Source organism: Electrona antarctica (genome assembly GCF_951216825.1).
Source record: "Electrona antarctica genome assembly, chromosome: 9".
Taxonomy (NCBI): Eukaryota; Metazoa; Chordata; class Actinopteri; order Myctophiformes; family Myctophidae; genus Electrona; species Electrona antarctica.
The window spans coordinates 38,259,926-38,327,039 of NC_136790.1; the positions used below are offsets into that span (position 1 = coordinate 38,259,926).

At 42.1% G+C, this 67,114-nt stretch overlaps 2 protein-coding genes across 2 annotated transcripts in view; one reads left to right on the forward strand and one right to left on the reverse strand.

Annotated features, from left to right (window-relative positions):
* Window positions 1–1,366: 1,366 nt before the first annotated feature.
* On the forward strand, window positions 1,367–51,815 carry LOC306930494 (serine/threonine-protein kinase 4-like). The gene is made up of 12 exons (XM_079511491.1): window positions 1,367–1,537; window positions 2,247–2,361; window positions 4,774–4,854; window positions 5,470–5,598; window positions 7,367–7,481; window positions 8,358–8,522; window positions 9,318–9,485; window positions 9,690–9,827; window positions 10,793–10,924; window positions 11,257–11,464; window positions 33,730–33,872; window positions 48,207–51,815. The coding sequence occupies exons 2-12, from the start codon at window positions 2,318–2,320 to the stop codon at window positions 48,363–48,365; spliced, it is 1,482 nt and encodes a 493-aa protein (XP_079367617.1). The 5' UTR covers window positions 1,367–1,537; window positions 2,247–2,317; the 3' UTR covers window positions 48,366–51,815.
* A 6,295-nt stretch (window positions 51,816–58,110) lies between these two features.
* LOC306929975 (delayed-rectifier potassium channel regulatory subunit KCNS2) overlaps window positions 58,111–67,114 on the reverse strand; it is a gene marked incomplete at both ends in the record, with an annotated part of 13,940 nt that continues 4,936 nt past the window's right edge. Inside the window, 6 exons of the mRNA XM_079510710.1 lie at window positions 58,111–58,536; window positions 59,325–59,417; window positions 63,618–63,701; window positions 64,714–64,875; window positions 65,732–65,815; window positions 65,939–66,110. Coding sequence (XP_079366836.1) covers window positions 58,111–58,536; window positions 59,325–59,417; window positions 63,618–63,701; window positions 64,714–64,875; window positions 65,732–65,815; window positions 65,939–66,110 — 1,021 coding nt within the window. The remainder of the gene's footprint in view (window positions 58,537–59,324; window positions 59,418–63,617; window positions 63,702–64,713; window positions 64,876–65,731; window positions 65,816–65,938; window positions 66,111–67,114) is intronic.

The window sequence follows — 67,114 nt, forward strand, 5'->3', positions numbered from 1 at the left end:
GTGGCACAGAATTTTCAGACGAGATTGGGAAATGCGGGGTTATTTGCATTAATTCATTAATTATTTTTAAATAAATTCTTTCCCAATTCAGATTATGCCAATTTCCCCGGATTAAGGTCCCTGCGCACACAGCGCGTTTTTCTGATTTTCCGAAACGTGTCCAGTGTGCAACCACCTTTAGTCCCTTGTCGCTGCTTGTTTATTTGTCTGTCTATGACACTGTAGTCTTAAATCTTTTTCATGTCAAGGACCCCCAAATTAATATGCATTTGGCCGTGGACCCCATCTGAAAATATTGTGCCACAGACCCCCTCTTAAATTGTTACAGGAAAAAATGCCTGGTTTGTAGAAAAACACAAAACTGGCTTGAATAAACTGTCTGTGACTTGGCAAAACTAAAATGAAGAGTGGTTTGATATTAAGGATGTGGAAAGTAAACCGTTCAGAAAAAGTGAGTGAGATTACATATATTATCGAGTCTTTTCGTATCCGAAAGCAATAGTCAGACTTAAATACATCTATGTTAGTCTTGATCCAAGTTTCCAAGTCTAGCAGTCTCTGACTTGGAATGGGCTGTTGCTGTCCAGTGCTGATCTGTCTGAGACGGGTGTGCCTCAGGTGAGCTTTGAAAGGTCCTAGGCTGTTCAAGGGCTGTTCAAACTAATGACATGTCCATGCTTGATACGTGTTTTCAGCATTTGATTAAATGACAGAGTGATTATGTGGTCAGGTTAGTGTGTCCCTCATTTAAGACCTGCCAGGCTGCCACCAATGAGCATGTGAGAATTTTTCAAAAGTTCTTACGTTTTTGAAAATTGATTTACAAGCTCACAAAATTCACCTAACTTTGCTCATATATATGAGCATGTTTTCCCTGTAGTACCAAATGTACCATATTATGATAACTACACTTTTTTTCTTATCGTTTTTTACTGTTATCTATGCTGCTGCATTGTCTGAAGGGAGGTACAGGTTTTACTCTTATGTACACAGTAAAACCTTGAACCACAATGCATTGTGAGCTTGTAAATCTGCTATTTTCAAATATCCGAAGTATAGGGTTAAAGTGGTTAAACTGATTTTGATATATTAACTGAAGACATTTTCGTTGGAGACTCCCTGGAACGGTTAAACGTCAAAGACCCCTGGGTGGTCCCCCGACTCGGCTCTCAACGTCGGTTTGGTCCCAGGCTTACTTATCTGCGAAAAGAAAAGGCGACTGCTGTGCCCGCCTGTACGGGCAATGGGATGTTACACCTTTCCTAGCTGAGCCAATCAGAGTGCAGTGCGAGTCTGCGGCCGCACGTTCGGGCAATAGGATGTTACACCTCCTACCCCTGACGCTCCCTCCCCAGAGTCCCCACTGTCCCCCACCACCACCGCCACCAGCAGCGCGATATTCTTCTTCCTGGTTGTAGAAGTGTTCTGGATGTCTTTCTGCTAGCATAATAATACAACAAACTGTCATTATCAGATAACACGTCTCATGTCGTCCTGAAACTAGCTGCATAATGGAGCCGAAAAGGAAAATATAAGAGTACGTATGAGCTTTGTCTTTATTCCAAAACGATTAAAAGAAAACCAACCCGAACAGGTAATGTGACAGTTATTAACTGAAAGCGGTTAGCTGGTCAGCTAACTGCTAGAGAAAGCTTCAGTTTATAGTTATACAATCTGTAACCGCGACACTAAATTAAAAACAATAATAACAAATCTACATACAAGCCAACGACGTCGCATCACCGCGCGTTGTTCGCTTGTAGATCTGTATTTTGGCGAAAAGCGACACCGTCGTACTACGGCGTGTAAACAACAGTCCATTTAATTCTTTCAGTACATTTTCTCAAGACAAGTACTGTACTTATAAGTACAATTTTGCATCTACTCCACTATACAGAGGTCAAATATATTGTACTTTTACTCCACTACAATTATTTGAAAACGTTAGTTATTACTTTGTAAATTATTAAAACCTACATTATCCACTCCAGCCCTGTATTACATTTCGGCCATTTGAAAATAGCAGATCACAATGCTTTGCGATGCGACACATTGTGAACTTTGTAGATCTGCTATTTTGTGAAATGGGACATTCTGCATAATGAGTAATTTCTACTTTTGGTACACTTAAGCACATTTTGATTTGATACCAATAATTTGTACTTTTGTGTGTGTGTTCCAGACATTTACTTATAACAGATTAGTACAAAATGTGAGTACTTTTTCCACCACTGCTGTGTATGCAGGTTTTGACAGGACTTGGACACATGCAGTAGCTGGGGTGCAACAACTACCTGCCCCAAAAGGATATACCACCATGGAGAGCAAGGATAAAGTACAGATGAGGAATCACCCCCGCAGGTAAGTGAACACATGAAAAAATACAAAGAAGGTATACAGGGTTCCAAAAGTGCCTATGTATTCTATAGCAGTGGTTCTGAGGAGGTTCCAGGGGGTCTCGACTCCCCAGCAATATTTACCCTTTTATACCCTTTTTATATGGATATTCATTCAGTCAGTGTCGCACAAAACAAACAATTGACAATTCTAGAAAACAATAATAAAAAAATCACACTTGTGTGAAGTGAGGGGCACCCACTGTGGCTGTCACATGACATTAAAAGTCCATAGACTTGGCTGCCATATGACATCATGTCTAAAAGCCAGATGTTGGAGGGGCCCCTCAAAATGTATAGGTTACATACATGGCACAACAACTTTTCAAATGGGGGGGTTTGCACCTAAAACATAACAAAATGGGAAGAAAATGTTTTTAACCTCTGTTCCCTAGACGGAACATGTTTCCAAACCTTCTCACCAATTGACCATGGTGCTGTGCAACAGCGACTGTGTTGACCCATATGACACATCTATCATTGATGGATTGAGTTGTGTAATCAAGGGAATTAACAGAAAATGTGTGACAGTAGTATGTGTAGATTTCAGTTTTTCATTGTAAGCTGTGTTGTCCGTAAATCAGTCTTTACTGAACTCAGAGAGTCAAATGGACCTTTTAAAATGACTCTGAGGATTTAGTAGGAACTGATACAGTTGGGTGCCACCGATATTGTCCCTTATCATTTGACCCATTTAGGCCTGACCTCAAAATTTAAAAAAATCCTTCTAAATCCTCCAGTTTTCTGAAATAAATATTTTCACGATTTTTCAAAAATAGCAGACCTACAAGCTCGTAGCGCGCCACTCGGTGGCGCGCTATGAGCTTGTAGATCTGCTATTTTTCAATAGCTAAATTATAACATAATGTTTAAAACACCAAAAGGGGTTTTGCGCAGATCACGCAGACCTCAGCAAAAAGAAAAGGACAATATCGATGGCCTCCAACTGTTCCTACTGTTGCCTCAGTCTCTCTATGGGGTGGGGGTGGGCTGCACTGTGTTCGGTCTTATCTACTCTGCTCACATGTTCACTGTTTCCTGTAATTATATGTACAGTAGCAGGGATGCTGGGAAGTAATTTTAGTTGTGGTTCCATATCCGGCCCTGTTATTGGCTGACAGTCTTCATCCACATCTCATGTTTAAAATGTTTTCTCTTCATAACCTTTACATTCTCATTCTCAAAACAGCAAGCACCTGCTACAAGGTGGTAATAAATATTTAGCCTTTCAGAGCATGACCCAGTCTGGAGGCTCTATGTTTCATTAATCTGGCCAATGTGCCCAACAAAAGAGCCCATCATTTTTATTGACATCTCAATGTGAAAATGTGCAATTGGCACAGGATGACAGGTCACCAAAATACTAGTCTTACTAAAAGTAAAACCTTACCTGTTACAGATACAGAGTACTGTAGAGGGGATTACTCTGGTGTCCGGAACAGCATCTGTGTATCTCAAACAGTGACATGTACTCTACTGTGACAGACTGCTGCCATGGCAGTCATAGCGTACTCGACTATGATGAATTGTCATCTATCTAATCTAGTTTAGTATTGTATGGGCCTTTGGGAGATAGAAAGAGGAAATGCAATCATTTGACTTTTGTCTAGACCTAGAACTCACATCAGTAGCTCCAAAACTGTTCACACTTCAGAGAGGCTCTGCACAGTGACACCACAACAACCACAAATAAAGACACACTGTGACAGTGTTGTGTTTTAAATGGAGCAAATGAGACGTTGAGTGTGGAGAACTGAGTGTGTGTGGCATCCTGGCGTCGCAACAGAGCGAGAAAGATACAGTATGCCTGTATTGGGCACATATTCTTTATGTAGAAATCTTTTGTTAGAAAGAAGGAGAGCAAGTTGAGTCTAGTCTCAGCTGATGTCTCATATCTTGACAGTCTGCTGCTGCTGTTTTAAGCATGGCTTGGTAGTAGTTGCTCTGGTGTTTGAAGCTATTTTTGTATGTAGGTTATTACAAAAAAGGTTCCTTCATGAAAGTTAAGCTAGAGAATGTGCAGTACATCCCAAAAGTACATAAAAGGTACAATAACAACTAACAGATACATGTACAGTAAATGTAAAATGTACAGTGCAGTTGCAATGACAGCTTTGTAAGTGTTGCAATGAATGCGTTGTAAGCGTTTTTTTATTTTACATTTTGCAACGTATAAAGTTATTAAATATGTCGTCCATTCCTTGGTACATTAAGTTATTTGTCATATCTGGAGCTTTTGTTTACAAATCCTAAAAGCCGAACAGAAATGTATTTTATTTTCTATTTATATGTTCCAATGTTCAATGACCAACACAGACTTAAATGTGCATCTTGTCTGTCCCTCCTGTGCATCTTGTCTGTCTCTGGGGGACTTCAGGCAGTTGAAGAAGTTGAGTGAGGACAATCTGACCAAGCAGCCAGAGGAAGTCTTTGATGTGCTGGAGAAGCTAGGTGAAGGGTGAGTCACACACACAACTTGCATTCTACTCAAACGCATCTTCTAGCTTTCTTTTCCTCTCTCTCTCTCACTCTCACACACACACATTAAGCTCCTCCCTCTGGCACCCTTGTCATAAACACTGGTTCTTTATTTCCTGTTTCTCAACTCACTTCCTTTTCTGAACTGTGTGTGTGTGTGTGTGTGTGTGTGTGTGTGTGTGTGTGTGTGTGTGTGTGTGTGTGTGTGTGTGTGTGTGTGTGTGTGTGTGTGTGTGTGTGTGTGTGTGTGTGTGTGTGTGTGTGTGTGTGTGTGTGTGTGTGTGTGTGTGAGATCCTGTCATCATTCTCTGCCAACCGCTGGTCACTGTGTGACTCACTGTGACCCTTCAGTGAGTGTTGTGTGTGTATATCTGATATAAACAGTGTGTTTAAGGTTCATTAAGATGACAAAGATTGTTGCCATTATACTGAAACGTGTGTGTGTGTGTGTGTGTGTGTGTGTGTGTGTGTGTGTGTGTGTGTGTGTGTGTGTGTGTGTGTGTGTGTGTGTGTGTGTGTGTGTGTGTGTGTGTGTGTGTGTGTGTGTGTGTGTGTGTGTGTGTGTGTGTGTGTGTGTGTGTGTGTGTGTGTGCAGGTCCTATGGCTGTGTGTATAAGGCTCATTATAAGGAGACTGGAGAGATTGTGGCCATCAAACAGGTTCCAGTGGAGTCTGACCTTCAAGAGATCATTAAAGAGATCTCCATCATGCAGCAGTGTAACAGGTAACATTTACTGTTATCATCACATTACAGCTGAATGAAGTGTACTCGGGTGTGGATTGGAGGCCAATGTTAGTCATGACCATCGGGGACCCGGCAATCGTATTCGGGAACAGTTTGAATTAATCTGACTCAGTTTGAATCTGCCCTAAATCCAATTAGTCTGGGTTCTAAATATCGGTTTCAATATATTTTCACTTCATTGCCCAGCCCTACTTGTACACCATTTATTTTCTCCACGGCCACATGGCAATACGCACTTCATTGATAGAGTCTTACAATGAGATGTATTGTTGACTGGCTTTACATAATGCAAAATATGTTCATTTAAATAAAAAACTGATGGTCTTCCATTAGCATGCTCTCGCCACTACTGGTCATATTGTGCTGCTTTGGTGTCCACATGTTGACACTGAGGACAACCGTTTGGGCCGATTGTTGGTGCCAAAGATGAATCTGGAACATGAACCAATCAAGGTTGTTGCTTCAGTTCTGTTTTATTCAAGAAACAGAGGTGTTTAAATCACAGACAAAAGGAATAGTGTGGGGAGAAACCCCAGCAAACCAAACATACTGTAATGTATGACTCAATGTGACCAAGTAAAGCTTTAAATACATGTTCAGTTATTACTTTTTATTCCTGCTAGCGAAGGACGACTATGTTGTTCTGCCTGTTCCGCCACATTTTTCACTCAGTCAAAAAGTTAACTGGCAGATAGCCATGAAAGCGAATTCACGTTCCTCAGAGGATGGCCCTTACTGATGTTGGTTCCCAAAATGATATGTATTTGGCTGTCGACCCATCTCAAAACATTTGATCTTTCATAAGATTTGAGTTAAAAAAGGAAGGCTTTTATACACCTCCACCTGTAATATAGAGTTAAACATGTAAAAAAATATATATGTACAGTGTATATATGTTTTCAAAAATAGCAAATCTACAAGCTTGTATATCTGCTATTGTTTAATAGTATAATATAAAAGAATGGACCCCACTTTGAGAACCAATGTTGCTTTATAAAATCTAAAATGACACGGATGCTTTCCTGGTCCAGTTCCGAAATAATGCGTCAAAAACTCCCAGTCTGTCCCAGCAAGAGTGAAGGCCTTGGCAGAAGGAAATGGTCAATGAAGCTCCAGTCCAATGTGTGTCAAGATTGGCTACTTGCTTGCTCACATCGAAGGTGGGAGAATTAGAAGCATCAAATCGGCGATATTCGACTGCACAAATTATTAATCCTTTGAACTGAGCACCGATGGATTTACCAAAACTCACACACACAGACACGCCATTTTGATTACAGATTAGATCCCTGTTTAATTCAATGAGACATCCACATGGAAGTTCTCAGTCGCCACAACTGATTTCAGACATTTGGGTTCCATAAAGGTCAGCCTGTCACACACCAAAAATAGGCTATTTTAACATTGACGAGATTTTTTTAAGTGGTGAAACTATCAATATTATACATGTTCAATCCAGAAAACCCTAACTGATCTCTGATATTTAATAAAAGCAAGCCTCAATCTGCATTCTTTTGCAGATTGGCTGGCTGTATGGCTACCGAAACAAGCATTACAGATTGTACCAATTGTTCATGAAACACTGTGTGTGCGTGCGTGTCTCCTTTCACGTTGTTTCACAAATTGCAGATTAGGACTTGGCCCAACAACACATTCTTTCAGTCGTGAGATTACATTTTTGCTTCGATCCCTGCATCCATATTCCGTAATGTTGCCTCTACTGTATGCATTGTCTTGTATCCATCAGCCCCCACGTGGTACGGTACTACGGCAGCTACTTTAAGAACAGTGACCTGTGGATCGTCATGGAGTACTGCGGAGCAGGGTCTGTGTCCGACATCATCCGACTACGCAACAAAACGGTAATATAACACACCCTGGTATACACACACACACACACACACACACACACACACACACACACTTTACTTACTTGTGCTTATGGCTGTCCATCGATTTCGATGATGACGTTGCTCCAAGCGTGGGTTATTGGGACTAGGGGGGGGGGGGGGGGTGCGACGGTGCCATTGCATGTGGCTATGTAGGCCAATGCGTGAGCCGTATGGATTGCCACATGTGGGGCAGATGAAGTCCTCAGATGAGGGGAGGTCCCCTGCAGCACGCTGGTGTCGCTGTACGCGTTGCTGTTTTCTCCTCTCCGTGGTCTGCTCCTGGAGGTGTGCGATGCCCTCGTGACTGCCGTCTTTATGTGGTCCTTGTAGCGTTTCCGCTGTCCCCCGGGAGACCTTCCTGGAGTTGGCCGTAGAGAATCTGCCGGGGGAGCTTCTGGGCGGGCATGCGGATTACATGCCCCACCCAGCGTAGATGTTTTTGTGCAAGGAATACTTGGATGCTGGGTGTTTGTGTCCGGTCATAAATGTTCACATATGGGATCCTGTCCTCCCAGGTCAGACCCAGGATTCGTTGTAGGCAGCGGATGTGGAATATCTCCAGGATTCTGACGTGCCTTTGGTATGGGTTACAAAATCGTGGGATAAAAATTATAAAAAAAACATACAGTTCCAAACCCCCCCCGATGAACTGTCGTGACAATAGAAAGGTTGGGAACCCCTGGGCTAGACCGCACTCTAGTATCACATAACTATAATCTAATCTTATAGTGTCATATAAGCAGATGTTCATGCATTATAAGTGTGTTTACTGTATGATGAATTATAGACATGGGCATCATAGAAAGTTTTACCAATAAGGGTATTATTGTTTGTTGTGTGTTGTAGCTAACAGAGGAAGAGATAGCCAGCATACTGCAGGCTACCCTGAAGGGTTTGGAGTATTTACACTTCATGAGGAAGATCCACAGAGACATCAAGGCAGGAAACATCCTGCTCAATGCGGAGGGACAGGCCAAACTGGCTGACTTTGGAGTGGCAGGACAACTCACTGTAAGAACAACAGCTACACAGTACAACCCTGTCTACTTTTTATGACGTAGAATATGGTTAGATATCCTTGCTGTCGGGCAGAAACCTATTCTCATCCGTATTGTAATTTTCAAGTTTTTGAGGGGTGCTAGCCCCTCCTATACACAGGTTTAATGTTTGTCTTTAGTCCAAGGTTGTTTTGTAAACGCATGAAGGGAAGGGACAATGAAGGGACAATGAAGGGAAAATCTACGCCATAATGTGTCATTTACGTCATATTGTCTCTTTATTGTTAATGGCGTTTAATGTTTGTGTTTGCACGTTTGTTTTACATCACCATTACATCACCTAATCAACATGAGTTAGACTTTACTATATCAGCGCCCCTCACTTCACACAGGTGTGATTTTTCTTTTGTAAATGAACGCCATACTATGTGTCACACAAAATGTATAAAAGGTAGCAGATCTACATGCTCAAAACGTTCAAGATGATAATGCAACTGCTAAAATGTATTCAATGAATGCTCCGTCAATCTATTAATCAATTATTTGATTAACCATTTCACGCCTAATTGTCATACTATATTTACTTAGAATAGATGAAAGAGGACACTTGGGAAAACTTGGATGAGATAATCATTTCTTTATCTTTTGTCTTTGTTTCTCTCTTTCCTTATTTCTCTTTATGTTCTTGTTCCATTGCTTCCCTCCATGTCTCTTTATGTTCTTGTTCCATTGCTTCCCTCCATGTCTCTTTATGTTCTTGTTCCATTGCTTCCCTCCATGTCTCTCCATTCTTTCTTCTCCCTGTGAGGACACGATGGCCAAGCGGAACACGGTGATCGGCACGCCGTTCTGGATGGCTCCCGAGGTCATCCAGGAGATCGGGTACAACTGCGTGGCAGACATCTGGTCGCTGGGCATCACGGCTATAGAGATGGCAGAGGGCAAACCCCCGTACGCTGACATACACCCAATGAGGGTGAGGCCTGGCCTAATGGCAATTATTTGAGATGATCGCGATTTATTTGCATAATCATCATAATCAGGCGGCAGTGGCTCTGGAGGTAGAGCGGCCCCTTGGGAAACGGAAGGTTCCCTGTTCGACCCCTAGAGTTGGTGTCTTTATTTATTTAATCGTTTCCATTCTGTGTGTGTGTGCGTGTGCGTGTGCGTTGTCTTCCAGGCTATTTTCATGATCCCCACCAATCCTCCTCCAACGTTCAGGAACCCAGACCTCTGGACTGAACCTTTCAGAGACTTTGTCCACCAGTGTCTGGTGAAAAACCCTGAACACAGAGCTACCGCCACACAGTTACTACAGGTAACAATAGAACCCTGAACACAGAGCTACACTTACTACAGGTAACAATAGAACCCTGAACACAGAGCTACCGCCACACAGTTACTACAGGTAACAATAGAACCCTGAACACAGAGCTACCACCACACAGTTACTACAGGTACAATAGAACCCTGAACACAGAGCTACACAGTTACTACAGGTAACAATAGAACCCTGAACACAGAGCTACCGCCACATAGTTACTACAGGTAACAATAGAACCCTGAACACAGAGCTACCGCTACATAGTTACTACAGGTAACAATAGAACCCTGAACAGAGCTACCACCACACAGTTACTACAGGTAACAATAGAACCCTGAACACAGAGCTACCGCTACATAGTTACTACAGGTAACAATAGAACCCTGAACAGAGCTACCACCACACAGTTACTACAGGTAACAATAGAACCCTGAACATAGAGCTACACAGTTACTACAGGTAACAATAGAACCCTGAACACAGAGCTACCGCCACACTGTTACTACAGGTAACAAATAAACCACATAGTAAATCTTCACTGGAAACAATGTACAGTATGTCCAAAACTGTTACTTTTCAGGAAATGTAAAATAGGTATTTCTTTTAATCCACTAGCTTCTTTGCAGCTTGTAGATCTGCTACTTTTGCTATATATATATCTTTTTTCTATCCTGAAAAGTAACGGTGCTGGACAGAGACTGTGTTCATGCCATCACATTTAATCAAAAGCTCCTTAACCAACGAAACTAAATGTAATCGTTGACTGCTTTCAGGGGTCTGTACTCAGGCCTCGTCACATTGCAAGTTTGTAGATCTGCTATTTTTGCTGAGTGTTCGTCTATTTTTGCAGAATGCTCTCCTAACATTATGACATGACCAGAATAGGGATGCTAGGGTTACATGTGTTTATTGCCACATGCCTCAGCCATTTCCTCCTCTCTTTCTGTTGTTTTTGACAGCATCCCTTCATCCGCTCGGCCAAGTCCAACTCCATCCTCAGAGCTCTGATAACGGACGCCATGGACATCAAGCTGAAGAAACAGGAGGAAGCTGAACAGAGAGAACTGGACGCAGAGGATGACGACAACTCGGTGAGTACGCTCACACACACGATGCAAATTGCACTTTAGATGCTTGTATGTGGAACGAAGCAAAGATGGTTAGCAGTAGCCTGCATACACGATACATCAGTTTAAAATCACACATTCCAATTCTGAAAAAATAATCCCTCGTAGACTAGCCGTTGGGGGAATATACAGTGCCATCCCTAACATTTAGTCTAGTTTGTAATTGTTGACTAAATGTTTGTTTTTTAAAAAATGTGTGGTTTTCGTCAGTGACAAAAGGTAGTTGACAAAAGGTAGTTGGTATTCATCGTCATAGTTTTAGTGGACGACACCAACACTCCTCTCCCGTGTTGCAGGACGAGGACGAGGTGGACATGGGGACCATGGTGATGGCGGGTGGGACAGGGGACTCCGGGACTGTCCGCTCCCTCTCTTCCATGGGCGGGACGGCCCGCACCATGATAGAGCACGATGATGAAGACACGGGGACCATGCAGTCCCAGCTCGGCACCATGGTCATCAACTCTGACGAGGAGGATGGCGGGGACTGCGGCACCATGAAGAGTAAGACGCTGTTTAACTCAATCCAAACTCATGCCAAAGATGTCCTTGATGTCTTTTTTGTTTTTAAAGCTCACACTGCGAATGACATCTTTTAGTTTTTACACTAAATCTGAAAATGTTTTGTCTCAGATGAGAAGATTTATGTTAAAAAGATAAATTATTCAAAAGTTTCCAAATTATTTTGCAGATGCACAAGCTTGCAGCATAGCATAAAACGTAAACGACGGGACCCCTGGGGTTCCACTCCATGGACCAATGCTTTATTTGAGTCCACATTTATAAAAAACATCACAAGAGCCCAAATATTTATCAGTTGCCTCTGATGTCATTTTATTATGCACTCGAAATAGCATGGCCAATTCCTGCACTGATAATTGGGGACAAATCCCTGCTACTAGCATCATGTCCAGGGGGTGTACTGTACTGCTGTACATGTTACAAAATCAGGCCCTATTGGCCACGTGGCGCAGGAACCATCCAATCCAATCCACTTTATTTATAAAGCACATTTTACAACTCAGAGTTTACAAAGTGCTGTACAGAAGAATAAAACTAAATATACTATAGCTAAACACAGAGAACAGCAGCAAACACACGAAAAATACAAAACGGATACAAAACATGGACCATGGAAACTCAACCGGGGTTAAAAGCCAAGGTGGAGGTGGGTCTTTAGGTGGGATTTAAAGGTCTCAATGGAGGGGGACAGTTTGACATTGGGGGGAGCGCATTCCATAATTTGGGGGCTATGATGGAAAAGGCTCTATCCCCTCTGGTCTTTAAGCAGGTCTTCTTTTTTACCCTGCGGACCGCAGTGACCTTGGGGGATTATACACCTCAATAAGATCCGCCAAATACTGAGGTGCCAAACCATTCAGTTCTTTAAAGACAAACAATAACATTTTAAAGTCAATTCTGAAACGCACAGGGAGCCAGTGCAGTGACGCCAGAACGGGTGTGATGTGGTCCAGCCTGCGAGTTCCAGTTAGAAGGCGTGCTGTGGCATTTTGGACTAACTGAAGCAGAGCAATGGATGCTTGGTTTAGGCCAGCATAGAGCGTGTTACAGTAGTCCAGGCGCGTGGTGATAAAGGCATGGATAACACGCTCAAAATCAACAAAGGAAAGTACAGACTTGATTTTAGCTAAAAGCCTCAGATGGTAAAAGCTGGATCTGACCACAGCATTTATCTGTGTCAAGTTTGAGCGCATTATCATTGGTTCTCATACTTCCCATGGCTACTTACTAGTAACAGTCATTTATTTCCCCCAACCTTATGAAACCTCCTGGAAAACAAACAGCTGCTGAATCACACTGCACTTATTTGTATAGCCACCAGGGGGCACATTCACACTATGTCTGTTAGTGGAGGGGTGGAGGTGTCTTTTATGTGCCAGTATGTATGCATGTTAATCAGCTATACAGTACATAAGTCACACCCAGAAGATAGCATTCAAATAATGTGTCTAAAATGACTCTAGTACTACTGAAGAGCACTGCAATGTATTGAAGTTATAATGCTTCATTCTAGGGTAGTGATATTTTGGTTAAAACAATGTTTTTTTGTTAAAATTGGTAGTACTTAAGACACTCGCATTTTGCACCAAGCACTATACAGGACATGATTACAGACATTAGCCTACATTACACAGGCATAAGCACACACACACACACACACACACACACACACACACACACACACACACACACACACACACACACACACACACACTAGTCTAATGTTCTTGTATTGTGTTAGCATGGATCTTCTTTTCCTGCAGTTTAAACCACATTAACACAAACATTTAGAAAAAAAAATCACCTTTGTCTTTCCATAAGTACTGCGTGTGACTGTGTGCCCGTTTGCATGCATGTGTGTGCCTGCTGGGCCAGTGTGTTGTACTTTATACATTGTGCGGCAATGTCAGCTGTTTTCGATGCTGTCCTAAGATTTCACAAGTATAGTAATACTCAGTGTGTGCGTATCTGTGTGTGTGTGTGCGTGGCGTGCATGCGCGGGTCTGTCGTGTGTGTGTGTGTGTGTGTGTGTGTGTGTGTGTGTTCAGCATAATGTATTAAATCAGATTATTGATCCTTACTAATGGCGATGTACAATCAGAAGAAGCCACACACGCTCTCTCTGTGTGTCTATTACTTACACACACACGCTCTCTCTGTGTGTCTATTACTGACACACACATGCGCTCTCTCTGTGTGTCTATTACTGACACACACACGCTCGCTCTCTGTGTGTCTATTACTGACACACACACGCTCGCTCTCTGTGTGTCTATTACTTACACACACACACTCTCTCTGTGTGTCTATTACTGACACACACTCGCTCTCTGTGTGTCTATTACTGACACACACACACGCTCTCTCTCTGTATGTCTATTACTGACACACACACGCTCTCTCTCTGTGTGTCTATTACAGACACACACACGCTCTCTCTCTGTGTGTCTTCTCTGTGTCTCTGCCTATTACTGACACACACACGCTCTCTCTCTGTGTGTCTTCTCTGTGTCTCTGCCTATTACTGACACACGCTCTCTCTCTGTGTGTCTTCTCTGTTTCTCTGCCTATTACTGACACACACGCTCTCTCTCTGTGTGTCTTCTCTGTTTCTCTGCCTATTACTGACACACACGCTCTCTCTCTGTGTGTCTTCTCTGTTTCTCTGCCTATTACTGACACACACGCTCTCTCTCTGTGTGTCTTCTCTGTGTCTCTGCCTATTACTGACAGACTTGCTCTCTCTCTTATAAACATGCACAGATACGCAGGTTGACTCATTAACCGCAACAGGTTAGCCCTCGGCTTTTGAACTAGTGATTTAGAAGGCATTTACAGAATCAGCCTCTGGTCTTAATGGGTTAATGTGCAAGGATACAACAACACACACAAACTGCCCAAAAGTCATCTTTATACAACGGACCGTGTAAAGTGCATACCTACACAGACAGCAGCAGTATTGAATATAGCTCTAACCAGATTTAGCCCGTGTTTGTTTTAAATGCAATTCAAATGAACCATAATGTAGCCTCTGATAAATTATTTAGTGGTCGTACTCTGTCTCCAGCACAGTCCCCGGCCCTGCAATGTTTTGCTTTGGCGAATAAATGGATTTAATTTGCCAATTACACAAAGCTACACTTAGCTGGCATTCTCTTCCTTGTCCATCCTACAAGAAGAGACACTTTAAACAGTAGAAGGTTCTTTTAATCAGTGTCTAAACCACTGTGGTTTAAAATAGACCAGGGACACAGTGGAGTCTCATGTAGTGTTAATTTTTGACAGCACATGTAGTCAGATGTAGTTAGTCCTAGTTGTTTCAATAAAATGTAAAGTGTTTAGTTTTAGTCCAAGACCAAACCACACCAATGATTCGCCATGCAACTCCTTGCAACAATAACATGCAACTCCTTGCAACAATAACATGCAACTCCTTGCAACAATAACATGCAACTCCTTGCAACAATAACATGCAACTACTTGCAAAATAACATGCAACTCCTTGCAACAATAACATGCAACTCCTTGCAACAATAACATGCAACTCCTTGCAACAATAACATGCAACTCCTTGCAACAATAACATGCAACTCCTTGCAACAATAACATGCAACTACTTGCAAAATAACATGCAACTCCTTGCAACAATAACATGCAACTCCTTGCAACAATAACATGCAACTACTTGCAACTCCGAGTCCTTGCGACAGAATGGTGCTTTAACTGCACATAACAATTTACAATTTAGGCATTTAGCAGATGCTCTTAATCCATAGCGATTTACAGTAAGCAAGAACAAAAACATGGTAATATGTCAAATACATAAAAGTAGTCATCAAGAATCATACGTAAACTAAGAACCTAACAGTGGAATATAATGACACAATGCGTATACACTATGACGCCTATGCTATGTCTACATTAAATGCTATCTAAGTTACATAAATTGAGCCTTTGCATATGCCTGTAAGGCCGTCAAGGCTAGAGCAAGTGCTACTGACTAAGATGGAGTCTGAAGAGGTGGGTTTTCAGACTACGGCGGAAGGTTGGGAGTGAGTCTGCAGTTCTGATTGCAATGGGAAGTGCATTCCATAGTTTTGGAGCCAGAAGGGAGAAGAGTTTGGGACGTGTGGAGTGTTTTTACTAGTGAATGTACTTCAGTCAGGACAACTCAAGAATGGATGGAATATATATTTATTGAATATCAAATGAGCAATATATTCATTATGGTTTGGCGATGTATTGGATCTGCTTTTTAGGTACTCGGATCAAGCGCATCAATTTTTGATATGACTGATGTCTGATGTCTATCACACACAAGTGCCAAGGTGCTCAGAGTTGCAACAAATATCTGTTTCCACAGCAATGATTTTTGCGACGTGGCCACAAGCGTTTTTGCGACTTGACATAAAGCGACACGCACGGCTGCACGTGCACACCAGGCAGAAACACACACATACACACCCCAGACCCGGCTAGTGTGAGACACACACACACACACACACACACACACACACACACACACACAATCACGGATGGAAACTAGTATTTTCTCATTCCAAAAAACGTGCAAATAACTTTGGAGACAACTTTGATAGATCACCCGTATAATACATGGCCAACAACACCCAGACTTACAAATAGGTTCACACTTAGGGAACATCTATCACGATCACAAACGCTTCACCAAGTACAATTCATTAAACAGGCATTTGCCTTGAGGTGAATGGTGTACGTCACAGTGCACACCGTTACTGATGAAACAGCACAAGAGCATGCTTTTTAAACCAGTGGTTCTCAAACTTTTTTATAAACTTCTTCGATATAGCGCTTTTCAAGGTACCCAAAGTCGCTTTACAGAACAAAATAATAAAAACAGTTTAATTTATATTTATTTGGCCACAGACTCCCATCTGAAGCCTTTTTTGCCAGTGTAGTAGTTGTATATATTTAATCCTGTAGATTTTATATCAGTGGAATTCATAATTATGAATTAATTATTCAAAAATCTGAATTATGAGTTTTCAAAATTAAGAGTCAAATCAATCTGAATTTTAGAAGGGGCACCAGTGAAATGAGCTTAGGAATAAGCACAAGATTAATTTGTATTTAACCCTTAAGTTTAAACCACTAATAAAATAATTAAAAAGATTATAAAATAATCTTTTATTATTTTATCTCAATAAATCTATGGAATCTGAAGGTAAGAGATCTTTTTCCATTACATAGCCTTTTTACTTTGCATGTGTCAAAAACCAGTAAGTTCAACTCTTGAGCAAATAATAGACTTGTTTAAAAATATGAATCAATTTATTTCCATACCTAAGCTATATACAAACTTAGTAGAATGGATCACAATAATCAAACTAATTCTTAAACAAAGGTTAATGCAGGTTCAAATAGAATTTAAGAAACAAATCAAATGATAATGAAATTATCTGATATAGATAATGTTCTTTGCCATGAACTTAGGAACTTGATGTAAATGCATCACTTTCCTGAGTGTTGGTTTGTTGAGAGCTTTGAGAGAGAGGCAGACTGGGGTCGTCTGTCTTCTGAGGGAGAGAGGTTGTGTGGCAGGCGGCAGGGGTTTGGATCGTCTGGAATAATTAACCCCTGAGCCTCTCGTTGTAGTGCCTTGGATTGCCTGGGATCGTCTGGGATGCTCAGGTCAGAGCGTTGGGGTTGGTCTGTGTAGCGATGTGGCCAAGACCCTCTCATCAGACATCCTTCTTTCTGGTTCCTTCTGGTTCCTCTCCTCTCCCTCCATCAGGGTCCTGGATCCTCTGGAATTCCTCCGGATCCTAACCGTTCCTAACCCTATCCTTATCCTGGCTGGGCTTCATCTGCCTCCTCATTATATAGCTCTCTTCGTTGTGCAATGCATGGCTCAGTTACCATATGTCACTCTCATTGCAAGATGGAGACATTGAGATGTCTTGTGACGCGAAGTCCTTTCAAGTTGTCAACATGTTGTTGTGAGGCAAAGTATCTTTGAAGTTCATTTTGGGAAAGGTGTACGCATGCACTTATCATGGCTTTAGATTTCACATAACACACAATCTGCAATAATTACATTTATTGTATAGTGAATGTCATATTTCCAGTCGATGATCAAGGAATTGTGAATGAATGCTTTTATGATTGAGTGCAACATTCAAACATGACATATCCAAAGTCAGGGTGTGATCTGTGGCGATGACACTTAATCCAACTGAATGGAATCAAGTCTTTATGGTACAAGGGTATCCCATGAAACTGAGTCTCTGAGTCTGTAGGGAAACAAGTCAATAGAATGTATATTTCCTATGAAGGCCTCTGGAATTGGACAGTTCTGAGTAAGAGTGTGTACATTTGTGCACACAATTCTGCTACCATGGGCAGTTCTTGATCAGACATTCAGTCTGATCTGGTCAGTAAACCATGCTGACCATTCTTGAGGGTCAAAAGGTCAGAAGACTCCTCTGCAGGCTATAACTGTCCGGCTCCTCCACTTACATGCACTGGGTGCACGTGACGTCAGTATGGGAGAGAGAGTCACTTGATGTTCATTAGATCATCCAATGCTGTACGTGTTAAAGCTGGATATGATAGCTCAATATTGTGCTTTTATACCCCTCGTCTACTACAAATCCCCCATTTCACAATCAAAAGGTCAAAGGTTACTGATGATATTTTGATTATGAAAAGAAGTAGTTGATAAAAGCACAATCAATGAACTCAGGGAAGCAATAGATCATGTTAGCAAATCCATGGCATAAGAACATATCTCTATGCTACGCCTATAGTATGCTAATGCTACTGATCCATAATTTAATTTCATTAATGAAAACTTCCTGAGATTATAAGTAGACTTTATTAAAAGGGATAAAACAGCATGCAGTATATTACGAACAATACTGGGGTTTTATTCTGAGTGTTGTTCTACCCTATAAGGAAATGGGGATTTCCTATTTTCACAGTAGTTGGAGTATAGGGGGACTACACTAAGTTTGAATAAAAGAAAGGAAAGAAAATAAAGAAAAGAAGGGAAGGAATTATGTTGACTGGTTGGGTCAAAGCTGAGAATTCTTCCCAAAACTTCTATAGGGAGGGGACTAAGGAGGTCACCTCATTCCTTGGGGTTCCTACACAAAAAGGGGCACCTGGTATACATGCAGCATGCAGGTCGGTGGCTATTTCAGTACTTGAGACCTATGGGGCATAGTGTAGGAGATAATAGTTTAATATTGACTGGTTGATCAGTTTCCACCCTGTAGGCTACTAGCTTATTAACCAGTGAATACAACAATTAAGGTCTCTATGAAGTTGACTATTTTGGGCGATAGGTAGATATCTTGAGAGCCAATAGCAACTTAAAAAAAATTGACATCCCCCAATGGCAGATGTCTCGACACGCGGTCTGTAAAACAGAGTTACAGAAAAACAAAGTTAACTCCGTTCAGTTTGCATTAATTCTAGTGACAGAGTAACAACGCGGTATTTGGGAGTACTATGTTACTTTAGCTTGATTAGTGCTAGTCTAAGGACTCATTTTAACAAAATAAAGCAGCATATCTCCTGTGAAGGAGATTCACAAAAGTATATGCAAAGACCCCCCAATTTAAGAGTTATTGGAATGCATGTCATAATATGCCAGCAGCTGTTCTGGTATATCATGAGGACATAGGGAGCCCAGACGCATAATAGTTTGCTGGTTTATATAAGTTAAAATGTTTTGTCAGTGAATCAATTTGACAGGGTAAAAATACCATAGTTTATAATCCCAAGTATTGATTAGCATAATAAAACAGGTTTTAGTTTTATTCTATTGGTTACTTTTTATTTATGAACTATCACTAGTAATTTAGCATGAGAGGATAGACTTCATTCAAGCATCAGACTTTAGTCGCCAGTTCACGGATCTTTCCGCGGGGGTGCAGTTGGGCCTATGTTTATCGGAATTTAGAAAAGCATTCTTTTTCCGTCTTGATTGGACAGGTGAGCTCACAACTGCAGGGTCACTGGGACCTCCCTGTGGGTGAGACTGGTTGGTATACTTTTCCCAAGCCATCTCAATAAGATCATTATTATAAATTCGGTCAGCGACCGTTCTTAATTCACTGCTGGACATATTCTTGTCCGTGTTGTCTCGGACACTAGGTCTGATGCTTGTATCAAGTTGATTGAGAAAGAATGATTTAAATGATTGATCTTCTTCCATTTGAATAGTGTTCTGGCCAGAGAACCACGCTTTTCGCAAACGACTAAAGAAAGTGCTAGGACGTTCACCTTTCTTTTGTCTTAAGGAAAGAGCGGCAGATATTCCCTCCGACTTGTGGACTTGATATTCCCCAATAAGACTCTGGGACAGAGCATCATAATTTTCAACGACATCGGACGGTTGACGATCAATAAATCGTCGTACCTCAGAACCAGAGGTCATTACGATCAGTTGGATTTTGTGGTCTGTGGTTACACCTGAATAACCTTTAAGAAAGTAGTCAATATTTCTTAAATATCCAACGATATCGCAATTGTCAGATGCTGTTTCAAACCTGGGAATATGATGTGCTATTTTGTCTAATTTGTCGGTAGTCATATTTTCAAAAGGAACATTTTGGAGAGACACTGTGATGTCAGGTAAAACATCTGGTATGTCAGGTAAAACTTCTAAGGCCTCATAGACTGTTTTGGGGGCCTGGCCGGTCTGAATCTCAGAATTAACAGCTGGAAGTTTTAATGGCTTTTTAGAAATCTGTTGTCCTGTGGTTCCTGTTGAACAACCTTTACGAAAGAGGTCAATATCTCTTAACAACTCGACAATATTAATTTGATCAGATTCTGTTTCAAGCCTGGGAAGTTTGAATGGCTTTTTAGGAATCTGTTGTCCTGTGGATCCTTTTGAATAACTTTTATGAAAGAGGTCAATATCTCTTAACAACTCAATATCAGTTTCATCAGATTCTGTTTCAAGCCTGGGAAGTTGTAATGGCTTTTTAGGAATCTGTTGTCCTGTGGATCCTTTTGAATAACTTTTACGAAAGAGGTGAATATCTCTTAACAACTCAATATCAGTTTCATCAGATTCTGTTTCAAGCCTGGGAAGTTGTAATGGCTTTTTAGGAATCTGTCCCTTAAGTAAAATAATATCTTCTTGTTGTTGGTTACTCTTAATCGTAAGTTGTTCATTTTCATGCTTTTGACTTTTAATTAAATCAACACTTTGTTTTAATTTAGCTATTTGAGCTACTGTCTCTTTAGTGAAGACATTAAAAGAGGTCATTGATTTTTGTATGTCTTCCATTTGGACCTCCTCCACTTCCGAATGTGGTTGCTTTGAACATTCCTTCTCCAGTGTCAAAGGGCACGTGCAATCACATTTATCTTTGAGAACTGGAGAGGGAAATTGGTTCAAATCTTTAGAATTATCATTAATGTAATTCTGCGTTGCTTTCTCTAATGGTTTTGAATCAAGTGTTGTTAGTACAAATTCTGTGATTAATTTTAGCACATGAAGTACTTTTATAAGAAAGACCTTAGGGTATGATGATCCGGTGATAAGAATCATCATCACTAGAGGTGACAGAGACCATACCAATTCCATGACATTGGTATTTTGGGATAAGGCGTCAGCCATTTTTGTCTCTGTAACACAGGGAGATTGATTAGAGAATTAAGCAAGGATAAAGGTAATTTAACCACAACAAAATGATAGGCCTTTAGTTAAAGAATTGCATTAATGCAATATTATTTGGAAGGGTCAACAAGCAAGAGTTAGATTGATATAATCAATTACTTTGATAATTTTGACACACACTGACTAACACAGACACCGCAGAGAGAAAGGGAAGTCTCTTGCAGTGTGTGTGTGTGTGTGTGTGTGCGTATGGTATGTGAGTGTGTGTGTCTATGGGGTCCGGTGTCCCAGACAAAAATAGACCTCTCCTCCTCTCGAGGGGGAGATGTGTATTAAGAACACTCACGTACACAATGGTACAGCCACAAATATGGCAGTCTGTAAGGGACGCGTGGTACACTCAAGATGGCGTTGATGGTTTGCCGTCTGGAGAGCGCGTCACGTGACTAGAAAGAATGTAAGCACACTTGGGTGTTTATAGCTAGCTGACAGTGGCTGTCACATAAATTCTGTCCACCCTCTTTGCTGAGAATCAGAGGGTTAATTTTAAAAGCAGCTTTCGTTGGCTTGCAAATTAAGGAAAGCGATCTTTTAAAATGTGGAAGTACAAGGAGCGCAGTGGCTATCTGTCTTATCTTTACTTATACATAAATGAACCAACATATAATAAATAGGTTAGCTATGCCTATATTTATTAATTTACAGTGGTTTATTAGATCCTTTAAGAAGATTGGATCATATTGAAGGATTACAATATGAACAAATTGTACAAGGAGCGCAGTGGCTGTCTGTCTTATCTTCACTTATACAAAAATGAACCAACATATAATAAATAAGTTAGCTATGCCTATATTTATTAATTTACAGTGGTTTATTAGATCCTTTACCAGAGATTGGATCATATTGAAGGATTACAATATGAACAAATTGTATAAGGAGCGCAGTGGCTGTCTGTCTTATCTTCACTTATACAAAGATGAACCAACATATAATAAATAAGTTAGCTATGCCTATATTTATTAATTTACAGTGGTTTATTAGATCCTTTACCAGAGATTGGATCATATTGAAGGATTACAATATGAACAAATTGTATAAGGAGCGCAGTGGCTGTCTGTCTTATCTTCACTTATACAAAAATGAACCAACATATAATAAATAGGTTAGCTATGCCTATATTTATTAATTTACAGTGGTTTCTTTGATCCTTTAAGAAGATTTGATCATATCGAAGGATCACAATATGAACAAAATGCTTATTTTGCGTTTTCACACGACGTTACAGTGGAATTTAACACACGATTAACGGTGGGATATGCACATTTAAGCATTTAGACTGTATTTTAATGTAAACACATTGTGGATTAAACACACAGTAATGTGGTTCCTTTTTACATTAAGCATGCAGTAGCTTATGTTTGCGTTTTCTCTGTCAGTGGACACACGTTGACTCGATTTTGCGCAAAATTGATGACGGTTAGACTCGGATAGAGTCGGATAGATGAATGGCTCATAAGCTCTCAAGATAGACCATGCAGGGATCTGTGCACTCAGTTTTGGCAAAAATAACTGGGGCTGCACAGGTATTAAGTTACACAGGCTAAGACAGTCAGGCAAGACTAGACTTTCAACTGCCTGTTGAATTATCATTTATCTTTTAGGTTGTTAAGGTCCTAATTGGATGAGACGTCAAGTTCCAATATGTACCTTAACAACAAGTTTAATTGCTCATAGTTGAATTTACTGAAGGAAAAGCAACTTGTTGATGACACATCAGCAAAGCAAGGATGTTAAATTGGCCTCACTCCATGCCATAGTGTGGAGCCGATTTAACAAGGGTTTAAGGTTGAAATCCTATGTTGATTCAACGATATGTTGGCCAAACATGTACGGGGCATCAAATATGTTGAATCAACAATAGGTGGGCCTCACACGGGGCGCCAATATGTAGTAGTTGTATATATTTAATCCTGTAGATTTTATATCAGTGGAATTCATAATTATGAATTAATTATTCAAAAATCTGAATTATGAGTTTTCAAAATTAAGAGTCAAATCAATCTGAATTTTAGAAGGGGCACCAGTGAAATGAGCTTAGGAATAAGCACAAGATTAATTTGTATTTAACCCTTAAGTTTAAACCACTAATAAAATAATTAAAAAGATTATAAAATAATCTTTTATTATTTTATCTCAATAAATCTATGGAATCTGAAGGTAAGAGATCTTTTTCCATTACATAGCCTTTTTACTTTGCATGTGTCAAAAACCAGTAAGTTCAACTCTTGAGCAAATAATAGACTTGTTTAAAAATATGAATCAATTTATTTCCATACCTAAGCTATATACAAACTTAGTAGAATGGATCACAATAATCAAACTAATTCTTAAACAAAGGTTAATGCAGGTTCAAATAGAATTTAAGAAACAAATCAAATGATAATGAAATTATCTGATATAGATAATGTTCTTTGCCATGAACTTAGGAACTTGATGTAAATGCATCACTTTCCTGAGTGTTGGTTTGTTGAGAGCTTTGAGAGAGAGGCAGACTGGGGTCGTCTGTCTTCTGAGGGAGAGAGGTTGTGTGGCAGGCGGCAGGGGTTTGGATCGTCTGGAATAATTAACCCCTGAGCCTCTCGTTGTAGTGCCTTGGATTGCCTGGGATCGTCTGGGATGCTCAGGTCAGAGCGTTGGGGTTGGTCTGTGTAGCGATGTGGCCAAGACCCTCTCATCAGACATCCTTCTTTCTGGTTCCTTCTGGTTCCTCTCCTCTCCCTCCATCAGGGTCCTGGATCCTCTGGAATTCCTCCGGATCCTAACCGTTCCTAACCCTATCCTTATCCTGGCTGGGCTTCATCTGCCTCCTCATTATATAGCTCTCTTCGTTGTGCAATGCATGGCTCAGTTACCATATGTCACTCTCATTGCAAGATGGAGACATTGAGATGTCTTGTGACGCGAAGTCCTTTCAAGTTGTCAACATGTTGTTGTGAGGCAAAGTATCTTTGAAGTTCATTTTGGGAAAGGTGTACGCATGCACTTATCATGGCTTTAGATTTCACATAACACACAATCTGCAATAATTACATTTATTGTATAGTGAATGTCATATTTCCAGTCGATGATCAAGGAATTGTGAATGAATGCTTTTATGATTGAGTGCAACATTCAAACATGACATATCCAAAGTCAGGGTGTGATCTGTGGCGATGACACTTAATCCAACTGAATGGAATCAAGTCTTTATGGTACAAGGGTATCCCATGAAACTGAGTCTCTGAGTCTGTAGGGAAACAAGTCAATAGAATGTATATTTCCTATGAAGGCCTCTGGAATTGGACAGTTCTGAGTAAGAGTGTGTACATTTGTGCACACAATTCTGCTACCATGGGCAGTTCTTGATCAGACATTCAGTCTGATCTGGTCAGTAAACCATGCTGACCATTCTTGAGGGTCAAAAGGTCAGAAGACTCCTCTGCAGGCTATAACTGTCCGGCTCCTCCACTTACATGCACTGGGTGCACGTGACGTCAGTATGGGAGAGAGAGTCACTTGATGTTCATTAGATCATCCAATGCTGTACGTGTTAAAGCTGGATATGATAGCTCAATATTGTGCTTTTATACCCCTCGTCTACTACACCAGGGACCCCCAGAAGAGAAGATGTGTACACAAATGTTTCAAAAATAGCACATTTACAAGCTGCAGCTGTGAGCTAGCCAACACAAATGGATAAAGTGGTAATTTTAACCACTTTATGTGATGCTATTTTAACTACTTTTGCTGGAGACCCCCTGGAACCCCCTCCATGGACCCCTTGGGGGTTACCGGACCCCACATTGAGAACCACTGCTTTAACCCTCTCTGGTGTAGAAACTTCACAGCAACACACATCAGTATACTGTAAGACCTAGAAAGAACAGATCATTACAATGTGTGCAGAGGACCTATGAGGATAGCATACTAGTATACGCCCTTGAACCCATGGATTAAAGTTCTCAATCACCACGACTTGATTATTTCAGTCATTTGTATTCCATAGAGGCCAGCATTATGTTTACAAGCCAAGAGAAAGACACTTTCTCTTGGCTTGTAAATAATAATGCCTGATTTATATTTGGTTGCACGTCAGGTCGTGCACAAAATAAATATCAGACCTACTCCTGTACAAGCTCACAAGCATTGCAGTGCTAAGCTTGTGAGCTTGCAGATCGGCTATTCGCGGTGAGCGACACTGGCACACGACCAAGTATAAAAATGCACTCAGTGATTCACAACCTTTTAAGTTTCAAAGACCCACAGTTTGATATGCACTAGGCCACAGACCCTCATTTGGGACCCCAGTACACACTTTAAAACCCTAAATAATTTAACTCCAATCTGAGTTAACTCAAGCCCTTTATGGGTGGGAGTTACACACCCACAAGGGCCTATTTAGTTCCCAACTACCAGTCATTTAGCTTCCACTGTGGCAGCGGTGGCCGAACGGATTGTGGAGCGGTCTTGATACCGGAAGGTTGCCAGTTCGAATCAGCGGTCCGACACGTTAGAATTACCACCGCTGAAGTGCCCTTGAACAAGGCATTGAACCACTACGATGAAATGTTCTATGAGCAGGGCCTGGCTGGAAACAAGTTCTTGAGCTTAGCCCAGATACCCTGGGTAAATATAGTAATCATTGTCTCCACCAGGCCGAAGGCATGGGGAGAGAGTATGTTTTGCACTCCGTCCGTCTGGAGTATGTTTTGCACTCCGTCCGTCCGTGTGTCCGTCCGTCCGTCCGTGTGTCCGTCTGTGAACAGCTAATCTCCGGCACCGTTAACCCGGTCAATGCCAAATTTTGCACACACACTCCCTGGATGCCAACGATGAACCTCTGCCCCAAAATTTCCAGAACGGCCTGTTATAGCACCACCAGGAGGCCGCTTTGTGCAAAACAAGTTTTTGGACAATACACCTACAGATTTTGTCCAAACATCACGCAAATTGGTACACAGTCTCTCTAGAGCCATTCAACGAAACTGCTCTTTCAGATTTCTCAGACCCTGATTGGCTAAGATTGGCTTCCAAAGTTCGCAGGAGTACTCAGTTTCAAACAAAATGCTGCAAATCATGAACACATCGTGTGATTTCCGTGAAATTGTGCACGCACATTACCACTAGGCCGAGGAAGAAATGCCACATGAACATTTTCAACTCAGCCTCATGGTGGCGCTATAATTGGCCGAAAAGTGTTTTTACCTCTAACTGCACGGATCTGTGGATGACTTTGTATGCCAACTCCCTAGAGGCCAAGGAAAAACCTTTGCCTGGAATTTTTCACATCTGCTCTTTATAGCGCCACCAGGAGGTCGACATATGTAAAACACATTTTCTAATATTACTCCTTCAGATTGTATCCAAATTTCACGCAAATCGGTACACATGCTCTCCATAGTCATGTGATCAAGACGGGTTTGTTTGATTTCTCATAATCCACCTTCATTGGCTACGTTTGGGTTCTAAACTTTTCAACAGGCCAAGCTGCGTCTCACACACACACACACACACACACACACTGCTCCTAAACATTTTGCCAAACATCACACACACACTCCTATCCTCCTGGTGGAGACCTGTGCCCAGAAGGGCACTTTTTCTAGTTTCATTTAATTTCATTTCCACATTGAGAACCAGTGCATGACACACTGTACTCAAAACATGGTCAGAATTATGACACTGAATGGAATTGGCCAGCTTTAAGGATTGAATCCAGGAAGCACTTGCAGTGAGCTGACAGTTCTAGCCACTTAGCTGGAGAGGAAATGGACGGCTATTAATTATCTTGTCTGGCAAAAGAGACACATAAATTATACTAGAGAGTTATTCTTTAAAAAAAGATTTATGCCAGAGGCTAGGGCAGTGGTTCTCAAAGTGGACCCCGGGGGCCGCCAGGGGTCCTTGAGGGGGTTCCTGGGGGTGGTTCTCAAAGTGGCCCCCGGGGGCCGCCAGGGGTCCTTGAGGGGGTTCCTGGCAGTGGTTCTCAAAGTGGACCCCGGGGGCCGCCAGGGGTCCTTGAGGGGGTTCCTGGGGGTCCCTGCCTGGTACATTTGTTAACCCATTCAGGCCTGACGTCGAGAAAAAAAAAAAGAAAAAAAAAATCATGACAATTTTCGGAAAGATTTGAGGCACATTTTAACGATTTTTCAAAAATAGCAGACCTACAAGTTCATAGCGCGCCACTCGGTGGCGCGCTATGAGCTTGTAGATCTGCTATTTTTCAATAGCTAAATTATAACATAATGTTTAAAACACCAAAAGGGGTTCCCGCCCACAATGGGTTAATGGTTAATGTGGTTAAACGCTAACGTGACATGGATGCGTTCCAGGTCTCAATGGATTAATATGGCATCAAAATCACTTTGACCCTATGCATGAAAATAGCTGAAATACAGGCTCACTTGATTTTCAAATATTGTACACACTATCTTTTATGGCATAAAATATTTTCAAATGGGGCTCCATGGTCATTTGGAGGTCCTTGACGTGTAGAGGTTTGAGAGGCACTGAGTTCCACCAAACATATAGTGTACAGGCCAAATATCTTCTTAAATGTAATCTTTCATACACCTAACTTATTTATTAAGTGTGGGAGTTTATGATTGCCCTCAAAGATGGCCTTACATTGGCACAATAAAATCTTCCCCTAGATAATTTTACAAGAAAACACTTTAGCTTGACTGGCTTCCTAAACATCAAGCACACATAAAAACACATACCATCTTGACAAGTGGCTTTTTGGCTATGCAACACGTACACTATTTTGAAGATTGCTTTTCAATCTGATATGCAGTACTGTGTGCCAGGCGTGCCTAACTTTGATTTTGAGTGGGGGAGCACATATAAAACCTCCTCACTCGCCGCAACTGCTGCATTGACATTTATAGCATCCATACCTACAAGTAGCAGTTAAACCATTTATTATCGTCTTCCGTTCTCAAAATGTCCAGCTAATAAACGGATGTGAGCCCATGCTCTGCTTGGCTCCAATGACCAGGCACCAGTGCTATGCGCACTTTGTGCATGTACTACTTTGAGGGAAACGTCATATTGTTGTATAGTCTGCGGTACCTTTTAAAGGTGTAGTGAAATGAACACGTTTAGACCATATCCGTGATCATCATATGTGTTTTTTATATCAAAAGTCCATAAAAATGTAATGTAAATGTAAATAGATGTACTTTGTGGGGGCACGGTGGCACAGTTGGTAGTGCTGTCGCCTCACAGCTAGAAGGTCCTGGGTTCGATTCCCGCTCGGGACGCTGTGGGTGCTGGCGGCGTGTCTCCTCCTCCGCGTCATCAGTGCCCATACCCGAGGCGGGGTTGGCGAAAGGGCCTTTCTGAGTTTGCATGTTCTCCCCATGTCCCCTAGGGTAGGTACCCTCACAAAAAACATGCAGTAATCCTGGTCTCTAAACTGCCTCCCCTGGCCAGCCGGGGCGCCTGATGGAGGGGAAAGGAACTGGTTGGAATAACGTGTTCCTTCCACACGCTACGTCCAACCAGGGAAACTCCCCCCTGTCAGGTGTAAAGGAGCAACGTGCTGCGTGATGACGTATAGAGCTACACATCAATAAAATCTAGGCATGTAACGATATATCGTATATCGATATTAATCCCGACGATATGAATCGATTCGAATCGATTCATTGAATAAAATATGTGATTTTATTTTTAGGGGGGCTAGTGTGTGATGTGAAATGTGAGCTTTAGTCATATTCCATCATATTCAAGTGCTTTTGGAGAGAAATGATAGTCACTTTCAGTAGTAGAGCACTGTAGAGGGGAGCTGTGTGTGTGTCTGATGGTCGTTGATGCTCATCAAGGAAGGCAATTATGTTTCTGCACTGTCAAAAGTAATGCTACTTCTTTTGCAATGTAGTTAAATAAAACATCTCGGGGGAAGATAAATTATATAAAATTAAAAAAACGGTAATTTTTCTTTAAAATATATATCTTTTTAATATCGTGAAAAATCGTATCGTGAGTTGAGTGAATCGTTACATGCCTAATAAAAGCCAATAAAAATGAAGCTCAACCATTTGATTCCCATTGCTGCACATCCTCCAAACACAGCTGCTACTGATTACAGAAATCCTGTTTGTTTTTTGTTTTTTTATCAAAGAGTCTTTATTCATTTTTCAAGTCACATATGAGTCAAAAATAGCATACAAACTTGTTTGAACTTTTTTACTCCTCCCTCCCCCCAGAGTTCCCGCTCTGAAAGAGCCACAACCCCGGTATCTTGTACCATTAACAATGAAATAAAAGGCACATACAAATATGTACTGTACATATTCAAAAATCCTCTGTTTTTTAATCCAATTCAAGATGACATCCAGGCAGTGTATTACTCATTTTCAACTTAATCATCACAAAGAAATCGAAAAAAATCCCCTGGCTTTTCTGCCGTCTCTCTCTGGCACTTTGTAAACAAACCACTCTGCATACGCGTGGACCTACGGTCCCATAGCCTGGAGGGACATTGTAAAATCCAACTACTTTGGACTATTTTATATTGCAGTCACTGTACTGCAATGTTGTGACAAAAAGAGAGCTGAGCCAGGGGCGCCCGCTGGCCTAGTGGTCCAGGTGCATGCCACATATAGGCTCTGGCCTGACAGCGCGTTGCATGTTCAAGTCCCGTTCAGGGCGACCGTTGCTGCATGTCTCTCCCTGTCTCTTCATCCCTCATTCCTGTCCGTCTTCACTGTAACTATCAATAAAGGCACAAAAGCCAAAAACAAATCTTTAAAACAAAAAGGTGAGACACAGGGGTGAAAAATGGGTTACAAAATCATGGGATAAAAAAGAAAAGTGAGAGCTGAGCCAGAAGGCAAAGCTCTGTCTACCGAGCAATCTTCGTTCCTACTCTCACCTATGATCAGGAAGTGTGGGTCATGACCGAAAGAATAAGGTTGCGAATACAAGCGGCCAAAATGAGTTTTCTCCGACGGGTGGCCTCTCCCTTACACCAGGGCTCCACCGGGCGCGTCAGCGTCGCGTCTCCGTCAGGGGATGTTCCCTTTTTAATCAATGAAGGGTGGCTCCACTGCCCGCGTTGACAGACGCGACGCGTGCATTAAAATTGAACCGGTGCGTTTTTTGATGCACGCGACGGAGACGCAACGCGTCCGGTGGAGCCCTGGCGTTAGAGGTAGGGTGAGAAGTTCAGTCACACGAGAGAGACTCGGGGTAGAGTCGCTGCTTCTTCGCCTGGAAAGGAGCCAGCGTAGGTGGTTCGGGCATCTCGAGCGGTGGTTAGGATGCCTCTCGAGCGTCTCCCTAGGGAGGTCCTCGATGCACGTCCCACTGGGAGGAGACCCAGGGCAGACCAAGGTGCAGATGGAGAGATAACGCACTGGCCTTGGAACGCCTCGGGATCCCCCAGGAGGAAGTTACTAATGTTGCTCTGGAGAGGGAAGTCTGGAGCTCTGGTGGAGCTGTTGCCCCCGCGACCTGACTACGGATAAGCGGTTGAAGATCGATGGATATTTTTCAAAATTATAGTAATAAGACCACAGAGACACATTTTACTCTTGCACAACCACTTCCTACAACCCAGCAGGGTATAGTGAATATAATAGTCAGTCATTAGAAATAATGCCTTAACATTATTATTGCATTATATATACATTAAATTCACCTCCCTGGAGACTTGGATTTCCCCCGCAGTAGCTGTGCTGCCTTTTTAATAATACTAAATGCCAGTACAGTATACTTGATGTCAGCACAAGGGAATCTTTCTCTATAGACTCGATGTTTTGTCAAAAAGCACTCTCGCCCACAGCAGCGCAGGTTATTAAAGCCATGCATCAGGCACTGAACTGTACTAATGTATGAGGCAGGATGCCTTACTCTTACTGTAGTAGAATTAGGAATGCAGACAGGAGCGTGCAAGACATGCTGCTTGTTTCTTATACACAAGGAAGTATTTGTGAGCTTGGATTCTCCATATTGTTGGCGGAAAAGAGAGAATCGATAAAGAGGCCATTTGGTTGCCTCAATGCCTCATGCACTTCTGTTGAGTAATATGCTGAGAAAGCTAAAAGCCACTGTGTAGACTAAATTACAAATCAATATTAAGACTGAATCAAATAAACTGTCATTATATATATAAAGGCTACTCAGGAACGATGTAAATGTTACCCCGTTATATGCAATATCCCTTGTCTGTCTTTCTGCCTGCCTGCCTGTCTGTGTTTCTTTTATGCCCTTATGTGGAGTTCCGTGTCAGCATGCCCAAATATGGAGTCTAGGCCAGGCTATGACATCCGTATGATGTCATAATGATGACATCAGGGCACTCCATACTATGGGGATTTTCAGATTTAAATGAGTATAAGACAGAAGTTCTCATTGGTTCTAGTGAGCAGAAAGAATCAAAAACGCTGATCCATGCCTTTGTTTTCTCTCAGCTTGATTACTGCAATGCACTTTTTTTCTGGCCTGCCAAAGAAACCAACTGACAGATTACAACTTGTTCAATATGCGGCAGCCAGAGTTTTAACTAAAACTAAACTAAACTAAACATATTACTCCAGTTTTAGCTTCACTACATTGGCTCCCGGTTGTTTTTAACTTGTTTATAAATCTCTCAATGGTCTCGCACCATCCTACCTACATGACTGCCTGCCTAGTTATGTCCCAAACCGCCCCATCAGGCCCTCCACTGCTGGTCTGCTCAATGTTCCTAAAAAATGCCAACTAAAAAACACGGTGAAGCAGCTTTCTGCTTCTTCAGGCCTACGGTGTGGAACAAACTCCCACTATACCTTCGACAAGCAGCCTCTGTAGACATTTTTATAGCACAGCTCAAGACCTACTTCTACACTCTTGCTTTTAGTTGAACTTTTAAAATCCTTGTTGTTATTCATGTCCTCATTTACAGTACAATACCCATTTATATGAAAGAACACATTCTTGCGCAAGACCACCAGCCTACGTCAAAATCGTCATCACTTTGCCGAGTTACGCCAACTCCGTTCACTTCATGGGGCCAGTCCAATGGTGCATTCTAGTCTACAACCTTCACAGTGACACACGCGTTACATGAACCACGCGACCGGGATGATTTCCAACCCCTCAATGTCCAACCTCGCTGCCTCTGCTCCACACCAGCTCATCCTAACTCAGCCCCCTCCCCCTCTGGCTGCTGTGCCGGACAGGCGAACACTCCACCTCACCATCGACAAACACAGCCGTACGGCTTCACAACTTCACAGTACACTGTGGAGGATTTTTGAGTGAGTGAGAGAGTGAGAGAGAGAGAGAGAGAGAGCGAGAGAGCACCTCTGGCATCGGATGCCAAGTTCTTCCGCGCATTATTTATTTCACCAGTGACTGTGTGTGCGCGCAACAACACATAATAATAATGAATAACCCATCCGTTTCTACACAATACTGGGTTTACAAACACAGCTGAAACATGAAGTGGAGTCTGTCAACTCCCGCAATTTCCTTTTTCTCATATTGATCCTTCCTTCCCCATCCATCCCTCCTTTTCGATGTCTCCTTTTTTACTTGTACATGTCCATTCAAACTCTAGACGGGCCCGCCCCAAAGTTATTAGTGCAGCCGCACCCGGCAGGCGGCGAAAACTAGAGTTCTCAACAGGCCCGAAAATGAAGGCCCGGCCCTACCTGGGCTCTCATCAAACCCTGTCAGTGTACACTCAAGAGAATGTCCCCGCTACCGACCTTATATCTCTGTATACTGTACCCTGTACAGTGTACACTCAAGACACGCTCCGTATATGGCCAGTACAGAATTAATTCCAAGTTGGTCTGACCCCCCATGCCAAAGCGCCAGCGGTCGCCCAGCAGTCTGCCGTCAACGAGGCGGATGCTTGCACGCGACCTCGCCCTCAGACGTCTTACTGGTTAATGTTGGAAATTGTTGAAAATAAATATTATTATCATGGAAATTATCTAAGGAGCCGTCAGCAATGAAGTCATTCATTTTGAAAAGGTGACATAATAAGGTGTATTATTCAGAAGTCTGTTCTTCCATGTTTGTTCAGGGAAGACAAAAGAGCAGCAGGCAAGCTTCCACTCCAACAACAGTTTAAGACCTCTGCCAAAGAGATCTGAAATTAGATCTACAAAGAAAGCTGGATGTTGTTACCTACAAAAGTTAAATAAAGCTAGGGGCCATTGTGTCGGACAGTGTGGAAAAGGGCATTTACAACACCTTATCTACGTACCTGCTGTATCGGAAATTCTATTCGAGACCATAACCTTGGGGGATACTCTCGCTCTTCCATTCTAAACATGCGCTCATTTTCTGAGCACTATAGATTTGACCGTGCACTTCCTGATATCTTTATTGCAGTAATTTTAGTTGGTTGCTTGAATTATACTATAGATTATTATCTGTAGTTAACACCTGTTTAAATTTGGTGTGAGGACAAAATGTTGCATGTAACCGTTATTTAATACAATTAAAATGTCCTTTTTTTGTCACACGTATAAAGCTTCAAAGACTGTTCACTTTGGCTATGTGCCTCGTAAAGCACTTTGAATTGTGTATACTATGAAATGTGCTGTACCAACACTGTGTGGCTTGCATTCTCTTGTGTGTCCAGGGAGAGATGAGACCATGCAGCCGGTGAAGGCGTCCTTCATGGACTACTTTGAACAGAAAGAGAAGGAGGCCAACAGTCACAACGACGCAGCAGGAGGAGGACGAGAAAACAACAAGCAAGCTACGGAGGGAGACCTGGAGGTGGTGAGTACAGTACTGGTTACAGTAAGCCCCATTGTTGTGGCTGATGGATTCTAAAATCCACTGTCTGGGTGGAATCGGTATCAACTTCATTGTTATATCACAGGCATAAAGAAGTGGGTGAAATTAGTTTAGGTCCTTGCACACTAAGGCTGTCCCAGAACATTCGGGGTTCGAATGTTCACTCGTTAGGGTTGGCACTCGAATCTTAATTAATGGGCTTGAACCATTTGTTTTTTGTTTTTGTTTTTTGTTTTTTATATTCAATATTTGTATTAATTTATTATTATTTTACTCGAAAATATGCGATATGATCATATGCATAATAAGAGTACTATGTTCATGTTGTGTTTACAATAATTTGAAAGTCCTGCATGACAGCAGAAGAGAAACACACACACACACACTCAACACGCTTCTGAGTAGAGTACACAGGTGGAACAAATTAATGAACGATTGACGGCTAACGAGCAAGCTACACTCTCATCTTAGCTGCCTGCCAGCAATGCACACTGCTGCATTTTTCTGATTTTTAGCAGCGTTTTTCCGCCGGTTTTCCAAAAAAAACGTCTGCAAGGACCTGTAGGCTAAGATATCTACATCATTATAGCATAATGTGGCTGGTACTGTACAGTACTGTGTATGTATGAGTTGTTTGATGTTCGAGTGTGCTAAACACCCATACCTTTTCTGTACAGTACTGTGTATGTATGAGTTGTTCGATGTTCGAGTGTGCTAAACACCCATACCTTTTCTTCGGTTGGCTGTTTCAGCAACCTCCAGTGAAAAATCACATTCAAGTATTTTTAGTGCGTATCGTTCGGCCATAATCGGCTTCCGAAGTTAGTGGGAGGGGCCTATTTTACAAAAAACGCCACAAATCACGAACGGAATGTCCAATCCATCCCAAATTTGAATCACTTGTCGCGGGTGGGTTACTCAACCCAGAGCCAAAAGCAATTCCATTTTCATCCATAGGGGGCGCCGCAAATGCAACCGTTTGTTGCAAAAACATGATTTTTGGGGGATAAATACCCTCCGAATTACTTGCGCATGATCACAGGGGTGTCGTGACATTGTAATTGGCTGGCAATATTAGTGGGAGGGGCCTATGTAAGCGAGTGCGGCAACCACACTTTTTCAAAATTGCGACTTTTCTGGTCTGTTGGATGGTACAAAACTTGCCTGAAGGAGAGTCTAACCCTCACTACAACTTTTCTGTACACTTAATTGGGCACTTACTTAATTACTTATTGTATCCAGTGTTAAAACCTTTGTCTCGCACTGTGCCTTAGTGTCCTGGTTACTCTCCCCTTATGGCAGTACGCTTTGCCAGCAACCAATTACCCACTTTGGGTTTTGGCCAGATTGAGTGCACCTTTGTCCCAACCTCTATAAATGTGATCATGCAGATCTACTACCTCTGCCATCATACCCTGAAGAACGCATCTTCTGTCGAAACGTTCTTAAAATATAGTATATTTGCATGCGTGGCTACCAGTTGTGCGATCTCTCCTCCTTTCTGTTCAAGTGTATCTCCTGTGGTCAGCACCTTCCCACTATTGGTGTGCGCTCCTACCTCTGTGTTTACTGATTTGAGAAATGTCATGTACTGTAAACAAGAGCACTGGTTGTTGGAGGCCCACCTTTTACCTTCTTCTATTACTCACTTTAACCACATTCTCCTGTTCTCCTGTAAGGCTGAAATAAAGACATCTAGAGAAGTAGCATTATGCTTCTAAAATGCCTATATACATGGCTATTATCAAAATTGCCATGGTGGCATACTACCTACAACCACCTGCACCACAGGCCATAGAGTTGTTAGAGTTTGTCAGATGCCAGTGCATGCAAAACTCATTGCACTACCCAGAAATGTTCATGCAGGAGACACAACCGTGAAAACGACGAATGCAGACTAAAATGCTGAAAATGACTCTCTGGACAGTGATGAAGAGCTGTGAAAGAATATTCCTGGATGCTATAGGTCTAGTAGATCCTGTATATAGTTAAATCTGATAACTCAATCTGATAAACCCATAACTTCAGTAGAATACTCGCCTGAATGTAATACAGTTACTGTATGTCAAATATAAAGACTATGGTTTTCATTTACCTTTGTTAGTTGCTTTTATTTAATCCTGACCACAATGTTGAGGTCTTTAGTGGATTCCTTGACCCAAAACACATAGGATTAGCATGTTTAATTAAGTTTCTAGGTTGTCTAGAAGCCAAGATAGCACAAATTGGGTATTTTATGTCGGCCATTTTGAACGTCAAAGATGGCGGCGATGCCGGTGTCTGTGCAAATGCCAACATAGATGTTTGGATTCCCCATGCTCTGAAGATTCCACAAATGTATAGTTTTACTAATCTCCAAACATTTTTAACGAATGAACATATTTTAACATAGCGAACCTGACTAATAGGCGGGCTGGCCGACTGCATCTGCAGAGATAAAAAAAACCCATGCAGTGAAATATTTTAACTCACTGGATTCAAGTAGACAATGAGCTCCCGCTCTACTTTGGAAAGGAGGAATTCCTACAGAAAGCAGAGGCTTTGGGTCGATTAAGTTGGAGTATTAGAGAGGAATGTGACTGGTAAAAGTCACTTTTGGAGTGACATTTGCATTCAAGATGGTCTCTGATTGATTTAAAAACACAGGGTGCATTAGGTGGGAAGCACAAGTCTGCTTTCCTCAAAGACTAAAATGAACACTAGTGCAGTTCAGATCCATCAGCTTATCCACAATACATGACGGATTCCAACTCTTACTCCTCTTATTAAACCCTTCTAATCTACTCCATAATACAGTATATCGTCTCTTGTCGGGTGGAAACCTCAAATGTCCAAACTGTTACTTTTCATCATTCAAGTTCAAAAACAGCAGAAGTAACAGATCGACGAGCTCAAAACAAGCTTGCGGAACTGCTACTTTTGATACTTTGTGTGATGCTGTATTATGATCAAGATAGGCATGAGTTTAGTTTAGATATGGAGATAAGAGGTTTCTGCCCGACAGCAACGATATGTAAATACTGAGGAACGGCTCTTTTTGCAGAGATATGGAAGTGTCTTATGCAAACTTTTGTTACTTTTGTTTTTGACACCTGGCTTCTAAGAATCACTTTGAAGCCAGGTAATCTACACAGCTTCACTTTGGTCCCAAAGGGAATAATAGACTCTGTCTTGCTTTATTAGACAAAAAGCCTATTAGCTGTGATAAGTGTGTGTGCGTGCGCGCACACTTGTGCTAATAGATGTATAACTATAACACACCATGTTTGTACAAAGGGGTAAGGGGTTGACACTATGGCAGGTAAATAACATGTTGGGACATGTGGAGTTTGCTTTAACTGCAAGTGCACATTTGAGTGAGGAGTCTGCTATAAACACAACACGAGATATACAGTTGGGTGCCACCGATATTGTCCCTTGTTATTTGACCCATTTAGGCCTGCCCTCAAGATTTAAAAAAATCCTTCTAAATCCTCCAGTTTTCTGAAATAAATAAAATAAATCTTCACGATTTTTCAAAAATAGCAGACCTACAAGCTCGTAGCGCGCCTCTCGGTGGCGCGCTATGAGCTTGTAGATCTGCTATTTTTCAATAGCTAAATTATAACATAATGTTTAAAACACCAAAAGGGGTTCCCGCCCAAAATGGGTTAACTGTCCTTTTGCACAGATCACGCAAACCTCAGCAAAAAGAAAAGGACAATATCGATGACCTCCAACTGTATAGCTAGATAGCTATAAACACAACATGAGATCACAACATTGGTATCGGTATTCGGTATCGGTATCGGCTAACACAGAAATTGAGGTATCGGGATCGGATCGGAAGCGAAAGAATCGGGACATCCCTAGTTACATATATATTATATACACAACACAGTAACAGTAATGCATCCGCACACACTGAGTGTTTTTATTTTCCATTTGATGTATAACACACACTTCATTATGTTTAATAATGTGTCGCCCAGTCTCTGTCTCACACACACACACACACGCACACGCACACGCACACACACACACACACACATCAATATGACGGATATCGCTGTCATACAAAGAAAAAGTCATGTTAGCTGTACCACAGTCAAACGAATGAACATGAGCACACACACACACACACACATCAATATGACGGATATCGCTGTCATACAAAGAAAAAGTCATGTTAGCTGTACCACAGTCAAACGAATGAACATAACACACACACACACACGCGCGCGCAGTAGGTGTATTATACTTTTATGCAGTAACACATGCCATCATGTTTAATAGATGCAGCTCACAGTGGCAGGTGTCATGAGCACGCTATCATCTTCAATAGCAACGTCGCCACAGTACACGAACAGAATTGGGTCACTAGCAAGCTCTGCTATTTTGTCACAATAACACTTGCAGTCATTTGAGGGAAATTAATACAAAAGATGATACAAGCTTTCTCATGCATATTCTACATTTTAATCTGACACTGTGCTTAAAATATTAAGAAAACGGGCTCATGAATGTTTCATTTTAGAGAATTGGATATTATATAAACACTTTATTTGGCATGTTTAATAAATATAGTGTCTCTGTTGGGTGGAAACCTCATGTCCAAAACTGTTACTTTTCAGCTTTCGTATTCAAAAAGAGCGACCTACTTTTGCTATTTTGAGTTTGCAGATCTGCTTTTGATGCTTTTGTGTGACGCTGTAGTTAGTATGATCAATTAGGGTATTCATTTATCACACCCGTGTGAAGTGAGAGGCGCTAATATATTAAAGTCAAGGTTCAAGGTTCAAGGTTAGCTTTATTGTCCCTTGCGGGAAATTGGTTTGGCAGCCAGATCATAGTAAAAGATACATACAACAACAACATTCAATACAAACTACGATCTAAGAACAGGGCACTAGAGACAGAATTCATAACATTCAATAGTAGCAAAGTCAGCAAAAGTGCATTAGTGGCAATAAGTGCAAAGAGGCAGGAATAAAGTGCTATCTGCTGTTCAGCAGTTGAATAGCAGCCGGGACAATGTAACAGTCTAACTCAGTTGAATAGCAGCCGGGACAATGTAACAGTCTAACTCAGTTGAATAGCAGCCGGGACAATGTAACAGTCTAACTCAGTTGAATAGCAGCCGGGACAATGTAACAGTCTAACTCAGTTGAATAGCAGCCGGGACAATGTAACAGTCTAACTCAGTTGAATAGCAGCCGGGACAATGTAACAGTCTAACTCAGTTGAATAGCAGCCGGGACAATGTAACAGTCTAACTCAGTTGAATAGCAGCCGGGACAATGTAACAGTCTAACTCAGTTGAATAGCAGCCGGGACAATGTAACAGTCTAACTCAGTTGAATAGCAGCCGGGACAATGTAACAGTCTAACTCAGTTGAATAGCAGCCGGGACAATGTAACAGTCTAACTCAGTTGAATAGCAGCCGGGACAATGTAACAGTCTAACTCAGTTGAATAGCAGCCGGGACAATGTAACAGTCTAACTCAGTTGAATAGCAGCCGGGACAATGTAACAGTCTAACTCAGTTGAATAGCAGCCGGGACAATGTAACAGTCTAACTCAGTTGAATAGCAGCCGGGACAATGTAACAGTCTAACTCAGTTGAATAGCAGCCGGGACAATGTAACAGTCTAACTCAGTTGAATAGCAGCCGGGACAATGTAACAGTCTAACTCAGTTGAATAGCAGCCGGGACAATGTAACAGTCTAACTCAGTTGAATAGCAGCCGGGACAATGTAACAGTCTAACTCAGTTGAATAGCAGCCGGGACAATGTAACAGTCTAACTCAGTTGAATAGCAGCCGGGACAATGTAACAGTCTAACTCAGTTGAATAGCAGCCGGGACAATGTAACAGTCTAACTCAGTTGAATAGCAGCCGGGACAATGTAACAGTCTAACTCAGTTGAATAGCAGCCGGGACAATGTAACAGTCTAACTCAGTTGAATAGCAGCCGGGACAATGTAACAGTCTAACTCAGTTGAATAGCAGCCGGGACAATGTAACAGTCTAACTCAGTTGAATAGCAGCCGGGACAATGTAACAGTCTAACTCAGTTGAATAGCAGCCGGGACAATGTAACAGTCTAACTCAGTTGAATAGCAGCCGGGACAATGTAACAGTCTAACTCAGTTGAATAGCAGCCGGGACAATGTAACAGTCTAACTCAGTTGAATAGCAGCCGGGACAATGTAACAGTCTAACTCAGTTGAATAGCAGCCGGGACAATGTAACAGTCTAACTCAGTTGAATAGCAGCCGGGACAATGTAACAGTCTAACTCAGTTGAATAGCAGCCGGGACAATGTAACTGTCTAACTCAGTTGAATAGCAGCCGGGACAATGTAACAGTCTAACTCAGTTGAATAGCAGCCGGGACAATGTAACAGTCTAACTCAGTTGAATAGCAGCCGGGACAATGTAACTGTCTAACTCAGTTGAATAGCAGCCGGGACAATGTAACAGTCTAACTCAGTTGAATAGCAGCCGGGACAATGTAACAGTCTAACTCAGTTGAATAGCAGCCGGGACAATGTAACAGTCTAACTCAGTTGAATAGCAGCCGGGACAATGTAACAGTCTAACTCAGTTGAATAGCAGCCGGGACAATGTAACAGTCTAACTCAGTTGAATAGCAGCCGGGACAATGTAACAGTCTAACTCAGTTGAATAGCAGCCGGGACAATGTAACAGTCTAACTCAGTTGAATAGCAGCCGGGACAATGTAACAGTCTAACTCAGTTGAATAGCAGCCGGGACAATGTAACAGTCTAACTCAGTTGAATAGCAGCCGGGACAATGTAACAGTCTAACTCAGTTGAATAGCAGCCGGGACAATGTAACAGTCTAACTCAGTTGAATAGCAGCCGGGACAATGTAACAGTCTAACTCAGTTGAATAGCAGCCGGGACAATGTAACAGTCTAACTCAGTTGAATAGCAGCCGGGACAATGTAACAGTCTAACTCAGTTGAATAGCAGCCGGGACAATGTAACAGTCTAACTCAGTTGAATAGCAGCCGGGACAATGTAACAGTCTAACTCAGTTGAATAGCAGCCGGGACAATGTAACAGTCTAACTCAGTTGAATAGCAGCCGGGACAATGTAACAGTCTAACTCAGTTGAATAGCAGCCGGGACAATGTAACAGTCTAACTCAGTTGAATAGCAGCCGGGACAATGTAACAGTCTAACTCAGTTGAATAGCAGCCGGGACAATGTAACAGTCTAACTCAGTTGAATAGCAGCCGGGACAATGTAACAGTCTAACTCAGTTGAATAGCAGCCGGGACAATGTAACAGTCTAACTCAGTTGAATAGCAGCCGGGACAATGTAACAGTCTAACTCATGTTGCTATGATTAGGTGATGTAATGGTGATGTAAAACAAACAGTGACAAAACAAACATTAAATTCTCTTCATTGTTAATGGCATTTAATGTTTGTGTTAGGGACAAGATGACGTAAATTTTCCCTTCATTGTCAATGGTGTTTTTAAAACAAACATTGAACTAAAACAAACATTAAACCTGTATTCTAGGAGGGGAGGACAGATTAGAGGACAGATGGTGGACAAGTCACATTGTGATGCGTTGTGAGCTTGTAGATCTGCTATTTACGGCGAATGTTCCCTCCCCCAGAATAGGGATGCTAGGGTTAACGGTACACATTGATGTACTGTACATGAGAGTGGAATAAAACAGTGATCTCAGTTTCATGTAGGCTAGTCTAGTGGTTCTCAAGTCCTTGACATGGTTCCAGGGGGTCCCTAGCAAAAGTATTCAATATAACGTCAAAACCCCTTCTTTTTTTTAAGCATGTCGTTTTTATTTGTTTTGTTTTTGGAATTTTTTTTGAGTGTTTTTGAAACATTTTAACAACACAAATCTTGTATGGGGTCCCTGGTTCAGAATCAGATAATGGTACTATGTAAACTCTTAATTTCCATTTTCCAGCCATTCAGTTGCAAAAATAATCTGGGGACCCCCCCAATATAATTTCGGGACCCCCCCGAGTGGTCGGGACCCACATGTTGAGAACCCCTACACTAGCTCAGCATTAAATGGATCCAATGTTTTGGTACTCGTGCATTCCATTAGACTTCTGTGGAGTTTTATATTAGGCTACTTTGAAGCATGTTGTTGACAGCTCTGTGCTGACGGAGGCAAGGAGCGGCCTCTAATTTTAGACATTTCTGTTATCAGGGCAATATGTTGACGGCATAAACACAGCCAGTGTGCAACATAAAACCCTCTCTGTGGTGGTGGTGGTGTTTCTGGTGTCTTGGAGTGTATTTGTGTTCCCTCATGTATAGACACAATCATTTACTGTCTTGAGGTCAGGCTGGGCAATGAATCGAAAATACATTGAAACCGATGTTTAGAACCCAAATAACCGACTTGTATGACCAAATAATCGAGAAGCAAGGTTTTTGTAATACGTATTTACCTTATATATATATATCAACAAACATAATATAATAAATATAACATATAATATAATAGATCATAATAATTCAGATAGATTTGTTTGAAAATAGCATCAAATTTATTTATTTGGATCCGTAAAAGAACTAAAGAAGAAAACAAAGTACTACAATACAAAACATTGACAGATGGAGAGCAAATCTGTAATTTTGCAGGTACAGTAGGACAAACTAAATGAAAATTGGTGACACAAAATGCAATCCCAACAAAACAAATCAGGCTGAAGAGAAGATCTAGTCGAGCTGCATTAGATAGCATGCGTTTACTTTGTACTTTTTCATAGTTCAGTCTGTCTCTGCATTTGTGTTGTTTCCTTAGATGTCATTCAGGGTGTGAAGACTCATATACTGTAAGCCCCAGATGTTTATGACATACAATATTCTGGCTGTACAGTATAATATCTCTGCTGTGTAATATTTCAGGCACTGGTCCTCACACTTTTTGGGGTGGGCAAAGTCTCAAGGCACAGCTGTATTAATTGGGAAAATTGATAATCTGCACGCTCACTGAAGATCTGCTATTTTCACAATTAAATCACAAGATTGTGCCTATAATGGCATGCCCAAAATGCTTTTGTGTGATGCTGTAGTATGCATGTGTGTAGGCACACAGGCAGGTGGCCATACAGTCCGGCAGTGTACTATATTTATTCAGTGCTTGTTCATAAGCCTGATGGCAGCCAAGAAGTAAAGTAGCCCATAGTCTTTTATCCTGTCCTATGTGAGTCTTCATAATGTTGTTGCTGCATTGTTGTTGTTGTTGTTGTGTGATGGTAGCTGGACGGTAACATGGAGGGAGAGAGAGAGAGAGAGCACACATGTGCATTATACATGAACATTATACATGACCTGTGGTCACTGCCAGCCACTGCAGCACTCTGCTCTGCCCTGCCCTTCAACATGCTTCCATTCACTTCCATTTATTCTTTTGTGTTGCTACCTCATGTTCGCTTTATCTCTCTCCCTCCCACCCTTCTTCTCATGTCACCCATCAGCCACGGGAGTAGTGTGGTTGAAGAAACGCACTGGCCTCTCACTTTGTTTTTGTGTTTTCACTGTTTTGTTATCCCAAAAACATCCCCGTCTACCAAAACAAACACCAATACAGCTAGAGGAGAATGTGTTTCTGCAGATAAACACCACCACACTACCCCAGCTGTGGATTACTGCTGCTATATGGGGAAATTATGGGTAACTATTGTGACCGCAGGTCGCATTTACTATGAAAACGTGCCTTTCCCGTTAGTCAGTTAGTTAGTTAGTGACCACCAGGCCTGACCATATATGGTCATGCCTCGTGACATCACGTGACATCATCAGGGATGGAGTTCCCTGATGTCATCAATATTAAGCCCATATATGGAGATCCCTAATGTCATCAATATTGGCCAGCAACTCTACATCTGACCTCAAACCCTTAGATCTCCATATATGGAGCTGACCTGTTCTGACATTCCATATGTTGATCCTTCCTCTTCGATGTCTCCCTTTTGACTGATACCTGTCCATTTAAATTCTAGACGGGCCTGCCCCAAAGTTATTAGTGCATCCGCGCCCGGCAGCCGGCGAAAACTAGAGTTGTCAACAGGCCCGAAAATTAAGGCCTGGCCCTACCTGGGCCCTCAATAACCCTGTACACTCAAGACACTGCCCCTGCTGACACCCTTAGATCTCCATATATGGAGCTGACCTGTTCCATATGTTGATCTGACCTCATCAAACCCTGTACACTCAAGACACGCTCCATATATAGCCAGTACAGAATTCATTCCATGTGTTGATCTGACCCCCCATGCCAGAGTGCCAGCGCTCGCCCAGCAGTCTGCTGTCACCCAGGCAGATATGTTGATCTGGCTCCCCATTCCAAAGCGCCAGTGCTCGCCCAGCAGTCTGCTGTCACCCAGGCAGATATGTTGATCTGGCTCCCCATTCCAAAGCGCCAGTGCTCGCCCAGCACTCTGCTGTCACCCAGGCGGATGCGTGCATATACCTAAAGGGCGAGGTCACTTCTCGCCCTCAGGCGTCTTACTGGTGGTAAACGCATATGGATTCAATGTAATGTGTAGTGCAGTGGCCCCAAACCATCATGTGTGGGTGTACAGGCCATGTGTGGGTGTACAGGCCATGTGTGGGTGTACAGGCCATGTGTGGGTGTACAGGCCATGTGTGGGTGTACAGGCCATGTGTGATTGAAGGGTTTCTTAACATTCCAACCATGGCTCCCTGTCCTTTGTGGCTCGCAAAGCCACTTTTCCTTTAAGTCTAGGCAGTTTCAGTCTGGTCAAATGGATGTATATTTTGATATTTTCTCTCATGTCTTTTTAAATAATGCATGCATGAGATGGACTTTTTCTTTACCTTTCAACACACCTTGAGGCCACCCGGACGTCTTAAAATAGTCTTAGCATCCTCTCATGACAGCATGCGTCCTTGCAGAAAACATCCAGACACATTTGTAATGGTCAGAAATCATCACGCCAATATAATTTGCTCTCCAACCCACATTGAACAACTACTATGAAATTAAATAAGAAATTATTTGCTTAAGGGGTCATCCAACTAGGAATGAACTAAAATGATAAATAAAAATGCCGGGCCGCTGTGTGATTTTAAAATAAAGATGAGATGAGACGTGCAGCAGCCTGTTCCTGCAGCACCGCGGCTGCCCACAAGGGGCGGAGGGAGGGGGGGAAAAGAGGTCGGCCACCTCAAGGTTGTCTAACTGCATTACATCTCTACGTGCTTTTAATGAATGAACTCATTAAGATATATATATATATATATATATATATATATATATATATATATATATATATATATATATTATATATTTATTCAAAGATTTGCACACATTTTCAAGATTTTTCAAAAAAATAGCAGATCTACAAGCAGCTTGTATATAAGTTGAGTTAGATTTAGTTATTCTTCCCTGTGGGGGAACAGTCTGCATTTAAACTATCCTAACTATTCTGAGCAGTACGGCTGAGATCCGGAACCGGAGGTACCAGATCCAATATTGAGGAACGGGAATCGAATCCATCACATTTGGATCAAGTTCCAGAGCCATTTAGAGCGGTTTTATCATACGGTCACAATCTCCGTTTGTGGACTTAAGGTCTGCTGTACAATTGTATTGTATGATAAGCATGTATAGTGCTTATCAAAAAATATGATGAAGGGCAAATCTATCATTTGAAATAAATACATTACCTTCAATGAAGATCAGTGGCGGTCACGCACATCCATAAATCAAAGGCAGGTGCTGAACAAAGGCTAACCTCAGTACAAGGCAGAAACCAGTCCGCAGTCTGAATATATTCCCTTGCCTATCCACTTTGTGAGGGAATCATTCGTCTCAACCTTTCTAAGCAGTGTGATTCCGAGTTTCAGACAGCCACTGAGCAGTACCAGGGGGACAAACTGCTCTAGCTTTAAAGGGTTAGTTCAGATTTTTTTTAACTTAAGCTGTATGAAATACTTGCCATTAATATAGTGTTTGCAACTGTATTAATTGATTGCCCGAGTCCTGTGGTGGGAGTTCTGCTCTGGTTTTGGTGAAATATTAAGTAGTTCCGGTCATTTTGTGGGGCCACTGGGGGCCACGCAAGTGATAAATGAATCCACAAAACTAACGTAATTTGTATTGTTGACCTATTTCTAAAATATTAGTGCAACTTTCGTTCATTTTTTACCCCTCTATCACACGGAACTATGTTTTTTGTGTCCATATCGCTACGCCCAAAAAAATAGTTCCATGTGATAGAGGGGTCAAAGTTGAACGAAAGTTGCGCTAATATTTTAGAAATAGGTCAACAATAGAAATTACACTAGTTTTGTGAATTAATTTACTTTTACTGCGTGGCCCCAGTGCCGCCTACAAAATGACCGGAACTACTTAATAGTGACCAAAACCAGAGCAGAACTCCCACCATGGGACTCGGGCAATCAATTAATACAGTTGCAACCACTATATTAATGACAAGTATTTCATACAGCTTAAGTTAAAAAAAATCTGAACTATCCCTTTAAGGTCGGTGTCTGTGGTCAAGGCCACTGGCAGCAGTATGTACCTAACATGCCTTTTGGTGTGGGAGAACAAACTCTACAAAGAAATTCCCCAGATCAAGCTAGCTATGGAACGGGTCTGTGGGGTCCACAGCCAAATACACATTAACGGGTACGTGGGGTCCACAGCCAAATACAGTTGGGTGCCACCGATATTGTCCCTTATCATTTGACCCATTTAGGCCTGACCTCAAAATTTTAAAAAATCCTTCTAAATCCTCCAGTTTTCTGAAATAAATATTTTCACGATTTTTCAAAAATAGCAGACCTACAAGCTCGTAGTGCGCCACTCGGTGGCGCGCTATGAGCTTGTAGATCTGCTATTTTTCAATAGCTAAATTATAACATAGTTAAAACACCAAAAGGGGTTCCCGCCCAAAATGGGTTAACTGTCCTTTTGCGCAGATCACACAAACCTCAGCAAAAAGAAAAGGACAATATCGATGGCCTCCAACTGTAAGTGTATATAATATTTGGCGTCACAGCCATCTCTGGGCTACATTAAACTAACGTCATGATCCCAGGACAAATGTTTTTTTTTAATTCTATTGTAAAGTATCACTAACAGCTTGACTTGTGCTGTGGTCAGACGCACATAGAGTAGGTCCTTTCAGCCTCTAAAGTGATCTATCCAGGGAGGGAGATATCTTCGCTGTCGGGTAGAAACCTTGTATCTACATATTTCAACTTTTTATGTTATTTTCTTCTTAACACATTAAAACCGGCAATTTTAGATTTTTGGCAGGTCTAAAAGGCCTCAAGTCTTAAAGGGTTAAATGAAAGTAGCAAAAACAGCCGATCCACAAGCTCACATCATGTCGCATTGTGTGTGAGATCCGCTATTTTGTAGATTAGGTATTTATTTTTGCTAAATCTTTAACGTTAAAAATGATTAAGTGTGTCTGTGGGTTTTATAAATGTTCAATCGATATAGTATTAACAAGCGCTTGTGACAACAAATAATTATGACTACATTGGGACACCGTTTCTTTTTCCCATCTCCTGAAAAGACATAGGAGGTTTCCGCCCGACGGCAACGATACTCTGTGTTATTTTAGCTCCATTGATTGAGTAATAAATAGCAGCTGAGTAGAGTGCTGCTGGTAAGAGCTGAGTAGAGGAGGAGGAGGAGGGGGTGGGGGGGGGCAAACGCAGGCCCTGTGTCCCTATCAGGCCTTGGATGCAGAGACACCACATTGAACGGATGCCAGGAGATGACAGCCCAGAATAGATCCCTTGTAGTTATCTGAGTCCAAGAGGCAGGCAGGTACTCTGTCTTATGTGGCCATTAATGAGGGCATCAGGTTCTCTCTCAGGGTTGCAACATTGATGCACTTGTAGTACTTGCTTTTAGTAAATACTGTCAATAGTCAGATATAATTACTTATTTTTTAGTAACTGCTGTCAATACTGAGATATATTAGGATTTTGTTAAAGATTGAATGTGGCTACAAGCTCACAACATGTCGCTTTGCATCACGTTTCGAGCTTGCAGATCTGCTGCTTTTGATGCTTTTGTGTGACACTGTAGTAGTGTGATCCAAGTAGGGTTGGTAGGTACAGTTGTGATCCTGTAGTTTCAGCATGCAACCAAGTGTAAAATCAGCCATTATGACGCCATCAAGGCCCACCAAAATAATAGATTTAGTTGACTAAAATCTTATGTTAACTAAAACGTATGTTAACTAAAACTTTTCAGATGACTAAACTAAATAAAAATGAGCTGTCAAAAATGAACACTGATTGACGTGTGTGTTGTGTGTTCAGATGCGTTCGTGGACGGTGGAGGAGCTGCGCTTGCGGCTGGGCTCTCTGGACCCCCAGATGGAGCAGGAGATCGAGGAGATCCGCCAGCGCTACCAAGCCAAGAGGCAACCCATCCTGGACGCCATCCAAGCCAAGAAACGGCGCCAGCAGAACTTCTGAGGGCCGCCGGACCGGCCCGTGGAGATGATACCGTAACATCTTCACAATTTCTGGCATCACGGAGGTTCTTGGTTCCATGCACGCTTCTCTACAGTATGACCAGGACATTTTGGGACAAGTCATCCTTGAACACAAGATTTTATTTTATATACATACATATAAATAGTAAATACATGTTTTCTTTGGTTGTTTTGTTCCGTACAAGAATAGTTCACAGGTTATGTTGCACTGATTCAGGAGATTGGATATATATACGTCTCTAAAATATCAGCCACACAACCACAACTCCATTAAATGTTGACATTATAATGTTCTTATTCTGTAAGCCACGACGTCAGGTCTTGTGACGGTTTCCACAAAGGGACTGTCAGCTAGAACTTTGAACTCTTAAAGCTTCAAGAACTAGTAGTACATTATCGTGTGTCTTCTGAATACGACTTCACTGATGGAATCTATAGCTTCAGTTTGAAGTCAAGCTGTCCACACTGCTCTTCACATACCGGTAGCTGGAGACTTCAAGAACAAGTTGGAGAGTAATTCTCCCCTCCTAAAAACAAAAGACATTGTGGCTTTTTCTTATTGCTCCTTATTTTACCAGGCTTACTGTTTTCTGCCAAGCTTGCACACTTGCTATGGTGCTGTTTGTGAAAGGTCAATTCAGACCTCGAAAACCCGATTCATACTTCGTCCAACAATGTCGGTCGTTCTCGGCATGCGATGGGGCATAAATTAGACTTAAGTATTTATTAACTTGTTATTGTGGTACAAATGTCTTTTTACATTCTGTTGCAAACTCTTTGGTACTTTTTTGGTGCTTAATCTTCATTCTCATTCCAATGCAGGGTCTGGAAAGGGGATGTAAAATGAATCTAGTAATCGTTTAGTTTAGGTTTTGGAATTACGCAAAAAACAAAGTGTGGGGAAAATATAGTCATCCACCTTATTTTGGGGGGGCGGGGGGGATTTCAAATTAAAATGATAAACAGAGATCTTTATAGTTGTGGTATCGAACAAAGTTTTTAAGTGGGGGTGTCCGTGTGGCACACTCGCCCGCCACCACTGAGGCCCGGGTTCCATTCCTAGCTGCAGGTGCCGCAAGCAAACACCATTGGGGGCGGGGGGGTGTTGGTGGATGGGAAGCTGGCATAGTATTGTGTTCTTGTCGCTGCACAAGCAACCCCTACTGCTTGGTTGGGGTGCCTGTTCAACAGGGAAGGGGAACTGGGGAAGCTACATTACCGAAAGCTATACAAGACCCCGTCTTCGATGCTGGAACGGAACGCTATCAGGTTCTGTTCTGGGTCTTTACGAGCACAGTTCACATACCTCGGCCAGTTGGACCGAGTCTGTTCCTTAGCTTAGGTTTCTCTTCTTGCGGATCACCCAGATGTAGCCACTCTCTCTAGACTCTACAGCAGTGGCTCTCAAACCTTTCTCTAAAATACATTGCCACCAGCAGAGGCAAGATGTTACCAACCAACCAGAGCACATGGACATGCGCTAATGACAGGCACTCTGCTTAGTGTGGATGACGGATTCATCCTGGGGGTGCATCCATACACAACGGCTGTGCAGTCGCACCCAGCTCGGACTGCTTAAATCAGCCATCACTCAGTCAACACCACAAGGGGGACTTAAAAATCAGGCCTTTTCTTGACGTTTAAATACTGGTTTTAACTTCAAATTAACATTGGGGATGTATTTAATCATTTCTGCTTACAGGGCAATCCACTGCCACCATATCTTGTGTCTTTTGAATGCTGTGGTTTGAGATATGAGAATTTTATTCAGGTATTGAGAGCAAAAAAAATAAGATGTTGCAGATGTTGAGGGACTTTATTAATATGATTTGCCTTTGGTTTTCCAATTTTGCCGTGTTCTTTCTCACCCCCCCCCCCCCCCCCCCCCCCCCCAAACATCTGTTCATAGACCTCAAGACCTGGGTCCAATTATTCGTATTAGTTATTCCACAAGGATCGTAGGAGGTTCTGCAATTCACTGGCAGGCTAAAGCAATCGCTTACAAGCAGTTCAATACATGACTATTAAATATGAATCTAGGTCTGTCGCAACTTTGCTTCAGACATCCATGGAGCCGTTTGGCCCCTTACATCGTTGCTGTCGGGTCGAAACCTTGTCTTTCCAAAACTTTTACTTTTTAAATTATTTTAAACTTTAACTGGCTATTTTTGGTGGCATGTTTGCCACCAAAAAAATATATAAATATGGATATTGATATTATATTACAAGCTTTCTGCCCGACAGCGAAGCTTTTTTTCTTTTCTTATTTTACTTTTTTTGTACACGTCCAGCACATTTGTAAAAGGACAGTTTATTTTTGTACTTGTAGATTTAGTTACACAGGTTGGTTCAGTCAGTCAGTGCAGAGTCTGAACATGCATGGTTGCGTTCTATTCCAAGGATGTTTTTGCGAGAGCAGGTGAAGCTACTGTACCCTCTCAGGTCATACCAACTGTGTGTGTGTGTGTGTGTGTGTGTGTGTGTGTGTGTGTGTGTGTGGCTGTGTGGCTGTGTGGCGCTAATTGCTGTAGATATTAAGGGAATCAATTATATATAGAGGTGTATAAGTTATGATAATAAGCACATGTTTGGTTGGAGACCTTACTAGAGGACGAATTTCCAGACTTTACAGTACATTCCTGTATGGTGTAAGGAGGAGTTGTAAGCACAATGGTGTTTGGAGTATGGCCTTTTCACCATTAGAAATGACACTGTGTCATCTTTATGGAATGAAAAGGAGGGCTTCTTTTTCTAGTCGGCCTGTGTGAACCGACCTCCAAACACCCTGTGACTGGCATCGATTGAGTTCTCTGAAACGGTTGGAGCAAAGCGAAAGGGAATGCTTCTATACTGCCTTAATTTTGTCAGCATTGGATGTAGTACTACACTGTTAAAAAAGGGTTAATTTAACTACTGTACAAATGGACTTGTACACCAGCAGAGTTCAATTAACACTGAAGATTTTTTTTTTCCTTTTGCCTAATTCTTGTAGCAGTGATTGGTTTTTGCTGTGATTGATTCTTGTTGATTTATTTTTTATGATACCGACAGAGGTTACCACGCAGTCATTGAACAAATAATGCTGATGTATTTATGTGGGAGTTGTGATTAGATTTTTGACTTTTGGAACTCATGAGTGAGCTTTTTGTTGCTGGCAAGGCCACCATGCTGGTACTTTTGAACGATGAGTCAGATGTTATTTGATTAAGTAGCAATCACTGGAGAACAGTTTATCCTGAGCCATATATATAGAAACAGCTCTGTCATCCCTTTGTCCACTTTGAAAAAGCTTTAATGGGTATGTGCTTTCTGCCTTCCACTTCTTCAGACAGGACTTCATACAGTACAGTACAGTACAGTACAGTATGTGCTTTCTGCCTTCCCCTTCTTCAGACAGGACTTCATACAGTACAGTACAGTACAGTACAGTACAGTACAGTACAGTATGTGCTTTCTGTCTTTCTGCCTTCCCCTTCTTCAGACAGGACTTCATACAGTACAGTACAGTACAGTACAGTACAGTACAGTATGTGCTTTCTGTCTTTCTGCCTTCCCCTTCTTCAGACAGGACTTAATACAGTACAGTACAGTACAGTACAGTACAGTATGTGCTTTCTGTCTTTCTGCCTTCCACTTCTTCAGACAGGACTTCATACAGTACAGTACAGTACAGTATGTGCTTTCTGTCTTTCTGCCTTCCACTTCTTCAGACAGGACTTCATACAGTACAGTACAGTACAGTACAGTATGTGCTTTCTGTCTTTCTGCCTTCCCCTTCTTCAGACAGGACTTCATACAGTACTGCATACAGTACTTCATACAGTACAGTACAGTATGTGCTTTCTGCCTTCCACTTCTTCAGACAGGACTTCATACAGTACTGCATCTTCTCTGTCTGGAGGAATCCATATTATGTCTTCAACGGTTAGCCTATATTTTTCAGGAAATGGCGGAGAAAAGAATAACCTGTTCTGATGGATCCAATGTCATTATTTACTCATTATTTAAGCTCTTGTTAATAATACTTTTCATTGTTTCAATATTTAAAAACCCTACAGACAGACACTTTACTCTTTTTGTTTTTCTTTTTTTTCTGCTTTTTTGTGCAAAAATAGGAGGTCTACAGACTCACAAAGTGTCGCATCATCACGACATGTGCGATGTAATAATCTACGCTTGATTTTATTGTTAAAAAAACTTACTCTTCCAACAAGGCTCATTCAGGACAAGGTCACAAAAGGTCAGACAGAACTCTACAAAACAGTCCTGTGAGGACTATTGAGCATTTTTGGCATGTTTGTTTACTTAGATTTATTTGTTTAAAAAATAAAAATGACCCAATGACTTCACTGATTTCATGTTAAAGACCCTTCAGTCATGCAGAGGACTAGGAGGGTAAAGGATGCTGTAAAGCCTTCAGGCCACTTAAACATTTGTTTCCTTTTTCAAACTGGTAGACATTTTCTTGTTTTGTGCATTCTGTATATCTATTGGTAACTGTTCCTACAGCTGCTGGCTCTGATAAATCTACTGTTAATTCCTACAAAAAATGGTTGTTAAATATGTCTCCATGCCTTTAAAAGTAAACTGTGTAAGTTATGGGTACATTTTGAATCACTGCCGTTTCATTTGTGCTTTTTCTATTTTTCCTTTTCTAATTAATAAAACATTTTAAGGGATATGTTTTGTGTTCTTTATTGTCCCCTCGGTCCACGTCTGCATGCAAGGCACTTAACCACCTTACATTTAGTACACTTAACCACCTTACATTTAGTACGTCTGCATGCAAGGCACTTAACCACCTTACATTTAGTACACTTAACCACCTTACATTTAGTACACTTAACCACCTTACATTTAGTACGTCTGCATGCAAGGCACTTAACCACCTTACATTTAGTACACTTAACCACCTTACATTTAGTACGTCTGCATGCAAGGCACTTAACCACCTTACATTTAGTACACTTAACCACCTTACATTTAGTACACTTAACCACCTTACATTTAGTACGTCTGCATGCAAGGCACTTAACCACCTTACATTTAGTACACTTAACCACCTTACATTTAGTACACTTAACCACCTTACATTTAGTACGTCTGCATGCAAGGCACTTAACCACCTTACATTTAGTACACTTAACCACCTTACATTTAGTACACTTAACCACCTTACATTTAGTACGTCTGCATGCAAGGCACTTAACCACCTTACATTTAGTACACTTAACCACCTTACATTTAGTACACTTAACCACCTTACATTTAGTACACTTAACCACCTTACATTTAGTACACTTAACCACCTTACATTTAGTACACTTAACCACCTTACATTTAGTACACTTAACCACCTTACATTTAGTACACTTAACCACCTTACATTTAGTACGTCTGCATGCAAGGCACTTAACCACCTTACATTTAGTACGTCTGCATGCAAGGCACTTAACCACCTTACATTTAGTACGTCTGCATGCAAGGCACTTAACCACCTTACATTTAGTACGGTCCACGTCTGCATGCAAGGCACTTAACCACCTTACATTTAGTACCAATATTTAAAATAAAGAAATGTAAAGCATGCACATCCATTCTGGTTATCAGGGGGACAGACATCACAAACGGAAGACCAGCATGAGGATAATGATAGTCTACACTGTTTACCAATCTTAAACGGTGGGAGAAAACCAACAGCTTGTTGTCTTTATTAAATTTTAATTACCATTGTTTAGCGTAATCTGTTCCCAGCTACCACGTTCCCATCTCACTATTTTCTCTGTGTGCCAAAATAGCACTGATGAATTTTGTATCCGTCTACAAATCTGATCTCTCTCTCCTTGACTGTGCAGGGTCTGGTGTTCATTTCAAGCTATACGTGTGTGTGTGTGTGTGTGTGTGTGTGTGTGTGTGTGTGTGTGTGTGTGTGTGTGTGTGTGTGTGTGTGTGTGTGTGTGTGTGTGTGTGTGTGTGTGTGTGTGTGTGTGTGTGAATGTTTTTTTTTCAGAAAAATAAAAATGTGCGTTTTTCAGGAAATTAAGAAAACCTTATATTTTGAAAACAAAGCAATTCTGCCTCATCAAAGTTTGTGTTGTGACTGTGAGGGGGAGATATGGTGGAGTTACTGTAGCTGTTTTAGCAGACAGTTTGAGGGTCCAATGGAGTTAAGAGGTTTTGTGCGAAGCTCTTTTTATTACTTTTCATTGGTTCAATATTGTTTTAACCAACACAGATGCAAGCGGTGTTCAGTAACACTGATTTATGCAAAAAATAATAATCAAAAACCTCAAAAATGGAGGTGGTTAATTGTAAAGTACAAATCTGAGATCCTTAGATTAGCCAAAATGGCAGGGAAGATCATGGGTATGTCTACACCTCTGATCACCCCCCAGGTCATCTTTGAGCAGGCCACCATTGGACAGGTTAAGAAAATTGTGTCTGACCCCTCCCATGTAAGTATACCCTGAGTATCGGCTAATGCCATCAGGTAGGAGGTACGAGGTCCATGCGTGCAAATATAATATAGAGTCCTTGCAGAGGGCAGACAGGGTAGGGGTCGAAGGTTTTGAGGTGATGTTCTTCCCCTCTTTTGCACTAGGTATGTTGGTGTGTGGTATTTAAATGTTGTACGGGTCACTGTGTGCCTTTGTTGTCTTGTATTGTGTATTGTATCTGTATGCTGCAGGGCGGGTCCTTTGGGGTCCAAGACAAATTTCTCCTTCGGGAGACAAAATAAAGAAACCTTGAACCTTGAAGACATGATGCATTAAGGAAAGTATTCAGATACGTGATGGTGAATTGAATATGTGTATGTCGTCGAAATCCATTAACTAGTATGTAGTTTTTTCATGATTTTCATTTTTTTTAATCGTCAAAAACCATGAAAAACAACATACTCTAGTACAGTATAGGACCACAATTGTTTTTGTGATTATGCTTTTAGCCCTAATGTCTTACTGTACCAAGCATTTCTGACTAATAATAAAGTATTCAATCAATCAAAGTTTTCATGCTCAGTCTAGCAGCAGAACTGGCTCCGGATTTTATTGACAATCAGTCAGCCTTTACCTGATACTTTGAATGATGGAATCAATAGTGACTGGATCTACGTAAATCTAAGGAAGTGATGCTGTCTGAAACAGTTCCAGTCAAAGTGGCTGTGGCAGTGAAGACAATCAATATTTGTTATGTCTGCCATAGTGAATGCATTACAGTGATTACACCATTGGTTCTCAAATGTCAAGAACCCCCAAATAAATATTGTATAGTATGTATTTGGGTTAGGGATTGGGTGACTCCGATCTGAAATTATTTTGTGCCAGGATCCCCATACAAAATGTGTGTTGACGATTCAAAAATATTCCAAATTCCGAAAATAAATCAAGATTTGTTTTTGAAAATAGATACAACCAGTCATTGTGTCATGATGCGACACGTTGTGTCGAACCCATTTAGACCTGACACTACATTCTACAAAATGTCTTCTAAATCCTGAAAGCTTTCTAAAAAACTGCTATTTTTCAACAGCTAAAGTAGAACATAATACTTAAAACACCAAAAGGGGTTCCCGTCCAAATGTAAGCAAATGTAAAGTAGTTAAACGTATTTTGACACAACAGTATATTAACCCCTGGAACACTCTCAGGGGTCTCTGGGGGGGTCCTCGGACACCACTTTGAGAACCCCTGCACTACAATGTCTGCCATGGTGAACAGATGTTCCAGGTCCCTTACATCCATCCTATAAATGCAAGATTTATTTTCATTGTGTATTGTGTTGCTTTTATAATTGTGAATTTAGAACATCTAATCGTTTAATGTAAGATTTTACATTAAACTTAAATCATTGATTATTGTATTTTCACCTCTCCAAGTTGTGTGCATTCCTCCCCCTATCCAGTATTAGAATTCATATCTAAATCGTTCGACAGGTTAATTAGGAGATATGGGAATGTAATTGCAAGTACTTTATGGGACAGTATAGGCCTATGTAGGATTGTTCCCATTGTGGATTTTAGCCAGTATACCTACACTGTAAAATCAAACAAATTTGAATGGAGCCGTTAAGGGTGATACCCTTTTTTACAGCAGTCTTCTTAAAGGCACAAGTCAGCAACATTACTCAGGTGTGCAAAGAAATTAATGTTTATAGACAGCTGTGTTGGAAATCAGCAAACAGAACTCTTGTATCATCCTCTACCATAATTCATGCATAGAGGAAGGTTGTCCCCCCCCCCCCCCCCAAACATATTACAGGTACACAGGTTCCAGGTCAGCTGGTTTTGTACGTTTGTACGGCTAAATTAAGAAAATATACAGCACAATGCTCAATGTTTCCAGTGTCTACCAGCCTTAATTGCTGCCTACCCCTAACATCCTAACCCAAATATCCTTCAGAACAGGTAGTCTAGAATTTGGTTTAGCATCATGAAATGATTTTTATTCTTCATGTAAGTTACGGTATATATTCTTTATTGATCACCGTGGAGAGTACATCTTCCTTTGATCCATCCTTTCTATCAGGTGCAGTGGGAAGACACTGAGCAGCTCCTCCAGCCGACGCCTATGCCTTGCTCAAGGGCACTGGTAAGACTAATATGCATGCCTTTTGGTGTTTGGAGGAAAGCCCTGTGAATACAGGGAGAACATGCACAGTCCACACAGAAAGGGCCCAGTTGGGTTCAAAGTCAAACCCAGGACCTTGTTATGATGAGGCAACAGTGCTAACCACCGTGCCACTGCCAACCATATATTGCCCTTAAACACTCAGAAATGAACGTTACATATTTTCCTGTCTCTTTTTAGTTTTTCAGTTCTGCTCAGTTCATTTCAGCTTAGTTCCACTTGTCTATTTGTTTGTAAGCCAAAATAAATATAATAATGTCATAATCCTCGTTGTTAGGTCACCAGCACTGATCCAAGTCACTTCACAGTACGAGCCAATAGTTAGTCCCGAAGTCATTAGTAAAACTGTTGTCTGTTGATGCAGCATGTGGTCAATTTGAACAGTCACACACAATCTCCCAAACCTCCAAAAGGCTATCCTGATACTTCGCTAACCTGAATTTCCATTTAGTTTCACATTATTCAGGCTGGAAGTGCTCCCATTGAACCCAAGATGGGCGTAATCAAAGTGCAGAAGCGATTTCATTGTTGTCACATTATGTTGGTCTCTATCAAGAACACCTGCCGTTTATGTAGACAATTTACCAATCATGGTACTTAGGGCACTTAGTAAATAATACACACTATGGAACATTTGTCTGGGTGGAGGAAGATGTAAATCTTTTAAAGAGATGACAAAACGCTTCAAACAGCTTCGACATAAATTCCATCCACTGACTTATGTTACGCCGCCATTCTGTCAGGAGTTATTCTGTTTGAAATTCCAACTGAGAAAACACCCGACGGTATTACATCAAAAGTAATCATCAATCTATAAAAACTGGTCAAACATCAATTGGGCCAATTTCCAAATAATATACAGTAAGAAAGAGGCAAGTGCTCAAGCTCAGTTGTGAGCATGTAGATCCGCTATTTTCACAATATTTATCTGTGGAACAGACAGAGTCAAACTAAATGTAATACCTCAGCCAGCCCCTACAATTCCAAGTGCTTGTTATGATTATTTTGGGGTGTTCAAAAGGTCTGGGCTGAAAAGGTTGAGAATCACAGCTATGGAGGAAGTGGAAAACGAGCATCTCCCCGCCGCCAGCCAGCGTATCAGGCTCGCTGCACGTAGGATGGATGTTCCATGTAGCTGTAATTCACCACGCCACCTTCCTCCTCCAAGTCCACATCGTCTTCCTCGTCCAAACACCTGCTGTCTCCGTCCGACCCCTCCTCCTCCTCCTCCTCCTCCTCTCCTTGTGCCCCGTGTCTGTCTCTGTCCCCCAGTCTGACGCGGAGCGTCTTCCAGGTGCTGTTGCGCACCGAGGCCTCCAGGGCCTTCTGCTTGCGGTAGAACAGGGAGAACTTGTTGAAGATGATGGTGATGGGCAGCGCCACCACCAGCGTGCCGCCCAGGATGCAGCCGCTGGCCGCCAGCTTGCCGGCCACCGTCACGGGCACCACGTCTCCGTAGCCCACTGTGGTCATGCTCACCGTCCCCCACCACCAGCACGCCGGGATGGTGTCCAGACCCACGTCCTGGAGGGGGGAAGGGGGGAGGACAAGAGGTTAGGAGTAGGGATGCACCCATATGGAAATTCATCACTATTTAGCCGATAATGATAGCGATATATGTTTATTTCGTTTTTGTTGTTTTTATTTCCCCCTTTTATACCAGGGAAACAAATACATCTTCAATACAAGAAATACATTATGTTAAGAATCTACAGCTTGGTAGGCTGCTGCCATCGGTTAATGTCAGTTTAATTTGCAGAGACCGATATGTGGCCGATACATCGGTGCATCCCTATAGTTAGGAGGCTTCAATGAAGTAGAACAACGTTGACGGGAGAGAGGGAGGGAGAACAGAACAGAAAGCGGCCATAGCTGAGTGGGTACAGAGAGGCCCTGGTCACCTCGAAAGTGTCCCTTTTCCACTGGCGTTGAACAGGTTCTGTACTTTATTCCCACCTAATTTTGTACCAAATTAATTGGTTCAGATCCCTAAAAGTTGGTTCAGAACTGCAACCAAAATAATTGTTTTTTTCTTGCGCTGAAGTGGGAACCAAAGTGGTCAGGTCACTATTCAGGTTGGAAGATGCAGCCGTGATATAAACATCATAAAAAAAAAATTATGAACGAAACCAGTTCTAGAACCAAAGTTATTTTGGTGGAAAAGTAGCCATAGTGTAACCTTTAACTGCACGGACGGCCCACGGACACACGGACAGAGATTTCACCCATTCATTGTAAGGAAGACAGCGAACGGCTTATTTTTGTTTGATTTACTCATTGTATTATATGAAATAATTCAAATTGAAGCATACCTCCTCGTATTCAGCCGTGTAAGCCATTCCAGAGAACACAGACACCCCGACAGCCAGGTACAGCAGCAGAACGCCCACCTCCCGGTAGCTGTGCTGGAGACGGAAAACACATGGAAGATTATACTGCTTCTCAACCTGTGGGTTGGAAAGGTGGGCCACGAGGGTATTGCAAGTGGACCCCCAAATAATTGCCAAAACACTAAGATTTTAGTGCTCTGAAAATGCATGCGGCTGACCTGTCTGACCACTGCCGTGTTAAGTGGTCAGAAAGGAGGCGTATCATACAGTAGTATCAAGGGCAAGACCACCAGGATTATTAAAGATGGAGTGCCACAATTTTTGTATTTTTCCAGTTTTTCATGTGTCTATGAGGTGACAGTACTTCATTAGACACCCTGCAGTCGTTTTTATGTGCAATGGTGTATTAACTTTGTATTTAGGGTTTCTTCCTGGAGGCTGAAACCTTGACAGTCAAACGGGCCAATGAAATAAACAGTAATATAGTGACATCACACTATCAACCCCTCCCCTAACCCCTCCCCCTTTATCATACAACTACAGCTGTGGGTGCGGCTTCAGTTCAGTTCCCGGCCACAAAACGGCCTGGCCAATCAGCAGCAGCTAGAGGTGGGATAGCTGCTGCTGATTGGCCAGGCCGTTTTGTGGCCGGGCATCAAGTCTGCCTGAGAGTTCCCAGATGGGAGCAGGAGGGGGGAACCCAGTGTACTCTCTGCTGCCCCATCTGGCGGAGTCAGGTTACCCATCACCACCCGCCAGGCAAACCAGGCATACTTAATGAACTGGTGGGCGTGTCCACATAAAAGCATGATTTTAACAAATACTGTACACTTTTTGGAAAAAGTTCTTCCTCCTTATATTATAATAATACCTGATGGTCTGGGCTGTGGCTCAGCGGTCCAGGCACCTTGGCTGGTAATCCAGTCTGGCAGTGTGCCGTGGGTTCGACTCCCGATCCCGACGGCCTTTACTGCATGTCACCCCCCCATCGCTCTCCCCATTTCCTGTCAGCCTACTGTCTGTCCCTCCATAAAAAATATAAAAATAAAGGCGAAAGCCACAAAACAAATCATAATAATACCTGATGATCATGTTTTAGGGTGGAAAAAAATCGTAGCACTCCATCTTTAACAACTTCCACCCGACTACCTAGCTCTATGGACCAGAGCTACCGGCTACCCTCAGACTGTTGAACAAGGCCTGACCACAACTTTTGTCACCAGGCTTGCCTTGGACTTTTACTTGTCCTGGTGAATCTAACAGGTGGATTTAATTTTACCTGTAAAACTTACAACCCCTAGTGCAGGGGTTCTCAACGTTTTTGGCCGGGGACCCCCGGAAATGCTTGGGCAATGTCTCGGGACCCCCGCCCCGCCCCCTCCCGACCCCCAATATAAATTGACTGCTACAATAACCTTAAACCATTTTGGGCGGGAACCCCTTTTGGTGTTTTAAGCATTATGTTATAATTTAGCTATTGAAAAATAGCAGATCTACAAGCTCATAGCGCGCCACCGAGTGGCGCGCTACGAGCTTGTAGGTCTGCTATTTTTGAAAAATCGTAAAAATAATTTGGGGACCCCCCAAACTAATTTGGCGACCCCCCGAGGGGTCGCGACCCACGGGTTGAGAACCCCTGCCCTAGTGGACTATGTGGTTGAACCTGACACTATTTGCACTTTATCTCATGTATAATGATGCTTTGTGGACCTACCCAAGTGCTACCACCTTTGTGCCCTAAGCAGCCTAATGTCTAGCCCTGGTCCAGTGCTTACAGCGAGTCTCACTGACGCCCTGCCGGACACCCATCCACTGCTCACTAGCAGCTTTTCCCACTGCATGCGAGGGTTTACTTTACAATTCCCCGAAAATAAACAAAAGACATAACTACTCACCGACACAAAGCCTGCTAGACCTTGGTAAAAGTCTATTCTTGAAGCTGGGAAGCGCCTCAGGTCCCCAGCTTCTCTCTAAAATGCACTTTGTGCCATTTTAATACAGCAATGTACCGGACAGTAATTTCTTCTACTACGGCATTTCCGGGTTTTGCCTGAGCCGATCTGGTTGGATTAATTTTATTTAATGACTGAAATAGTGCATTTTAGAGAGAAGCTGGGGACCTGAGACGCTTCCCAGCTTCGAGAATAAACTTTTACCAAGGTCTAGCTGGCTTTGTGTCGGTGAGTAGTTACGTTGTTTTGTTTATTTTCGGGGAATTGTAAACCCTCGCACGCAGTGGGAAAAGCTGCTAGTGAGCAGTGGATGGTAGTCCGGCAGGGCATCAGTGAGAGAGACTCGCTGTAAGCACTGGACCAGGGTACCTAATGTCTAACGTCCTGTATATACAGTTCAAATGGATTGCTACTGTATGTTTATAGTATGTACTATGTAGATATCTTTCCCTGCCGTGCCATGCTTCTATTTGCTGTTTGATTTTCTTTTTCCTTGCTCTCCTTGTCTCCCCACCTCCCTTTTAGTTTCTCTTCCTGATAACAAAAACAGTGGAGCTTTCCGTTATAGACCGGTATAGAGCGTCGCAGTCCCGCCTCCTACCCTGGACCAGGAAATGAAACCCAGTGCATTATTCTCATAGACATTTCTTAAAGTATTTATTTAAAGACGGTTACGCCGCGGACAAAGCCAACTCGAGTCGTGACAACTCATGACAACACAAACAATATTTTGGACCAAACAAATAATTAGAAAGAAGATTACAACACTTTGTTTGTTGTTTTTCTTCTGGGTTCTGGGTTTCATTTCCTGGTCCAGGGTAGGAGGCGGGACTGCGACGCTCTATAGCGGTCCATTTGAACACCATGGTGGTGCCCGGACACAGAAAGTTGAGAATCAGTGCTTTAGCTCAGCCTCGTTGGCAGTCCAGACAAAATAACCTCTCCTCCACTCAAACTCTTTTAATAACAGAACGGCTAGATTCTGCTGTTTCTGTAATACAATTACGGTCTATTGATTTGTAACTGTACTGTCTAGGACACAATGCTTTGAATTACTTTCTTCAAATGGAGATGGGACGGGAAAAGAATTGGCCACTCTAGTTCCTCTAGCATTTGATAAATGTTTTATATGGTACAACGAGGAAAGATGGCAGACATCAGTAGAGACCAGTGAATGCACTTAGGCATATACACTTTTGGTTTTGTAAATAAACAGGAAGGATTTTACTGAGCATGAATTAATGATTTTTTTCTTTTCTTTTTTACACATATCTAGGAGCTGCCCAGTATGATTACAGCCTTGTACTATTGGCCACCAAGCAAGCAGCTCCATTTAAAGATGTAACAAATGTGTAAATCAGTGGTTTAGGAGTCGTTGATGGGGCTCCAATGAGCCCCAGCATCACAGTCAGTTTAACCAGATTCATAGAGTATAGACAGTTACGCAAACTCCGTTCACTTCATGGGGCCAGTCCAATGGCGGCTCTTCTACATAGACTTCTATTGGTTTGTCCCTATTTGAAGGCTTCAAATAGGGACAACCGGAAGTTTACGGAATGCATTGCAGTCTATGGGCTCGCGCGAGTACATGAACCACGTGACCGTGCTGTTTTTGTTGTTTCTGTCTTTATTACAATAGCAGATAGTGTAATTTGATCTATTTGTACTACTCACTGACCTTACATTACATTTTATGTTTATGTGGGGATTCTTGTAAATATATCACTGCTTTGAAGGCTCATAGTAAATAGTACTGTATAGGTATAGGATAACTGATTCTGCAGGGGAAACAATATCTGTGCTTGTACTGTAATGTGATATACAAGTTGTGGGAGCTCGAAAACACATCAAGAAAAACAGAATGATGTAGGGCTAGGCGATATGGGCAATATGGACAAAATTATAAATTATTTTTACTAAATGCCTTGATAATATCAATCGTATATTACTATTATTATCTATCTATTTAGCGGGGTTTTTTCTACTACTTTAGTTATATTATTATGGGGGCGGCAGTGGATCAGGGGTAGAGTGACCGGATGGGAAGAGCAAGGTTCCCAGTTCGAACCCGGGCTCCCCCAGAGTTAATGTCGAAGTGTCCTTCGACAAGACTCTGAACCCCTAATTGCTCCCGATGTGCAGGTTGGTGCCTTGCATGGTTTCCTCCGACATCGGTGTGTGAATGGGTGAATGTAATGCACAATCTTTATAAAGTGCCTACTGGATAAAGGCTCTATATAAATGCACCATTTACAATTTGTAATATGACAGTCACACACACACACACACACACACACACACACACTCAGAGTAGTCTCCTCACCCGTAGTGTTGCTCCCAGAGAGCGTAGCCCTGTTGAATGTCTGGCCAACTTCAATACTCTGAAGACCCTCATCAACCTGAAGACCTGAAAAGAGAAGGAGGGGGAGGAGAGAGAGACAGATATGTTCATGACCTGTGATGTTACGGCCGGTAGCCAAATTCCAATACCCAAATCTCTGCTCACTTGGTCCTCCAGCTTAACCCGGAAATAGTTGTCCCAAATGGTCCTTTTCTTTTGGAGGACTGTTCTCGTCCTCTCGCCAGAAGTGTGTTTCTGTTATTGGATGGACGGGCTTCTCCGGCTATGTTAGAGAAACCTTTCTAGAGATGGGGTCTTAAAAAAACAGCAGTGGCGCATCGCAGACTTCAAAGGGACGTTTTAGAACCGATAAAACCTTGTTCTGACCATTGTGTGCCATTGTGCCTGCATGTGTATGTGTGTTGAACGGTTTGAGGGCGAAAGTGACCCACTTGATTAAACTGCAGAGATACTGAAGTGCTATATCATTGTGAACAACAGAGGCATTTGTGCCACAACGTTTTACACAGATCGTGACGGTGCAGTTAAAAAACATAAATCGGACAGTTATAGCACCATCATGAGGCTGATCAAGTGGCATTTCTTCCTCTGCCTAGTGGGAATGTGCATGTAAAATCTCACGGAAATCCCACGCTGTGTTCATGATTTGAGGCATTTTGTTCAAAACGGAGCCAATCCTAGCCAATCAGGATAGAGAAAAATCTGAAAGACCTGTTTCGTTGAATGGCTATAGAGAGACTGCATCAATTTACATGATGCTTGGACAAAATTGGTGTACTGTCAAAAAATCTACCTCCTGGTTCAGCTCTGGCATCCAGGGAGTGTGTGCAGTTTCGCTGCGATCAAGCCAACAGTGCCAGAGATTACCTGTCATAAAAAGGACACATGGACACACACACACACACCCACACACACACACACACACACACACACACACACACACACACACACACACACACACACACACACACACACACACACACACGGACGGACGGAGTGCAAAACATACTCGTGCCTTTGGCCTGGTGGAGACAACAATACACCAAATGCGTCTAACCTGCATGAGACGTCCCACGTCTCCCAGTTGGGACTCGGAGCCCAGCAGCAGGTCAAAGAGCAGGGTGATGTAGATGGGGACCACAGACACCATGTCAATCATGTTGAGAGGGTGATGGAAGAACTTCCTCCGGTTAGGGGCCAACAGCAGCCTGGTCACCACCTCCAAGAGACAGAGAGAGAGAGAGAGAGAGAGAGAGAGAGAGAGAGAGAGAGAGAGAGAGAGAGAGAGAGAGAGAGAGCATGAAAAACAGTGACAATAAATAGTAACACACTTCATAACGATGTTAGCATGTCTGTGCCTACAGTGTTTGATTGGATTATGTTTTTGACTAAACTAGGTACAGTATACATGAACATACCTCTGCTCTTGGGAAGAAACCAAGAGCAGAGGTAAAATTAAAAATATATATTATTCAGGAAATGAAGAAAACCTTATATTTTGAAAACAAAGCAATACTGCCTCATCAAAGTTGGTGTTGTGACTTTATATATTGTCAATTACTTGCGTGAGAGGGAGAGAGGTGGTGGAGTTAGCAGTCAGTTTGAGGGTCCAATGGAGTTAAGAGGTTTTGTCCGAAGCGCTTTTTAATACTCTCCATTGGTTCAATATTTTTTAACCAACACACAGACTAGGGTAGCCTGGCTCCAGCCCTGAATCGCTAGCCACGCCCATTAAGAAAATATGTTCTGGCGATTCAGATGAATAATGAAGTGAAACGAAATGAGATTCAGACTGAGTGTCAGGCTAAGACTAGGGTATTGAATAGCACTGATTTATGCCAAAAAATCTAAAACCTCAAAAATTGAGTTAGGTGGTTTCCTCCCGACAGCAAGCTTGAGAGCGTATTTCCATTGTCAGCCTCAGGTCTAAATGTGTTTAAACTAATTTTGTTACACGTTCGTACTCAAAGGAGCACAATAACTCTGTGATAACTGTGTTATCATTTTAGCATTATTGTATAACTGTGCCATTGCACTTTTTTGCAAACTGTTAAAGGAAATAATGTTGCGTCTACCTCGAAAGTGAACCAGCAGGTACAGAAGACCTCCAGGGCTTCCATGGTGGGGTCCTCAATTAACTTTCCATCTTCATCAAATTCCTGAGAGGGACAAGAGCAGCAGTGGCCATAAGGGACTTCAGCCCCTATGCATTCATGCATGCATGCATAGTTGCATACATGCAACTCAAGTCATGCATACACGCATGCATACTGACCACTGACCTGGTACTCAGGTATGCTGTTGATACACATTGTACTAATGGATGTAAGAACCACTACAATGGAGAGCAGGCTGAATAGCTTGGAGGGGATGGAGTAGCCTGGGTTCTCCAGGGTCAACCACAGACACTTCCTGATGCGGCCGTAGCGCATGTCCTGGAAGTGCAGAATGTCTCTGGAAGGAGAATGGATGAGGTGGTGTTTGAGAACAAGAAATACAGCTGTGTCTTCGCTGTGCAGTCTGTAGCTATGGCCTTGTGGTTGGCTGTATGCACATATAGCAGCGTTGCTTTCTGGTCCACAGCATTAGCGAGTACTCACTAACTAACACTCTGCCAGGAACTGTTATATTTTCTCATAGACTGTAAAGTGCGATGTCTAAAATCCAGCGTAGCGATAGTTCAGGTAAGCACGGAACGGAAGGCAGGTGGTGTGTAATGCTATCTCACTCCCGTACCCCCACATTCATTCGATAACAAGTTCATTGCCCGGCCTGGGCCGTGGCTCAGCGGTCCAGCTGGTAATCCAGTCTGGCAGTGTGCCGCGGGTTCGACTCCCGATCCCGACGGCCTTTTGTATAAAATCAAGACGAGAAAATAAAATACCAGACGGAACATTTTGTATTCATTCAAGTGCGCCACCTATACAGATCTGATCAATAGAAAATGATAATAAGCTTTCAACATCATAAAACTGCCTTTGTAGTGCAGCAAATTATATTCTTTATTTTCGCTCACATGTAGCAATCCTACAGCTGGTCATTTTACAGTCTATGACAGAGCATTAGAGAGAACTTGCCAAAGCTCTGGACCAGAGCTAACAGCAGCATGAGGTGAGATGTGATAGGACCAGAGCTCTGGACCAGAGCTAACAGCAGCGTGAGGTGAGATGTGATAGGACCAGAGCTAACAGCAGCGTGAGGTGAGATGTGATAGGACCAGAGCTAACAGCAGCGTGAGGTGAGATGTGATAGGCGTAGCAGCATCAGCTGAACCACCCGCTTCCAATGTTATCAACCGATAATCACCAGTATGTTCTTTTGTGCTCTCGCCTTTGGACCACAAGTTCATGGTTCGATCCCGGACACCGCCAACTCAGTGTATGAGTAGCACGGCTTGGGTGCGGCAAGTCATGTGGGAAGTATACTGGGAGCTGATGGTAGTTGTGGCACTCCACCTC

What these genes read in the sequence shown, in the direction of transcription:
- LOC306930494 (XM_079511491.1), top strand. Translation starts at nt 2,318, where the DNA reads ATGGAGAGCAAGGATAAAGTACAGATGAGGAATCACCCCCGCAG. An exon ending in ATGAGGAATCACCCCCGCAG is followed by an intron (nt 2,362 to 4,773) that starts GTAAGTGAACAC and finishes GGGGGACTTCAG; the next exon opens with GCAGTTGAAGAAGTTGAGTG. An exon ending in CCGCCACACAGTTACTACAG is followed by an intron (nt 9,828 to 10,792) that starts GTAACAATAGAA and finishes TGTTTTTGACAG; the next exon opens with CATCCCTTCATCCGCTCGGC.